Source organism: Pleuronectes platessa, chromosome 7, assembly GCF_947347685.1.
Source record: "Pleuronectes platessa chromosome 7, fPlePla1.1, whole genome shotgun sequence".
Classification (NCBI taxonomy): domain Eukaryota; kingdom Metazoa; phylum Chordata; class Actinopteri; order Pleuronectiformes; family Pleuronectidae; genus Pleuronectes; species Pleuronectes platessa.
The window spans coordinates 11533065-11605153 of NC_070632.1; the positions used below are offsets into that span (position 1 = coordinate 11533065).

Consider the following 72089-nt stretch of genomic DNA (forward strand, 5'->3'; position numbering starts at 1 on the left):
CGGAGGATTTGGCAGATGAAACCAAACCCTGTGCAACACTGGCTTCAGTCCTGACTCTTTATGTTCAACTCAAAGGTAAGAAATCAAATCCTTGTCCTTTTGGAATCCTGTTGGTCATACTCGAGAAACAAAAGCAGGAGTTTCAAAAGTTGTGTTTTCCACCTGTTGAGGTCACTATTTCCCTCGCTCACTAAGACATACGAGAAACTTATCTGTGGGAATTTTGTTTTTTTCCTGTGGTAGCTATGTGATTGATTGCAGTTCTTCAACTTCATACAGATGTTTGAATTTCCCTTGTTGAACTACTCCTTTGTCTGTCCATAATATGAAAGTCTGTGTGACACCACGTCATTACAGTGTTATGAATGAAGTGATATGCTGGGAACAATAATACAAATAATTTAATTTATTGTATATCCGGATCAATTCCACGTGTTCCATGCGTTCCAGTTTCATATGGACATTTTATATTATAATACAATTTCTGGTGCATGACAGTTGTACATTTTCCCCTTGACTTGTCCACATTTGTTTTGATAGTGTATCGATACTGTAATACTGGTTTTGTGTAACACCCTTCAAGTCGAATGACCCTTGTTGGGCCTTGTGGTCAGTGCAAATATTTCCTTTTTGAACAGTCTAAGTTAAATCTATTTTTGATTTAACCTTCACAAATGTCAAGTTATGAAAATAACAAATCGCCTAAAAAGCAAATGTTAGTGGCTGGCTCACCGAACAGGGACTTTAGCTCCTCAGGTTGAGGAAAGGTTTCATAGTCCTGTTTAACACATTAACAAACACGGTGGTACAGAGACTCGTGTCTGCGTGTTTGTCCGCTTTTAAGTCTGTCCTGTGTGTAGCCGTGTGTGTGTGCGAGCTCGATGCACTCTAAGTATTTTCCAGAGGTGTGAACGGCGATGAGTTGCCAGCATCGGGAGATCAAAAGCTTAGATGGAAAGTTTGTCACTGTAACAGCTGCAGAGCGGTGGATTCCCACTCGACACTGCTCAGTCACTGTCACGCCTGCAGCTGCAGCCACATCTATTCCCACGTCTCCTTTGCATGAACGAGCATTTACCAGAGTTTGTTTTCTTTAACCGAAAACATTCGCGGGCGGACTTGTTAAGACATTTCTGCATGCTTCGTTTGGTTCGTCACTTCCATTTTACAAGGTCCACGCGAGCTGTTTCGCAAACAAGCTGTTGTTCTTTTGCAATAACACATAAAATGTTGCTCTCTGTGGACGGGTTCCAATCAAAACTGTTTTACTGTTACCGAGGGGAGTTTGATTGAAGTCCCCCGGTTGCCCGGCCAAAACCACAACAACATTTCAAAATGTGGACACAGTTTTAAATCCAGAAGAAGCCATAAAGGGGGAAGCTCCAGTGACAGGGTGAACAACAACACAGCCCAAACCGTTAAAACTCAGCAAGCTGATTTGTAGTGACCTTAAGTGCTGCTAACCGCACTGCATGAAAAGTATCATCACCACACTTGGATATATATATAGACTGTCCATTCGACGTGTCACATTTCTATTTACGATTGCTAATGAGATTCGGCGCTGGCACCCCCAGAAAGACACGACAGCGCAAAAAAGCAGTGAGTCTTGGCACTCTCAGTATTAATCAGCTTCGGTTGTGATGGTAAATGGAACAGCCATGCTTCTATTGAGTGAAATCCCCTTTTCAGATTTCGGGGCCATTCATATACGTCCCCGTAATGAATACCAGCCACCAGAGGAGAACTGGTCCGGTTGTTGTGTACAGCTGGAAAATGAAAAATGACATCCGCGGCTCTACGTCGCATACGTGGCTTCATCCTTCATCAAACTGATGTCAAGGAAGCTATGTGAAGGCCTGCTGCGATCACCAGGCCTTCACATAGCTTCCTTGTATTCTAAATAAGATTTGCATGATGGATGATTCAGTCCTTTTCAATAAAGGAGAAGCCGCCTGTGCTTCTTTGACTGTGATAAGCCTCCATCTCCTCGCATGTGATTTAATGAGCTCATTCTACATCCATTGCCGACTAATTACTTTCCTTAATCGTCACCAGACACATGGTGGTCTATTATGAATAGTATTTATGCTAGAATGTAAAATGGACAGTTTTTACTATATTATAATCTTCATCTAGCTTCCTTCTTGCTTTCTTGCTGTCTTCCTTCCTTCGTCCGCCCTGTGGTGTAGGTAACTTCACCCATATGGCTCAGGCTTTGATGTCTTTCCAAAAAGTCCATGTGCATGTTGATTGTCATGTTGTTTCATGGCAGGAACATTCCTGTCTTCCAGGGTAAAGATCTCCCATCCAACAGACACACAGACACACTCATTTACAAATCAAAATGGAGTATGCTATGTGTCGCTTACAAGTGTCCTTGGGAAAGATACTGATCCCTAAATTGCCCCTTCTTATAGAGAAAAGCGCTGCACAGAGATGCACTGTATGAATGTCTGTGTGAGTCGGTGAAGGTAAAACTGTTCTGTAAAGTGCTTTGAGTCGTCAAGACTTGGAACCTCATAAATACATACATGTGGCTAGAGCATTTATACTTGTGCACATCTGCGTAGCAAGCTAGGCTACCTCTCTTGGAACGTGTCACGGTGTGGAGGCAACAGTGAGTCGAGAGCCGTCTCTAGTGGGCTTCCACCTTTCAGAAGTTTTACAGACACCTGATCAAACACAACATATATCAATAAACTGAACAGTGTACTGAATTCTTTAGTCCAAAAGTCAAGTCTCCCGCAGCAGTCGCAGCTAATGTTACAGCCGAGGTAGCAGCGCAGTGGAACCTTCCATGGACGATAAAACTTTACGTGAGGCATCGACTTCTTCAACAACAAAGATTAAAGACGGTTAATTTGCCAGTTGGAAAAGTGATGTCCGGAGAAAACGTTTTTGTTCACGGTTCATTAGCTTGTACTTTGATTTGCATTGTTACAAGCGTGACACTTGCCACTTGCCACATCAGAATTCCTTTTACAACTTCTTCTTCTTCTTGTCTGGGTTTAGTGGTGGGATGCAAACTACTGTAAGGTTCATACCTGTTTTTTTTTCAATACGTCTTTGCTCCGGTAAGGTTACTTTATTTAGGTTTATGTACCTTTATTAATGTTTGAACTATTTCAGTCAAGTCCCATTTATTGTCTTTCACTCAAGACAAAATTAGACAACAGAAAGTACCTTGATGCTAATCCTTATACTAACTAAATTTACAAAACTATTGTATTTGTACTGTCTGCAGCAGAGGTGCCTGCAGTGAGAAATACGAAGACACCAGTTTTGGCATGAAGGGCACCGCTGTCATCAGGGCAGAGGATGTTCGGTAGCCTTCTGCAAGTGACAGATCACCGCACTGAATGCCATTTTATGGCTCCTTCTGCCATGCTTAAAGTTGAAATATGTGACAGAATAAGCAGAGAATATATTTCACGCCAGACATGGAGGTCACATACAACCTGCAATGAATTTTATGGTGGCTCGGATTCCTCCTCACAGCGTATATGAGTGTGTGTGCGCATGTGTGTGTGTGTGTGTTTGTGTTTTATTGAGGGAGAAAGGGAGAGAGAGAGATGAAATAAAAGTCACGATCAACTTGATGAATGGTTGGACGATCTCAGTGGAAAGTGTCATTTTGTAAGATTCACGGGTCTCAGTCCTTCCAGCTGTTCAGGTCGGCTCACTGGATTGAAGACTCAACTCCCACTGTCAATGTTGTCTCATGTCTATCTGGGGAGTGATAGAGGCTTTAAAAGATTATAAACTCGAACCTTGTTTCACTGTGTCGTTAATACTAAACCATGTACTATTCAAATTTGTACTATTTATGTGGAAAATTGTCTAAAGGATTTTGCACGTTTTAGAATTCAAATTAAAATGCTATCGATTATTGTCACCAAAAGTGTAAAGAAATATCATAGGATAAATGCCCATAACATTAACGTGCTCCATGAAAGACAAACTATTTAATGTTGAGGGAATAATTCTTAACAACCTGTAATTTGGCTGGATCATATTTTACACACACAAAGGTCCTCTGTACCCTTTTTCTGTGAGCTTCATTTATGCAAAGTGTATGCTAATGGTTATATTTATTCTTGTGTATGAGTGTGTGAGTGTGTGTGAACCAGTGCAGGAGAGAGATAAGAGAGAGAGAGACTGATCACAGAGATGCATTACTCCCCTGTGGCTGGAAGGGAAGTACTATTATGCAGATGAACAGGTTAAATGCAGTTGGACACCACCCAGCATGTCATTAAATCTATAATGGAAGTGGGACCTTAATGTTGGGCTGTTACGATTGTAATGTGCTCCGTCTTTCTATTGTACACTGAACACTTGGTCACTCCGTTATGCACACCCCACACACACAGATATATACATATAAATACACACATAGTAATATTATGACTTTTTTGACTTTCTCGTTATACTATGACTTTGTCCTCAATAAATTCACGACCCCTCTCCCTTTCAATCAGGACTTTATTCTCATTATATTCCAAATGTTATTCTCGCAATATTATACAATACAGCTTATTAAAGTCATTTGATTATTAGCAATTAAAAGAACAAAACAAGACACAGACATGCGCTGACAAACATCCACTCAAAAATAACACTTGTGGATGTATTACAACATTACTTTCCTAACACAATATGTTTTTTGTGTGTCTTCTTGATATTCTGGTTGTGCCACAGGATCGACTCCCTCCATTAGTCTTGTATTCAAACCCAAAACAAAAATACAGCCAGCAGCCAATTATCTACCGCTCATCCTATTAGGGAATTTTGGACAGCCGGTGTTGATGGCACAAATATAGCCGTCTATACCTGTTTGAAATGATGAGCCCAGAGCACCACAGTGAAAACCATTAACCCTATTACCCAATTATCTCAAATGATAGGTCATTATCAGACATCATCACCGATACTTGCTGTACAGCGTCACCTCCAGGGTGGTTATTTCTCTGGCCTGTATATAGCTATTCAAGCACCACGCGCTAACACACACACACACACACACACACACACACACACACACACTTAGCGGCCGGCCTGCTGTTATTCTGACAGATTATTCAGCGCAGTGTTTTCTTTTCTGAACCATTCAGGGATCCTGGATGAGGCTCTCGTGTTTGATGGTGGAGGAAATGGAGCTGTTAGTGCGGGGTCACCACCTCTCACCTGTTATGTGAGAGGACTGCGTGTCTGTGGGACATGTGAGGCGCACGTCACGTCGTTCCACATCGACCCATACTTTGTTTTTGTAGCTCCTCTTTAACTCTTCATGCACACGTCCTCAGATTCGGTGAATGGAGCTCTGTTCGGCCGTCAGACGATCAGAATCCCTTCCAATTGACAGCAGTAAGCGAACAGCTCTACAGATTGCGTCCGTGTCCTTTAATCAGTGGTAATAGCCCCAGGTCTCCATGAATCCAAAGCCAAGAATGTGCCTAAGCACTCCGGCAATCCTACTTCCTGATGATTATCCGTCTCCTCCCTCTGTTCCCTCCTCCTGCCGCCTGCTCTTCCTCTTCCCCTCCTCTTCATCTCCTCCACCCACCTCCTACAATTCGCGGCATCACACCCAGTATTGATGGACATCTCAAGCACAGACCAGTGTTTACCCTGTCTAAAAATAAGAGGTAAGGCTCCAAGGCCCATAACCCCGTGCATGCCTGACGTGTAAGAAGCACCAGCGGAGCATTTATGTGTGTGGATTCACTTTGGGAGGTTGCAGGGGGTCATCGGTCAGGTCATGTGTGTATATCTATGCCAGGTAAAAGAGACGTCCAATGAAGGACAAAGGCTCCTGTGTCGACTCGTCAGTTCCTGAGTGGCAAAGTGTCACCTGCCCCCCTCGTTTTGCCTCTTCTGCACCAGTCACTCCCCGTCAGCCCCCCAACTGGTGGTAATACATCCAGGGCTATTCTTAGCTTCTGTGTGAAGCCTGTCTCTGGGGAGCAGTCGGGGGGGGGGGGGGGCTTTGTTACACACATACACACACACGCACACACACCGAACATGCACACACACACAGGTGTCTCGAGACATCTCTATTTGATCCCTATTAAGCGCTGAAACTCTTAAAGCAATTTAAAGTTCAGCCTTCTAAGTATGAGATCCTGTTCCACCGCAAGTGAAAACTCAATTTATTGAGTTGCATTCAGATTGGGTTGCCTGCAGTTGACATTTGTGCTGACCCCCCCCCCACCCCCCGATACGAACCAGAGAAACGCACTCGTTTGTGTTTGTGTCTGTGTTCTATTCTAAATCCCACATGCATGATTTTCCACACAGGAAAGCAGACGGACTTAACCTCCACTTAGACGGTTACATTTTATCTCCGCGTTCTGTTTTTTTTTTTTTTTTTTTGCGCAAAATCGACCAATTTCCATGAAATGTTAGGTCATGACCCAAGGAAAAGTTTGGTGTGGAACATGGTATATATTTCTCAATTTCTCAAATAATAATTCATGGATCTCACTGAGCAATCACACATGTTAAGGGACTTATATTTGTGAGTTTCTGCAATTTGCAGCAGATCCAAATAAAAATCTGGTTGTAGTCAATTTAAAAGTGGTTTTATCAAGAGACTACTGGTCCTTGGCCCCCGATAGCTTACTGCTGGTAACTCGATCCAGCTTTTAGCCACCGTGTATGTGGCTCTAATATATTTCCACGACAAATGTATTAGTCCCATCGCAAACAACGTGAGAATGAGCCTTGCTATGTCAGTTAGAGAGACCGTACCACCTGGCACGATCGCTGGCAGTTGTGGGGGTGCGCGTGTGGGCACACACGGCTGCATCGGGACAGCAGTTGAGACGTCTCTCTCATGTAAATCCCGAGGTAAGCGTCTCGAGCACGTAGCACTTCATAACAAGGGCATTGCCTTACAGACCACACGCAAGGCCGGCCTCCAACTAAAGCCTCGCTGAGGGTAGAAAATCCTGTCAATGTGTCTGTGGCAGGGAGTGGACACGAGTTCTGCTTCAGTCGTCAACGCAGCTGTCCTGAACGGGGTGAGGGCCGAGCAGTTCTGCACCCGACCAGACAACTTCACACACATGACCACCCTGACACAAATACTGGACTCTCTGGGCCACAGGTCTGGATGAAAGGGCGTTCAAACTGTTTCAGTTAGATCAAAGGAATCTAAACAGAACTGATCATTTGTAACTCATCTTCTGTATTTACCTGAAAATAAAAGTTTCCCATAAGTTGGGGTTTGCTAGTATTTTATTACAGAGGGAGCAGCTGGGACAAATCTGATTTGCCAAAGGTTTCACTGAGGATTTTATCGCCTAGAATGCCTAGTCAGACTTCTCCTTGCCATTAGTATTTGTAAATTGTGGAAGGTTTTTCTAATACATCTGTGCAGATTTAACTGCACACCAGCATTATCCTTTGGAGGTCTTATTTCAAAGTCTCTGCTCTGGAGACTAGAGCAGAAATAACCAGTTCCCTGGGTGTTTTTTAATGTAGGATGCACTGGATTACAACATTAGGGGCTGTGATTGTTCACCCATCTCCTGATCCCCTCCTTCACATCGTCCAAAAACCCCAGGGCGTGAATAACATCCCAGATTTGCCGATTCAGTGGCTCATTACTTGACAGTGTCCATTAGAAACAGAAGGACATAGTGGAAGATATTTAATTATTGATATTTATTTACTGTTATTTTAGTCATTTTATTTTCTTATCATCATTTTCATTGATTACTCTTATTCACATGTTGGAATATCCTGTTTTCTATCTCTACTATACTAACTGCAAATGTTAAACCAATGTTTATCTGTGTTGTGTCTATTCTACATCAACAACAATGTAAAAATTTGTTTAAAATATGTACTTAATCAAGAGCTGATCACAGTTCACAGCCACAGACCCAAAAGCTCAGTTTGCGGCGCTGGGCTGATTGTTGTTACTTTGGTTCAGTGGTTGTGTAAAAGAGTCTGCAGCCGTTCACTCTGCAGCCAAAGTCTAATGCCACGTTTCTGGTGGTTAATGGCCTCCCATGAGCCCGCTCCTGTTTTACTGCCCAGCCTGTGGGAGGGAGGGAAAGAGTGATGGCGTCTGGGGGGAGAGAAGTACAGCGGCCCAGAGTGAGGCAGAGATAAGACTGAAGGAAGGATAGGTGGAGAGTTAGCAGGATTGACGTAGGAGTGATCCATTGATAACAGATAGGGAGGAAAAAGAATTTGACAAGGGTAAAAAGGTAAAGACAGGGACAGGGATTGTGATGTTGGCCATGATGACGTCAACCCTGCAGCCAGTGTGGCTCCTGCTCATAGACAGGGCTTATCAACAGGTGAAGTCTGACTCTTGGACTTGTACCTTAACACCAAGTTTTTCTAACGCAAGCCTGTAAACCTTCGCCACCGTCATACATTAGCTCTTTATTCCAGACAGTGTGTGTGTGTGTGTGTGTGTGTGTGTGTGTGTGTGTGGTGTGTGTGCTGGTTCCTGGATGTGGCCCCCAGTGTACAAAGGTCCGCCATCAAGCTTAGGGTCACATTCACACCCATTAATCACAGACAGGGCTCCGCGTTGAAGCACTGCCTCTGCTTCTCTGCCATTTCCCCCCATCCAGACAAGCTGAGGTTGTGGTTCAACCTTCAAGGATCAATATCCTCCAGGCCAGAAGTCTATTTACCATTCTTTTTCATTGTATAAAATGATGCACAACAATTATGTCCATTTAATATAAAGGTACAACTATGGCATATGTAGGGTTTCACTCAATATCACTTTTAAGTTCAGTAGAAAATGTCATATATCTAAATCTATCTTGATTGTCTATAGAGGAAAAAAGAAGACATACGTGATAATTATCTGTAAACTGAGAGGAGCTTTCTGTCTATGTTTAAGTCGGGCTTTAATGAAAGCTGCGGGCGGACTTCAGTTCCTTTGTCGTATATAGACGCACTCAGTTACAGGGCAGGGAGATGAGCAGCCACACCAAAGCGCCCTCACTGCAGTTATATATAGAGCGTGTTCACCCCCGCCCTGCTCTGGAGGTGAATGGACTGGAGACGCAAACATCCTAAAGCTTACGTGACCTGTTTTCACACCCAGCCCCCCCCCCCCCCCCACCTCTGCTTTTCGTTCCTCTGACTATTTTCACTGTTTTCACATCAATTGTTTTCAGTTTGTGGTTTGGCAGATTAGAGCCGTACGGGTTCGGGACAAAATAAAGAAATCCCAGAGCGGCCTAGTGGGAGAGCTGCTTGTGTAACATATCATTTCACTGCCTGACTGGATTGTTGCCTCAATTTGTATTCATGTATACACAAGTGTACAGTTTCCCTCGTAGTTTGGATTTATAGTCTTAGCAGAAACTTTCACACCCGGCATATATCAGAATCACTCATGCACTGGATATTCTACAGTGGACATTTTAATACTGACAGTTCAATTCAGTTCATTTTAATTGTATTTGTATAGCAGCAAATTATAACATAAATTATCTCCAGGGACTTTACACAGTAACGTTGAGACTTTAAAATTGTTTTAACAGTATACTAGAGGGTTAGGGTTACAGTTAACACATGTTACTCTATCCCCTGTACTATAGTATATGGGGATACAGTAATAATTTACATACATCTGGTCCACAACTGGAAATATTAGACTCACTTTATTGTGAAAGTTTAGTGAATGATGCCAATAACAGTCCCACCCAAGGTCAGCTATAACTCAGAGTGTCTTTTTTGATTCCCTCATAAAGTGGCTGCACGTATCTCTGCATCCGTGAAGCGAGTTCCGCTGCAGTGAACAAAGACCGAGCCTCAGACTGAATTACTCCAGGAAGGATTTTCATTGGTCTGGCTTGTTTGGTAGAACAAATTAAGTCAAATGGATGGAAAGTAGAGACAGTAGAAAGACTTGAGGGCTGAAGTTTCGACAGAATGTAGGATGGAATGAGAGACCAGGAGTGGAGGAGAGAGAAAGAGGGAGAGAGAAAGAATAAGTGTGAACGAGAGAGGGAGAGAGAGTGCTGACAGCAACAGGATGCATGGACAGTGTCGCGGAGGCCCGTGCACTATATGCAACTGGTGGAGGCCTCCCATGGCGTGGTGAGTGTTTTCCGTGTTCCGGCTGTGAGCGTTTGAGAGGTCAGGGTTGGACGAACACTGCGGCCATTGTTCCGAGAGGAGCTGTCCTCTTATTTCCTCTCTCTGACCAGGTGCTAAGTCTGGACAAATGACCGACCAGGAGCCGGCGTGACCTGGAATGACTCTGTGTGCATGTGTGTGTTTGTGCATGTGTGTGTGTTGTGTGCAAGCACTTTCACACATGTTCCTTTTACCATTAAAAATAATTTTGCTCTTAACGGGTTAGACGTTAGCAGAAGTTATTTAGTTTCTAGTGTACTTTGGTAGTAATGGCGGTAATGTGGTCGAATTGCATTAAAACAACACCTTTACTCGCAATTAATATTTCCCAGTGTATGAAAGTGCGAGACAGGTGCCAAAGTGTGTTTGTCTTTCCCAAGATTCCCACTGACTCCCCCAGAAGTCATGAGAAAATGTTTATGCTATTTAACTTTCAATCTTTATTGAGTTCATGACCCTCCCCTTCTCTTTCCCTCACTTTCTCCACAGCTCACAAGGTGCTGGTTTTATTGGTCTGTCTTGGTTGGTCCAGGTTTCCACATTGAGCTCCTGCTGGGTGTGTAAATCATCACTGTGTCACACACACACACAGCCACCTGTGACTAGATGAGAAAAGGAGCTGGTGGAGCCAAATGAAAACTGTAAAGAAAGCAAGAGCGGGAGGGAGAGAGAGACGTCTGTGAATCTCCCTTGTTCTTCCTTTTTGTTGCTCGCTCCTCACGTGACTCATCATCAGCGACTGAATAACAACAACAGCACCAGGAGACGATTTCCACTCACACACTTTCCATATCCCTGAGACGTACTGACAAACACACACCTCGCAGACACTTGTCTGCGGGCGTCACAAACAGCTGCTACTCCGACACCCGCGAAACAACAAAAGTGAAGAGGGTTGAAAAAACCTGACGGTGGGAATGATGGAAGACCAGTGCTCTCAGGTTCTCGAGTTTGGAAGGACTTTCAGAAGCTGAGGTTTGATGTGGAAGAAGAAAACAAATGACAGGCTTCATGTGGATTTGACCTCGGAATCAATGTGAGAAATCAAATGACACTCTATCAGAGCCTTTTTCCTTTGTGTAGAAATGCACCGAAAATGCGTCTAAGATGTGATGGACGCAAAACTTATATACAAATATAAGAGCCTTTATTGAAACAAGCCCACGCTGGTGATGTGCAACAAAACAAAAAAACACTTGATCTCCACAGCAGAATAAATACATTGTTCCCAGCCTCCTGCATGATCCAGACATTTTTCTGTTGTAAACGTATATGCTATGTTTTTCAAATGTGAATGGCAAAGTCCCAGCAAGTGTGAAACCCATAGTCCGAACATTTTCCAGAATTAATGTATAAAAACAGATTTAGTCTTTAAGGAGTTTTTCAGAAGTGACACATCGGCGTTCATCTCCTCATAATATCCTTAGATGCCTACATAGAAAGCATGTGATTTTAATCAACTGAATGTGATGTATCTACTGTTTATGTCAATTTGTTGCAACACAAGTCCAAAGTATATTGGAATTTATTAAACCTTAATATTCTCACTCTGGATCTCCTGGATCACATTTCGTCTCTCGCCAGTAGCTGAAGCAACATCACAGGGCAGTTTTCTGTCTGAACGCCTGCTCGGGGAACGTAATGCGCTGGTTTCAAGGGATCCATATAATTGCTAACAGCATTCAGGGACACACCTTTCCAAAGCTCCTCATCTTCTACAGTCAGCCACACAGTCGTCAGGCCTGCGCAGGTCCAGTTACCAAACATTTCCGCCTCAGGTTGAAATAATAAATAGTCAGACCTTGGCAGGTCAATTTTGAGAGACCGTTTGTATTTTCATACAGCTGAAGACAAGGGCTGCACACTAAAGCTCTAATGCTCCGCAGATGGTTCCACTCACTGCAGTCAACTACAGGACGTACCCTCTCTGCATCCTGGCCATTTGATATGCTCAAGCTTGACCGGACCTTTGATATGTCTGTGTAGACTCAGTGGGAGGATCGACTCCGTACAGGAATTTGCCAGCGATTTACCGTGTCAGATAATAATCTGCCTGTCATAGTCTGCGGCGTGCAATCTGCATTTCTCGCTCGGGTTGTTGAGCCGTTGACCCTCGTTGGGCAACGTTCAATGAGAGGTTCAGAGTTATTACAAAAATAATGGTCTCAAGATATTCTCCAGGCAACCAAAGTCACCCAGGAGTCACACACATCATTATTGCAAGCAAACGCGACAAGAAAATGATTTTCTTTCCAGACTGACTGTTGACACTCAACAGTCACAGAGACAGAAATCCATCCAAAATAAACATCCTCTCCTTCCATGAGTATGACCTGCGCCGTCTAAGCTTCTGTAAAACTAACAGCTGCAACCAGTCCGCTTCTCTTATGGGATTTATCCCCCCCAATTCTTTTTTGAAAACGTGGAAAATCATTAGGTGAAATAAAGCAGAAGCGAACGGAGGAGGTTGAGACATATTGTTCAGCTCCATATATGGTTACAGAAGAAACACCCAACACATAACTAAAAAAAGTATTATTAAGTCTCATACTGCAGTGGAGTATTGTTGAGAGCCCAGTCTGTTTGGCACTGGATTTCCATTTGAACAGGACGACCTGGGATTGTATCGTGACCATCTGATACGCTGCAGCCTGAAGAGACAGTATTGGTCGGGTCCACATTCTTGGGAAAGATACTTTATACAGAAATTCGTCACGGATTTACGGAGTCAAATAATAATCTGCCTGTCATAGTCTACACTGTGCACACACTGTGCTCACTGGCTCTGGCTGTAAGAAAAAGCAAATTGCCAAGTTTGATTTAATTGCCACCCACCTTGCAACTGCAGGTCAACTTACGCTAAAGCATATAAATACTACAAATTGCTCTCGGTATTGTATTTCTAACACTTAAATCCAATGTTAAGCCAAGTGAGGTTCCAAATGATGGGCCAAGAAAAGATAAACAGAGGTTTTCCTGTATGTTTACAATATTTGACGTTCGAGTGCTGCTGGTGGTTGAAAACATTTGACCTTCAGGAAATGAAGAGAGGACGTCCAAAACCTATCCAAACATTCCTGCTAAAACCATCAGTCATCTCTCCAGAATGGTGTACGATGATACGATGACTGTTACTAGACAATGCAAGGAACCATCTCTATAAGGTGTCTTCACTGTTTTTAGATATTAAGTAATTGGTGATAAACTAATTAGCAGCTTTGAAAGTATAGAATAGTCTTAGGGTTATGAGTTCTGAAGTTGATGATCTTTCATCTATAAGAGTGTTTTAGCTGAACTTTTCAATCAAATAAGCTTCATGTTAGGAACAGATGTTATTTCTGTGACCAAAGGGCTGAATAGAAATATTCAAAAATCAGCTCAATTTACTTTTGAATAAATTCAAAACATCTGCATTAGCGATTAAACTCAGTGGTTCTGAACCTTTTTACTTATGATCCATACAAATTGAAGCAGTTCCTATTTCCAAAGGTTCATCTCAGGCAGCATTTAGCTAAGTGAGTTAAGAGCTATGCCGAAGCCTGTAAGCATTTTGGATTATTTAATTCATGCAGACGTCTAATGTTGGTGCCGTCTCAACAGTCTAACGTTACATCCGAAAAAGGCTGTGTCCATATCTATGGCTGGACGTTATTATCAAGGTGCAAAATGGAGGATATTTGAAAACTATAAAAACGTTATGGAACGATAAGATGCACAACAAGACCACTTCCCAAAACTGAAGCCAAAGCCTATATATAACCCCCTGGTGGCAGGCTGCAATATAGGTCCCCATCCCTTCCTCCTCTGTGTTAGCAGATAGGACATGTATCAATCTAAAAAGTCATTCAAATAAGTTCTCACTAATGTATATCCAAGTGCTCGTATTTACGCCTCTGTTGCTTCGAGGTGGAAGGAAACATTTGACGGAATTGGGAAATTCAAGTTGCTCCACTGTGACGCAATCAGTCTTCAAATGCATCTTCCAATGGATGCGTCCTACGAATTGAGACACAGCTTATTGCAACAACAATATACCAATTAGCATATGCATGACACCATCACAACAACAGGATAATTATTGAAAAAATGTAGACATTATTACACTGTAAAGCCCAATTATTGTAGTCTTCTTTTTCTTTCTTTTTTCCTTCTGTCATACGAGGTTAAAGGTTTTTGTCATCAGACTTTGAGTCCCTCTCTTTCTTTAATTCCCTCTTCCTCTGTCTGGTCACATCCCCTTCTCTCTTCACCTCTGTATTACCATGGTGCAGGCAGGTAAAGGGCATCTGCAGCATCTCCTTTGTGCCGTGCTCTGTACGGTGGAGGTCAGAGAAATGTCACGTATCAGCGATGGCTGAACTCTAATATGCTTGATGAGCGGTGAAAGGTCAGTTCTGGTCGATGAATGCGGTTCCACAGGGTTCATTCAAGTTCATATTCATATCCCTATGTGCTGGTTCGATCACATCTGACTTTACAAACGTTCGGGTTCTTTCATCAGGGTTTAATGAAAACTGTACTTTAACTTTGATTGCTCAACAGTGTCCAATTAAGGCAATTAAGTTTAATTCCAAGCTTGTAAATGGTACAACTTGGTCTACTGCTCTTCTGTTGTTAGGCCACTAATCACACTGGAGCCTTGAATAACTGTTGTTTACTGAGTCCACCAACAGTATGTTAATCTGTGCAGACACATAATTATCTCTAAAGACTTTTCACTGTGTCTTGGCTCCTCTGTTCTCTGGATTTCATTGGATTCACAACTTTTTGGTCAGCCTAAATATTCTTGTCATTTGGACTAATTTAATTCAAATGAGGTTTTGCTGATGGACCGGGTCATGCATCGGTTCAACCATTCATCGCGTACTTTTATTCTATTATTATCATTAAAAAAAATCCCTTTCATAACAGACAAATTATTCAACCATGTTGTTTATGCAATGCTATTAGATTGGGTCAGTCTGTCTGGCTCTCTCCTCATAGAAAGATGGGAGGGAGAGGAGCATAGAACATTTGGTACAGATGGGCTTTGTAAAGGTAACCAGAAACACACACAGACACACACACACACACACACACACACACACACACACACACACACACACACACACACACACAGACAGACACACACGCACGTACCTAAATCCATGTGCACACACGCACTATCACTGAGGCTGCAGGCAGTCTCGCTCCATACGGGGTAAAAACACAGAAATTAAAACACTGTGTGCTTGTGGTTTTTAATTTAGTTTGCTGACAGCCATCCAATAGTCCTGCGGTGACATTGGATAACTTTACGACCCTGGTGAGCCCAGCCTGGGACAGGGACCAGGAGAGACACCCACTTATACTCCACTCCCCGCCACCCCACAACACACACACACACACATACACACACGCACACACACACACACACACACACACACCCACACACACACACACACACACACACACACACTTCACATATGGAAGTGAATTTCTACTGCAGATGTTCACAACTTGATCAATCATTTAATTTGAGGACACAATGCAGGCACTGATCATGTAATGAATACAATTCTGTAGTAAATGATAATATTGTCAAGAATAACAAGATATTAACAGTTACTCACACTCACAATGTACCATATTGGGAGGATAGATGCTGTGGTTTGTGTAATTGTTTGATTTAGAAACACCAACTTTCCTGTCTAATACCAGACACACACATACTGAGTGGTTGTATGAACAGTGTTTGTCGGCACTCAGCCATTGTAATGATCGCCAGTCAAAGTGCTGACTGCAGTATTTGACTTGGGTACTTTGCATTAATTCAATTGTTGGCTTGTTGTTAACCATTTTTCCAACGTAATGATAGGAGGAACATGTTTGTGAAGAATTTCTGGTTAAGGAAGCATCTGACGGATCAGATTACCACAGTTCCATTACTAGTTGCTGAGTGATGGAAACAGATCTGACTCTGTCTCTGCTCAGTGGAAGCTTGTGGCTTAGTGTCTTTACCATTGATTGGACAAAGCCTTTCCTGAGTTTGACAATATTGACATGCTGTCAAGCGTCCGACCTCCAGTTTGGCCGTGCTCAGTGTGACCTTGGGACTGTGAGCTTAAAGGGATGGTTCGCAGAAAAATGAAAATGCACTCATCCTCTACTCACCACTATGCCGATGGAGGGGCTGGTGAGGTGTCTGAGTACACAAAATAATGCTGGATGCTTTGTAATAAAACAACAAAAAGAACATACAATGTTCATATTCCACTCAAATTTACACCATGGCTTAAGCCTAAATGTCCTTTGGCTAAACTAGTGGACATAATGTGTCTGAGGGTCCATGAACGCACCTCATAGGAAGATAGCAGAGGACATTGTTGAATATGAATGTCTGGGCTTGAGGACACTTGGATGACACACACAAAAAACATACATTTGTATATGAACAATTACTCCTGATTCACAGGGTGTGGTCCCCCGCACTTTGCTTAATGATTCTAAATGTGACAATAAATAAATGATGGGGGTAAATAGGGCCTCGGGGAGACCTTGTGGGGATGTGTGTATAGTTTTGACAGTAATTACTCAGTAGGTGCTGGATATGTGGCTGTTCCATTGGCGCACGGCGATGAAAGTGTGTGTTGATGAAAACCACATCCAATACCACGACTGCATGTGGTTCTCTGTCTCCGTGTGTCTGTGTGTGTGTGTGTGTGTTTATTGCAACTAAGTGGATTGTGGTCGTATCTCAGTGGACGTCCCCTTAATACGCTCTGGCTATAAACTGCATTCATTTTGACGTGATGATACGTGTCTCCAATTTGATATCACTGTTACTTGTCCTTGTATATGTGTGTGTGTGTGTTTATGTCTGAGTGTGTGTGTGTGTGTGTTTTCTCATCGAGGATATACAGAAGATGGATCATATGAATCACATGTTGGACTCTTGTCAAGGAAAGATTTGCTCCTGTGCTGGAACACTCTGGCTGTTTCTACTGCGTACAGCACTTTGGAGAGTTGTAAACCACAGGCTGTATAGAGCTTAGCTTGTGTGTGGCATCTGGAACACACAGTCAATCACAAACTCTCCATGAATGGGTCATGGATGAGGCTTTCTTCATTAGCTGGATGTCCTTGGCGTGATATTTGTACCCCGGCACATTCCCTCTGCACTGGGAGGCTTTCGCATCTGTGATTCGCCACCTTCACCCTTCATTCACTCTGCGTTGAGGCCTGCCTGTCTCTCTCTATCACACGCTCACACTTTGCCAAATGCCGCACACTCCCAGGTGCCCCACAGAGGCAGGCATCAGGCGGGCATGCCCACTGCCAGCCTCGCTCCTCGGAGAGCCGCTGACGTCACCAGCTCGGCTCCCAGGTGACTCTGGGAGAGGCATCAACACTTTTATACACCAGTGTTGTTGAGCTGAGTGTGTGTGTGTTGTGTGTATGGACACCAAAACACAACTGTGTTTATGTTTAGAGGACAGACGGAGAGAGAAGGAGGGATAAGGACGGAGAGATGCGGATAATCAGACACTGGCAGATGGTAGTGATGGAGCGAGGACTGATATCACTGCCCACTTCAACTCTTCCGTTGTTACTCCAACCCCTAACACCACTCACAGGCTGGACTCAATACATCAACCACATGCTCTGATACACACAGAGGCGCTCGCTCTCACACACAGTGTCAGACACACAGGACTCTACAGACATCAATCTGGATGAATAATTGTAAGTCTACACCTTTTTGTTTGTCTCAGCTGCATTCCGCCGGGATTATTTCAGGAAATGTAATACGTCTGTGTTGGTTATATCCATAGAGAGGTGTATTTTAATTTCCTTGCTGATACTAAGCTGTACGTCTTCTACCTGGTTTATTTTTGTCATAGCAATACAATCGTACTCATTTACAGCTGATTGACTCGGCAGGGCTGAGGGAAGCAAACGTGTCACGTGATCTCATAACACAACCTGATGTTCTTGCATGCGTGTATACATCACATCAGTATTGTTACCAGGAGAGCAACTCGGTGCATGTGCTTGTGTGTAATTTATGGCGGCCAGCCAGTTTATGGAATCGTGAAGTGTTCAGTCTTCAATAATAAACTCAAGGCTTTTTATGATGTCTGCAGAGTCTCATAAATGGCATATTGGTCTGAGAGAGATTTTCAGCAGAAGAAAAACTACTCGCAGCAAAAACATCTCACCAGCCTGAAACTTTTGTGTTTCACGTGCTAGTTTCTGTTGAGCTATGTTTTAAATTTGCTTTTCAATGTTTTCGCAAAGGCTACATCCTTGCTGCTATGTTGAAATTGCCTCAACTCTGCAACGGATACTCCTGCCGCCCCCACTACACTGGACTTTTAGAGCAGCTGAAACAGAGAATAGAAGTTTAGAAACACTGCTGACATTGTTTCAGTTTGAAAAAACTCTAGGGCTGCTTTTTCATCTTGACGGGTCGAAACGGAGATGTTTGTAAAAGATTACTGAGCCACTCACAACTGCTTGCTGATTGGCTCTGTTCGGTCAGGACGTAGCCTTTGCTGATTGGTGAGGCTCCTATCACATGACCCCTTTTTGCAAGAAAACCTAAACAACCTGCATTAGCCTCGGCTACCAGTGTAGAACGCAACATGGCTAATCAATTACAAGCGTGGCTGACCCTGTTGTCTTTGCTAACAGCTGTTTTGCAGTTAAATTCTGCAGGTTATTATGATACAACTGCTTACATGTGTAGGAGATGAGCAATTATTCAAACAATCTGCGACATTTTCTGTTTACACCGGCACACGCGTGTCCAATGTACTTGAATGATCATGTGATATCATGAGAGTGTTAGTATGGACAGAGATTAAAACTGGATTAAAAGCGCATGTGTGGACAGAGATCGGACAAAACCTAGTCGAGTGGATCTGGCCTTACTTAGTTAGTGTGCACGCCCCTCCCAACCTCACACACACACACATCTGCGACTCCCCAACATACTGTTTCTCTTTAGCGACTGCATGATGGAATAGGTTACACAGACTCCTAAATATTTGCCTCTCTGAGACACAGACTTCATAATATGGGATTGCAAAACGAATTAAAATCAGCTCTCGTGGAGCAACGTGAGCCGTCAAATGTTAGTCAGGGGAATAACATTTCTCCACAGGATGGTACAAATAATTTGAGTGAAAAGTGTTGTAATTCCTTTTGTCTGCATGTGTTTGCACTGATCTTTTAAGTCTCTAATTAAAAGCTATGTACAGGGATGTGTTCTCCTAAGTGAGCGGCTGAAAGGCGTGAAGGCTTATTTACTGCCACGCTGCTGCACTGAGCATGGGGACTAGTTAAAGGTGCTGACAGAGGCTCATGCTGGTCCAAATACTGTCACACACGCACACACACACACACACACACACACACACAAACACACACTCACACACACCATTAGGGTGAGATAGATAGCGCACAGCTGCCCTGTCTCAGGAGAGAGGGAGGCAGAAGAGACTCTACACTCTACAAGACCCCTCCCTCACCTTAGGCACAAACTAACAACAAGAGGAAAAGAAAGAGAGAAAGAAAGAAAGAAAGAAGAGAGAGAATGGTAGATTTTATATGTGCATTACTTTATATAACAAACAGAGCAAATGCCATTGTCAGTGTCCCACCTCGTGCAAAGCTGCAGCCTGCTTTCCTGAATCTCTCTCTTAGAGTTGGACCAGCTTGAACTGAAAATGCATTGTCTCCTGGCATTTAGTCTAAATTCCCCCCCTCATACATGGGTCAGCTGTTGTCAAATCCAGGACCATGCATGTGTTTTTTTGTTTCTCTGGGCACAATGCAGCAGAATTCCTCGCATTAAGTGGAGCTGACCATTAACACATGGAAGTGAGGTCAACGGGGTTAGCATAACTCTTTCTGCTACTGCTGCGGCCAGATCCTGTGAAATCACACTGGTTTCCAGGAGCTGAATGTTTGAATATGAAATTTGTGAAAACACAACTGCAGCGAGAAAACCCCACAGCTTTGGATTAAGTCAGGGCCTTGAAATGTATTAGAGCCCAGTGCAAATACAAAAGTCCGATGGCTAATAACACCTCTATTGGAAACGTGGGCAGGGTATATGTGCTCCCCCAGTGTCATCGCATAGTGTCAGAAAGCATGGAGTCACTTATACCATTTCCTCTCATTACAACCTCTTCACACAGGGTCAGCGGGCAGAGGGCTAATTGAGCCTTAAGATAGCTCACACCAAATGTGCAAGTACTTTACTCCCACCACAGACTGTCACTGGCACCAACTGCAAATCCTAAGTAGCTGTTATGGTTTTGTTATGAAACAGACATTCCCGTTGAGTGTTTGCTGGCAGCTAAAAACTTCTCTCACCAGAGACTCTTTGTTAAGGATCAAGACAGCATCACTCCTCCGTCGATAGTCATTGTAGAGGAAATAAACAGAGGAATTCCCAATGAATGCTTTTGGGGGTATTACTACACTTTACATACAATGTGTGAAGTAGAATCCATAATAATTCCCAGAGATTGACAACAGATAAGTCAATAACACCAGGGCGATTACATGCCCTCTGGTTTTTATTGTTACATATTTCAGTTTGTGGTTATGGCCTGTAAAGTACGAAGAAACGTCCTCATAATAACATTTCATTCCATTCATTTCCTGACGGTCAGCTGAAAGTGGTTGAACATTTTCCTCTGCATTTGGTTGGACAAATATTCTGACTCATAGGTGGAACTGTGGGAATTTGATGTTTTGGATCCAATACAGAGAAGTATCAAATGTTGCAGAAACAACTGAATTTACATTGTTGTGTAAGGAGGGATCATTTAACATGATGGAATACTATTGTCATGAAGGCTGACATTAGAGGCTCTGGTGCGATGGAGACTTTCTGGAAACATCACAGCTGGCAATATTTCCAATGACTCAAAAATACAATTGTCCCGATACATATTGGGGACCAATTACAGGCTGGCAATGCAACGAGGTGATTTACTGAGAGGAAGGAAATTGGTCAAATGGGACCTATTACACTTGTTTGACAGTGTCCATGGAGAAAACAGTGTTGTAGGGTAATAATTATCTGTCTTTACACAGGGAGTCGGCACTGTTCATATTGAAAAAGCCATAAGGATCCTAAAGCAGCATGAGTGGGGCTAGAAGTTTTAATTATACTATTTTCTTTATTCAAATACATCCCATGTGTTCCCTTGACACTGATTGATGGATCTCTCAGTTACTGTTGAAACCTGACGCGCCTTTCGCTCACATCAAAGTGCTAATGTGTCTTAACTGCGTCTAAATCTCTGACCCAATGTCACCTACTATCACCAAGGTTATCTTAGAAAAACTAACCCCCGTTCACAGGAGCTCGGATTTCCCTCAAGTCCCTCCACAGCTCAGGGATCTGCTTCGAATTGTGGGCGACACAGTCGTTTCTTTTACAGCAGCCTTTCATGTTGAAAAACACGGCAGAAGGTTTTAGTGTCAACAAGTTCTTGTGCCGTTCCTCATAAAACTGGAAATTGCTCAGAACCCCAACTACGTGTTTTCGTTCTCTTAATTTCCTCCGTCCATCCGTGGCATCTCCACCTTTCTATAATTATTTGCTCCCTTCTTCAATCCAGACACTCATTATTAGATTCCCTCATCATCCTCTCTCCAGCTCCCACTCTCCCTCATCTCATCTCTGCCATCAGCCTCCCCCCCCCCCCCCCCGCTGCTGACACAGCTGGGTGCTCTGCTCGTTCATGCTAGCTGACCCGTTAGGTGAACCCTCGGCTCCACCGGACGCTTCTGTTTGCAAACTGTGACAAAGTATCAGATTCACCCTTTTCTGTAGGTGCAGGCAGCGTGGAGGAACAGGGCATCTAGGCATGTTCCTCCATATTATCCCTCACACCCCCACCCCACCCTCCAGCGCACACATTCACTGACACATGTGGACACGCCCGTGCCGTTCTCCCTCTCATGCAGACGCACACACACACACACATTCCGGGAGAACCTGGGGAGCGCAGCCCTTCGCGGTTTGATTGCTGCTCTGCTCTGAATAAAAGTCAGCTTATGTCATTGAAGGACAAAAACCTTATTAAATTAACTTAAATGATTATTTGGCATTAGCTAAAGCTGCTCTGAGGCACAGGATTGTAAAGCGTGGCCTGTTGTAGACACACAGACATCTTAATTAGCTAAACGAGTCATTAAGTTTTGTAGAGCGTTATTAAGATAAAGTTAATGAAGGTAAGACTAATTAAGACGTGATGAATCGACTTGTCTGTAACATCCATTAACACATTATCTACTGCGTCTCTCTTATCACACTTATCAGCCTTTACTGCAGAATGCCGCCTGGAAATTAAACATTAAAGTGTCACCCAACTGGTTTATCTTTGAGAGTGACATTAGCAGGAAGTTAGTTTTATTTTGCGTACGTCAGTACTTTTTACAGATCAACATCATTCTTCCCGTACAATGTCTTACGGGCCTGCAGAGATATAAGTGTGCAGTTTTTTTAGCCACATTATGCAGCTCAATAGGCTGCAGTGAAACAGTCTAAAGTATTTGCCTTTCTGATTACTTTCCCTTGACTTTGTCGGAAAACTCCATGAGGTGAGGAAAAGACGTGAAGTAGGATTCATGAGGAAAAGACAAATTTAAACCAGATTTCACAACAAATGAAAGATAAGTATGGTGACAAACTCATTAGGGTCTTGACCTTACTATGTAAAGTGTTGGGAGACAATGTGAGCTTTAATCTGGCCATATACAATCAAATTTGATTGTATATTGATGAAAATACAAACAAAAAATGCTAGGGGCTATGGAGCAATTGTTATGAGGAGTATATCATAAACTATACACTACACTGGTGCGTTGCTCTAAATGTATCTGCTGCAAGTTATTGTGTGACAGCATTACCTCCTTATCTTTCGTAAAGGATAGCTCAGTAAGAGAGACAGCCTGTTTTAGCATTTAGAGGATTAGCTCTAATAAACACTGCCAATAAGACACTTTCAGGTCCTTTCACTCAGTTACAGACTGACCGCAGCCTCTAGCCTGCAGAAACTGCTGATTCCAGAACAAATGCACGTATCCCTGTTGTCTCAGTCGCACTTTCACAACTTTTACTTACCGAGCAGAGCCTGTAGCTACAGTTATATTGCTGCTGCTGCTAAGGCCAAATTCAGAGCAAACAGCCCTAAAAACGACAGCCTTCTTATTAAGTTGATTGTTTGGGTTTGGGTTCTCCAAAATAAAAGATAATTGGTGTTTCCAACACAATGCACAATGACATTGGCAATATGTCCACCTTTGGAAAATGTGAAATGTGCCCGTTTACTTTCTATTTATTGCCCAGAACAACTGCAGTCAGCCCAAATCATGGCAATTAGCTTGCAATATAACATGATCAAATGATCACGATCATCGGCCTGTGAGAGATTGTAAAGATGCCTTACATAAACGCTGTGGAAACCAGAGCCTGAGGGATGATTCTTCTCCCTCTGTCTTGTCTAGGAAGTGGGCGTGGCAGACTCTGTGGAGCAGAGTGTTATAATGACCCTGCAATCCTGAGGTGAGTTTCACTTTGTTTTGAGAAAACTCTTTAAGCGTGCCATTAACTCTCGCTTCCCCCAGTTGTGGTGCCGCGACTCCTTCCCTCGGAGTTGCAGGGTGCAGCGGGGGGGCCGGGCTGTGATCATGTCACTGCAAGTGTTAGGAGACGACAGGTAGGGAGCAATCGTCACCAGGGAAATATAAAAGGAGTATAATAATAGAAACATCATGGGAAGGCGGTGGCGAAAATATTGCCAATCATAAATCCAAAATCTTAAACAAGCTTGTGTTCTGAGTTTGATCATAACATTATTATTGTGCAGATATAGGCCTGTCCCTGTGAGCTTTGATATAATATAGAGTCGGCGTCGAGACACTTCTTTTCATTTACTGCTCGCTCAAACACGACAGTGTATTCTGCAGCAGCACCCAGAGCACATTCCAAAGAGAGACGGAGCCAACTGTAATAATACACTGCTGCTGGTTTAGTTAATTACCCATTTTACTGTGTAGCTAACATTGTGTTCTCAATTATGATTTGCTGCATAATTAGAAGGGGGGGGGGAGTTCAGCGTGTCCTTTTCCTTGAATTCGATTATTCTCAACACACAAGGCCAAAATAATAACTTCGTGGTAGGAGGTTTGACCCCGGGCTATTTTATAATGCATCTCCAAAGTCGCCCCTATTATAAACACTAGATTGACTCCTATTTAATATACAATTGGCTTAAAACTTCCAATAAAGCTTTTTCAGACATGACTTCCTAGGAAAATAAGAAAAATTGGCCACAGAGTTTAGCCAGATTTTGACTTTCACACATGCACAACACTGTGGGAGGTTCTCTGCTCAGATTCGCTCACAATAGCGACAAATCCTCTGCATTATCCAGACGAGAGGCGGAGCAGCTGGGTGCAGCAGACAGACAGGAAGTGACGTCTCCGGCGCGGATCACGTGATTTTGTTGACAGCACACAGGCACCATTGTCGGCTTTATCACCACAGAGTACGGACTCTGTGTCTTCTACGTGTGTGCCACCGCTTTTTAACCGCTTGTTTGATTTGGATTCAATATTTTAAATTTTGGTTAGAAGCGTCATCAACCCCCAACTCGCTCGCAGTGAATCCAGCAGGTCGACTTCTCCTGGATTTCCACAGACTTTATACTGGGAGGTCATTGCAGAGACCAGCGCATGTCTGAAAGCAGCTATAGTGGAACTGTACAGGACCAGATTAGAAAACTAAGCCCTCATTAAACTCATGTTTACTACACTATGCTCTATCGCCATAATGATGAAAACACAATTATGCATTTTCCCATTTGGACCGACACATGAATGATGCCGAGCGCGGCGGTGTGATTGGAGATGACAGGCTGGACACTCTAACACGCTGTGATCACAGGCGGCCGGCCACAGCCATTATTGAACATAGAGGCTAAAGGGGCATGGGCAGGAATAGAAGGATTTGGGTGGTTTGCTGGGTTCTTTTGTCTGTGCTTGTATGCAACGAGCAGCATTAACGAGAATGTGTTCGCTCACGGTAACAGTGGTTGCCTTCATTCGCGTTCACCCACGGGTCACTTAAGTGTATACAGCCGTGGGCACCATAATGAGAGGACCAAGCAGAAGAACATAAGGTTGGAAGAGGATGAGATAAAGGAATTACAGGGAGAGGAGGGGTGGATTATTGACAAAGCTCTGTAAGCTTCTCTTCTCTTCTCTTCTCTTCTCTTCTCTTCTCTTCCTTTCACTTCTCATCTCCTCTCCTCTCTTCTCATCTCCTCTCTTCTCTTTGGCAGTGAGAGTGCTTCCTATCGGAGCTGCGATCACAGATTGAGAGATAGTTATGTGTTGTCTCGCTCTTTCCTCAAGGTCTTGCTTTACTCAACCATGACAAATCCAGTAGTTCTTGAGCTGAGGGGGGTCATACAATAATACCCCCTTCTCTATCTGTGAGTTGTAGGGGTTCTCTCTCCAGCTAATTTAGAGCAGAAACTCTCGGCGGTCGGTGAGCGCCCTGTATTAACTTACAGGAATGCAGGCTTTCTGCTTAGAAGTGAAACTGAACACACTATCCTTTCATGATGACTTGTTTTTGTCTGCAGGGCACTCATTCTGATGAATGCTTTTTTATGTGAAATGAAATTTGATCGGTTGAAAACATGTTTGTAGTGTTTACATGAATGAAAGACGAGGGTCAAAGCAAGGCTGTGATTGTAGTGAGCCACTACACGAATGGCACATGAAATCCAAAATGCTTCTCTCCCCATCATAAAGCTTATTTATGAGCCGGGATGTTAAAACTCTTGTTAAAATTCTATGGCTGTAACACCTGGTAGACAGCCACAGAAATTCAAGTACGTGCACATTAAAACACCTGTGGATGAGGGTAAATATGGGATGTCGGCAAAGGGAAATGACAGTTGGAGCCGTTCATGCAAAAAACTAACATATAAATTCCAATCGTACATTTTTGTTAATTCTTAAACAACAAAAAATGTATAGGGGAATATGCCACGGTAGATTTGGAGTGAACACCTCGGCTGAGTGGGCAGGATGAAAGACAAGTTGGGTCACATTTCTGCTGTGTGTCCAGCAATGAGCTAAAATGAGGGGCAATTTCCTCTTGACTAATTAGCGTGGAATTGCTGCTGTTTTATCAGCCTCCCCGGGGACCTCAGCGGAGTGGGCTCCTACAGCCGGAGCTACCGACCACTGGAGGTTGTCAGGATGAGTGGAGGCAGACATAGACAAGACAGGGGAAGAGAAGTGTGAACAAGGAAGGGAGGGATGACAGAAGACACCGGCCAGAGGTGGAATCTGGTGGGTTTCGTGTCGGGTGATGTGGGCAGAAACACAAACCCCTACTGTTCCATACAGCAGACCCATGGTGACCCCTCTCTGAATCCTCTTCTACACACAAATTAGCCGTTGTGCGTTCTGTGAGTCAACTTCAATGTCACAAACGCACTTCACTGTGTTGCCAGTGGTGCATCTTCCGCAAGACAAGGAATAAAACCAGTGCTCCACGTTATTCCCAAGATGTAAAAAACTATTCGAACAAAATAAATCGTGGCTCTTTACGCGCAAATGCCCCGAAGTTTAATGCTCGTCATATTTTTGGCATCTAGACGGCCCAAATAAGGAGGAAGACATTAGCGAGTTCACCTGGGTGTTGTGTTTCTATCACTGCCCGATCGGAGCCAGAGCCGATAAAAACTGTTTATAGCAGAGTCATTTGACCTAGGACTAAATGCTGATTGTCTCCATTTCCTTCGCAGACAAAAAACAGATGTAAGTGGTTGTTAGAGAGTCTTTTGACCAGTCGTTCACCTGTGGACACTGATTGTCCTCTAGCTTAAAAAATATCCAGTATCAATGTGTTTTCTTGTCTTTTCTTATCAACTCACTGGTTGTACCGAGTATTTCCCACTTTTTGCCCCTTTTTTTTCTTCTTACTCTCGCTTCACGCTTCCCCCGGCCTCTCTCCTCATCTCAGTGATTTACAGTGGATAGGTTGTATTCACCAAGGACAGAACAGTCCAAGGCTGTATAAGGATTATTGGGCTTGTGTCAGAGTCAAGGTTCAACTCGATGGTATAAATCTGGGTTGAAGGTGGAGGCTCACGGATCCCTCTCTGTTTGACCTCAGCTTAACACCAGAGGCCCCATTAAAAGAGACGACCCGGTTCGATCGATCAAGACCCCCCCCGCCACCCCCGCCGCGCTCACCCCTGCTATTGACAAGGTCAGCTAATCCAATAATAAATGTCAGAACACACAATGTTTATAGGCTCACCTGACACTGCTGATGTGCCCATTCAGGGGTCAGATGTGGCAAGGGATTTGATGAAAATGCAGAAATGAACATCACAAGGACGTTGGAAAAGTGTACTCATATGCATAAAATGCTTGCTCCCATGATTATTAAGTTTGTGTAATGATAAAACTACAGACAAAAGGATATCTGTTTTGGACCCGAAAGCTGCTCTCAGACATGAAATGATTTAAAGGGGTTTTATGTGAGAACACAAATGGCCAGGTCAGTTGCTGTGGACATTCTCCAGCCAGTCCCCTATAAACTCGGAGTAATGTCCCGGTGAACCCTGGTGAGCAGACGACAGACGCAAAACAGAAAAAGAATATCCTGCGCCCCCCCCTTGCCTGAATGCTCCGGAGATTTCGATGTTGTCGTGAACATGACTGAACCGACCTGTTTGTGAAGACATTTTCTATTTTTGGTTTTGGTTTATTTCTGAAAAAGTGCTTAACAATCAAAGTTGATTTTGTTGGTCATTATCAGGGAACGCACACATTAATATATGTTATAGTCTGATAGTTTAGGAATGAAGACAGAATAATTTATGCTGTTTATTTTGACCACTTTGCTCCTTCTGCTCGGTTTTTGACTTTGCTCATGACAGAAATCATTTTTACACTGGAGCTATATGTTAAGAGGTTGGGCTTAACCCACAGTGACATAGGCTGTAAACTGACCCTCTGGTTTTCTGATCAAAGACTCAGCAGGGGTATAATCCTGAGACTTCTGCATTGATTTTTTAATGAAGTCTAACCTTTGACCCCGCCCCCAATAAGCCCTAGAATAACATGACTATAGTCACTTAATAGCAGCTGAATTGGACTGTACTGCTGGCTTTTTGTGTGGAATTACAGACAGAGTGAATCCGGCTCCATCACGTTTTCTGTTCCTCATGGAGCAAAAACCATTCGAAAAATATTAAATGTTGATTATTATTTCAAGACTCTGTGTGAGTTGGCAGAGTGGAGCAAGCAGGGAGTGATGCCTCTGATCTAAGAATAGTGTATCAGCAGGCTGGAACTTTTGGAAACTGGAGGAACAGTGGCCCCTGTGTGTCTTGCTAACCACTTTGACGTTGGCACTGCCCGCAACAAGAGGAAAAAAAGACGTCTGAGTCAGTCCCATGTTTGCCCATAAGAAGTTATTGTTATGTCTACTTCCAGAAGGTATACCATTACATGCTGGGCTGTGGTTTTGATGCTTTATGGTTTCTTCTTCCCTTTCACTCTTTCCCAGTCTTTTCTTCCTCTCTTCACACCTTGAGCCGCACAGGGCTCGCTGTGTTAACCACCTGGAGTGCGGCGGGAGGGAAAGAAAGTGAAGTGTGTATTTATGTCGACTCCGTTTGTTATAGTGTGAAGCAGGTGAGCTGTATGATGTCTAGACTGCTGTCACTCTGAGCCGAGTCAATAAACAGAATCAGTGATGAGTTTCAGCTTGTCTGTCTGTGCCGCGCGCATGCACACACACACACACACACACAGAGACACACACACACTACCAGTGACCGAAGCACATTGTAACTCATTCTTGTGTTCCCTCTCTACCCTCTCATTATACCTGGCCTTCCTCATGCTGAAGGGAAGTGGAAAGCGAGACTCAGCTCTGACACATCAGCTTTGCAAACGTTGGTCTTTTACTCTCCAGTGATTTATTACGTTTGCACAGAAAATGTGCAAAACTGCAGCAGCTTTAAAAACCACGTGAAATATACAATTTAGGTGGCAGATGATGGATTAAAACAACTTAAACACAATGAGTCACAGTAAGAAAGTTTACAGGCCGTTCAGATTAAGTTGCGCAGGCAAGTGTTGTTGCTTTTTGGACATAAATTGTATTTGTTGTACAATTCTAACTAAACTATTAAACTACTGTTAAAATAAAAGGCTTTTCGTTCTAAAGCCTTAACTATAATGTACTTTAGCGTTTTGGGTAAAGCAAGAGCATTGGGAAATTCTGTAACTTCTTAATTAAAAAACATTGAATTTGTGATTATTTTGATTCCAAAGTCACACGTGTCTAAAATGGTCAGTATGGGTTTTCAATGTATCAGAAAGTGCTGTCAGTGCAGATAATTATCACCAAGACATGAATGAAGAGGAATAGTTTTACAGTTCCCAAACTCAGTTTATGTATATTTTATATATTCTGAGAAGTCGTTCAGGATCGCAGAGCGTGTGATTGTTTCTTTCAAAGAAGGCAAACACAAAAATATTATTATTTTCAAGTTGATTCATTGATAGAAAGCTCAGACAGAAATGGTGCATGACTTTGACTTCACCGCACTGAATGTCTGGCTTGTATCTCCCCACAATAAAAGCTCAGTTGGTACAAACACAGTTTATAACAGAAGCTGATTCACCGTGATAGCAGATCGTTATCAAATGAACGCCTGTGGAAGCCCAATTATGGGAAAGGCTGTCAAAGAGATTAAATGTGGCTGCCTACTGGTGCTGCACAACCTCACAGGGGAACTTGCAACCTAATGTTGAACAGTTTTGTAATTTGAGCACATCTGCCATCTCGAAATATGATTAATATATCTGAGAAAGGCTGAAACTTTGGGCTCCAAACTGCCAGAGTATTAACCCAAACCATGAAACACCACCAGCTCCAGGGGCAGGGTCCTACAGCTGACCCCCCACTCTCACCTCCTAGAGGGAGGGCTAAGAGGACGTATCATATTAACACTGTTTGGCTCTGTAGATTTTCATTAGTCATCAAAAGTTCTGCCTGGAAATGTCACAAGGCTCTTCTTGTATCAGATGGATGAACCAGTATGTCTTGGATGACTTGCAGAATTCTCCGTACTGTGGGACTGTATTCGTCGGAGTATAAATGAGCCTTAAAACGGGACCAGTTTATGAGCACTGGTGCTGTCAAAGCTACATTCGAGTCAGAGAGAGGCGGTTGTGTTTTTGTTGTTCCCTGAGGAGGTGAGAAGCAGGTAGCCTGAAGGTTGAAATATTGATGGATGATGATAAATTCATGTAGGTGTTGTAAAAAGTGAAGCACATCCAAACAGACGCTGCAGCTTCGGATCCCGGAGTTAATGCCCATCTGTGGCCGACTGGTATTGTCCTCTAGAGAAGCTCGTTAATACGTAATGACATTCGCGATTGTTGCACGGCTATGCTAGGCTATTCAGACTTTGGCGTATTTACAGCGGGTACATGCCTGAACTTGAACTTGTGAAACGCACACTTTCCCATTTGCCAAGGCCACAATAAGGGTGTGGTTCCTTCAGTTTTATAAGGACGATACAATGTTCTCGGTAATTTATTCATAGCTCTGAGGTTTTTGCTGTATTTTTCATCCATTTTTCATTTAGAAAGAGTAAATCACCAACAGCATGTGGTTTATTCAGTCATGAATACTGCATGGCATACTCTGTCTATTTATGCCACTCTCCCATGAGTCTGCTTACATAGAACAGTCAGAGTGGAACCGAGTTTTTTCTACACTCCTTTTGATGACAGCGATGACAGATATGCCAAATTATGATGTTACTCTCTGCCAGCTAGGGTGCTTATTAGCGCACCTATCGTTTAGCATTGGTGGGATTGGATGTGTTTTTCCTTTACATTGTGTCCCAGAAGCCCCTGGGGTAAGTTGTCCAAGACTTCAGCTGATCTTTATAGCTCCTGCGGTGAAGAATGGCCTCCCCTTTTCCCTTCATACCGAGGCCTGGCATCTCACCCAGCTGGCTCGCATCACCGCATGTTTGTGTGTGTGTGTGTGTGTATGTTTTATGCCTGTCATAGGAAGTAACCTAATATCCATGGCAGCGGGGCAAACTGCGTCACTGAATCCTTTATTTCTTCTTGTCTCAGGGACGAGGATTAAATCTCACGCAGTGGTATTCTTAAATTTCTTATCCACTCCACTAAGAGGTACTGAAAGGCAGATGGAATATGAATACCTTGACAAATCATTTTAAAAACCATTTAGAAAGCTGGAACCTGTAATATTACTCTGGATAGTTTTTATTCATGCACTTTTGGTTTGAGGCTGCCTTTTTTTCGTGCACACTGCCTGCTCTAATCACTCACTTCTGGCTGTCATGAAGCTAATCGTAACTACGCCTGGGTGGGTGGATGTGGGGCTCAGCTATGCAGCCTGGTATTGTAAATGGTAGGTGGGCGGCAAATGTGGTTAATTTGCTTGTCTTTGGCTTGTGGTTCATTTTGCTGAGCCAAATCCTCTCATTTAGGGGATTATGTTCCCAGGCTTGTCGAGAGTAGGTGGAGGTCAGACAGGATGAGGCAGAGAATGGACAGAGGAATGGAGAAAGTGATGGAGAGAGTTTTTGGTTGGTGGGTATAGGTGCAGAGAGATGGGGCGGCGTGGAAGCAGATGGGGGGTTAATGTATGGGCCTGTGTGGAGTGGGGGGAGGTGATGCTCAGAGAGGCAGAAGAGGAAAGCAGCTCGCTTGTGGGAAGATCAGAGGGTTGGGGGGTGTACTTGTGTGGGCAGGAGGTGTGGTGAGGTGGGGAGGGTATTGTTTAAGGAGGCCTGAGTGATCTCTGATGGTGGGGCCCCCGACTCTCAGTGGGTAACGACAGATCTCCACTGCTGCCACTACTCCACATCCCTTATCAACCCCACTTCCAAACATACAACAGCGCTCCACAAGGTAAAGAAGCCCCCCCCCCCCCCACCCCGCTGCTTCATTCACACATATGAGTTGATGAGGTTTGAAATGGGCAGAGCACTCCAGGCCCACTGTCTTAGTGAATGAAGGAGGTTAGAACATGAGGCTGAATTGGTGCTTCAAAAACTGGCATTCTCCTTGAAACAAACAAGTCCCTTTGGCCTCTGCAAAAACAGTCAAGGACGTGTCCCTCCTTTCAATGGACTGATGTTGATCAGTCCACTTCAGAACCCGAGCTTGGCTGAGAGGTGAGGGGCAGACGGGGATTTAACAATTTCACAAGGCTGTAAACCGAAGAAAGTTCTGAATTTGAAATTTAGCTGCAGAAAAAGAGTCTTGAGATCATAAGAAACGAAACTCAGTTTATACATACAAGATCCATGGCTTATTACCTCAGCTGAGAAGGTTTTGTTTACAATTTTTTTTTAATGTAAATTGGTTAGTTAGTAAGTTAGGTGGTGTGGATGTGAGGATGTGATATTGGTCAAGAAATAACCCACGAACTTTTGTTGCAGATCCGGATCTAAATATTATGTCTTTTTCCTTCTCAAAGAAATTCATAGGATCAGTTTAGTAGCTTTTTTCTCGCAAAAAACTCTTAGCCGGAGCTAAGTTACTGCTGCAGTTCTTTTGATAGTAAGCAGGAGGAGGAGGATATCAGCTGATATTTAGGCTCACAACATGGTGTCCATGACGCTGTTTCGAGTCATATTTGAATATTGGGCTTTATGGACACTTGGATGACAACACAGGAGCAGTATGGAGGCATTTCATGTTTGTTTTTACATCTGAAGAATCGGTCACCAGTTACTAAAATGTATCCAGTTGGATTTGACTGGAACTCTGTTTACCCATGAATCTCCGAAAGTGTTTTGCGGACTCAAACACTTCACACACCCCTCCAACAGCATAGTGGCGAGTAGATGATGAGTGCATTTACATTTCTGGCTGAACTTTCCCTTAAAGTAGAAAAGCACAGAAAAAAAGGGTTATGGAAATTGGGATTTAGTGGAGAAATGGAAAATCCAAGTTGGAAACTCTGATTAACCTCTTGCATTCTCACCACTGTCTATGTTGAAGAGGAGCCTAAAGGATTTAACAGTCCAAGTCTGCATAAGCACTTTTAATAACAATCAAACAGAGTCGTAAGTGACAGTACTTCAGGGTTTAGACAGCATTAGTGATGTGACAGAGTACCAGAAACTACGGTTCCTGTTATCCACTTGTCCATATGGACATCAAATGCATGAATACACTGCAGTTATCAACATGCAAAGGAGTATGGCAGGGAGTATGAAGTGACATTCTCAAGTGGGCCATTCACTGCTAATTCACCTCAAACAATCACTCCGTCTGGCTTTAGGTATGGCAGATTGTGTTACACGATCCCTGGAATAATGAACTGGTGCGTCAACACTGCCAATTCCACATCGCAAAGAACAGGATCTGTCTGTCCCAGGCCCTAATCCAGTCTGTTTGGGAAGCAGAGACTGTGGCGTGACACTTGTTCCCCGTATTCTCCAGTGTTCTCCCTTGAACCTCCCAGCGCCAGTTTACATTAGCATAACCGTGAGGCCCATCCTCTCACTACGAGATTAGTTAAGCTCTCCTCCTTCTGTCTGACGGCTCTTTATCCAGATCCATCTATAGCCAGTCAGAGGTCTTAACCACACCATTGCCACTAAAGTCATTATCATTCACCACGAGAAGGAATCAGCTCACTGAGGGTCCACTGTTTAGGGTTAGATTGACATCTCATTTGGGATGAAAATACCGGGAACTCCCCTTTAGACTATGATGCCAATAAATGCCCACTCAAGCTGCTATTATCATTCATCCGGTTTGTAATGTTTTTGGGACTCTGCATCTACCTAAAATATGGTTTATGTCTTCTACACATGCTTTTTTTATGTGCATGGTGTAAGAAGCTTTACACTTGTTCACGTCAAACCTCAAGTTAGATAAACCTACAGAATTTCCAACTGGTAATGACGTCCTTTGGTCAACAACGTCCTTGTTATCCCACAAAATGTCATTTGTCACAGTTTAACAGATGGCGTAGATTGTTTAGCATGAAAATTGAATTAAGCTTAAAAACAACCTCATTCTGGGAACTCCTGTGCTCTTCCATGAGATTGTGAAGCGGCGCCATCACCAGACAGATGAGTCTGACAAGCCGCGTTAGTCCGTGGTGCATATCGCTCTATATAAACCACAAGCTACCACACTGCTATGGCAGCTTTGCCACTAATCCATCAGACTCAGGTAAGATGATATTTTGCATTGAGAGGGGGGACACTTAAATAGTGTGCAGTTGGTATAATCTCTTTGTCTGGCTTCTTCACCCAGAGGAGACAAACTATATCTATTGTAATTTGTAAGGGAATAACTGATATTCTTTTGTGATACATTATATAATAGGCCGCTCAAAGAAATGGACCTTTAACCACATAAATGACTTCACAGCACAATACATATGAGTACATCTGCATATTTATAATAACATTTATAGATCATTATGAAACGGGTACCATTCATTATGCAGAAGGAGAAACAGAACAATGCGAGAGGATAAACAAACTTTCAGCTGTAAGAGGTCTCATCTAAATCATGAAATCCTCATTTTCTTCAAAACGTTCCACTTTCATGTTCCACCGTTGTTTTCCTGTTTTCACTCTCTTCCTAACCTCTTCCCTTGACCTAACCTTTCCTCTCCTACTACTTTTGTTTTCACAGTTTTCTTTTCTCTCATGCTTTCTATGCTCTCTCTCACCCTTTCTCCCGCCTACACTGCACTCTTCTTCCTTTCTCAACCCCCCCCTCCACTCTGTCTCTCTCTCCACTCTCTCTCTCTCTCTCTCTCTCTCTCTCTCTCTCTCTCTCTCTCTCTCTCTCTCTCTCTCTCTCTCTCACTGACTGTGCTGTCTGCCTCAGCTGTTCTCAGTTGCTCTCTGTGCCTTGTGCAGTGGGGACAGACCAGATCTGCGCTGAGTGGTGCTGTGCTAATCCAAACCAATGTTGAGTACAGAGAGAGAGAGAGAGAGAGACAGATAGGTGAAAGCGGAGCAGAGGCAGAGTCAGTGGAGCTTCTGCTCACCAAGCAGACGGGATTAACAGCTGAAACACACTGGACCTGTCTTTCTTTCTTTAGCTGAAGGTAGAAGCTCACCATTAACGTGGATCGCTGTTCGCCCAGAGCTTCATGCTGGTCAGGGACCAGGACAGAAAACTATGGCAGATGTACCCAACCCCTCTCCTAATGTAATGTATTAGCACAATGAGAAACTCTTATTTGTGCTTACTTTTGTACGGTTTACCTTGGACTTGTGGACTGCTGTGGGACTCTCTCTTGCAGTGACATTGACCCATAACCCCAACTCTGCTTCGCAGGTTCCGTCTCCCCAGGAGTTGGACTCTAATTTTAGCTTTTGACCCCTGGACCAGGAAAGAGTTTCTCACTTTTGCAAGGAGGGAGACTATGGTGAGGACAAGTCTGGATTGATCCACCAGCATTTATTCCTAACCACAGGACAACAGTAACAGCATATATTCTGCTACAGCAGATCTGAAACCGACACTGGAGTCAAGTATTTAAAGGACCTGTCCTACCTCTATTGCCCCAAGACCATGGGCTTTCCCTGGGGCAGCATTATGCTGCTGTATGGGATGGTTCTGCTCAGGATGGAGGTCAGTGGAGCCCAACAGGCCAAGACCAAGAACAACGTCCCCAGGCTCAAACTCTTCTATAAAGGTGAGTTATTCATGCCAAATCTCTAAATGATGCAGCTATGTCGTTGAAACTTATGTCTTGATCTTGTAGATTTATATATATATTGAGCTGGTGAAGCGAGTGAAGTGTTTGCTGTGAGATTGATTGTCCATGTGAGGCAGAGCGATGCTCCTTCTCTCTTTACTTGTAAAAAATACCAACAAAGTAAACCAGCTTGTAAGAAGTAAATACATTTTTTACAAGGCTTTTTTAGCTTCCTGAGGTTGTATGGCTGGTTGTGTGACACATTTTCTGATCCTGATTTCAGTCAAATACTTGAAGTCCACTTTTCAACATTACATGTGGACCTCTAAAGAAAGTTTGCATCCAAAGCTCATGCATATCAACACGGCTTCTATTTCCAACTACCGGTACATTTAATTTAGCTGTTAAGAAAAGCCCAAAAGTGTAATTATCATGGAAAGCTTTTGGCAGTGTTTAATTAGTGTGGTGTTGTTAAAAAGATGTAATTGGAGGAATTAAATACATTTACTGTCACCCCATTAGGAAAGTAGTCTAGTGACGTTTAGGAAAGCAACTTCACTTTCCAAATCAGAAGAAATTCTTTGCTGGCACAACTGGACTGTTTATTACTCAAGTCGCTGATTCACTCTTTCTTCCTGTCTCTCTGTCCCAGTTTTGATCAAGCGCTGTTGTCAGTTTTGCGATGAAAAGTGGTGCCAGACACAGACTCCCTGGCAGTTTAGAATCATTTCCCTCGCTCCCTTTCTTTTTTTCTCCTGGATGTCATTTTTCCACTCTGTTCTTCCCTGCATGGTAATTATACTCAGGATGAATGGTGCAGGTCTGTTTCAGCAGATGGCTTTCCCAAAGAGAAATGCTTCTCGCTCAGCACTGGGAGATCCATAATTATACACACAAGCATGCGCAAGCACACACACACACAAACACACACACACACACACACACACACACTCACATGCACCCTAATACATGGCCATCTGTAGATAGCTAATGATACCTGTGAGCGTATCAGTCATTTAAAACCACATGCTGTTAGTTTGGTGAAACACGCCCATTCAGTGATATCTCTATTACAAGTCAGGCTTTCAGGTAGCAGCCTCGCGAGCCTGGTTATTTGGCTGCAGCTCCACATTCAATATTTCCATTAGACATCATCATTTACATTTTGGCTGGCGGGGACAATTATTGGCACCATCCTTGGCAGAGAGCTCCCAGCGAGCAGGTATAATTTTCATGGCTTCGACGTGGTTGAGATATTATTCACATGATACTGGGGGATTTTATTAAACATTATCCACTGTAGGATCCATTAGGTAAGTGACACGGCATTATTGCTTCATGAATCATTTATATCGTCGTATAAATTATTTATTGCCCCGCTGACAGGTGAGGATGACTCAGATTTACTCCCGGAGAGGAGGAAACCAGACGATCTATTGTCCTGAATTACAGAATAGTACCTAGACAGCCCGAGACGCTGCGCAGTCCTGAGGAAGTAACGTCTGATCAGTGACACATGGTACTGGGAGGTGAAGGAACTCTGACCCCTACAGGTCACTGGGAATACTTGAAAAACCTGTGTGTCCAGACCAATGTGTGTGTGGGGGTGCAGGCCTCCACACATATGTTTTTAACTCTATTGAAGACTTGACTCAACTGAACGCAGCGGGGAAGTGTTTATTCCAAAAGCACGAGCCTGAGCAGCAGCCTGCTCCTCCGCAGTGTGATCTCCTCTATGGACGCCGTTAAACTCTCTGAAGCATACATACCAGCTTCCCTTGATAACCAACACACACACACACCCACACACAAACACACACACATCCCCAACCTCCTTGCTTATCCCCAGGAGATTCCACCACATCTTTGAAAGTGAGGGTCGAGGGGCAGAAGGGCAGTGGAGTAGGGGGAAGGATAACAATGACACCCCATGGCTACGCAAACACGAGCTAAGGTCCAACTGTATCAACAACTTAAAGATGGGGTGTTGATGATGTAGTAGGCGGCCGTGGATTTACAGTGAACAGCAGCTCTATATACATATATATTGACATAAATTTACGAGAGATTAATTCACTCCCCGAGTGGACGCTTTGGCGAGTAAGAGGTCCAACAGGTTGGTGAGTTTATGGGCCACAAGAGGTATGACACATGTTGTTAACCATCCCGAAAAGGAAATAGAGGGTATACTTCGGTTTATAGGGTGCGGGTGTACTGCCAAAAGTACACTTTCTCTTTGACCTGTCCACCCCTTTCCTGAGCAGTGCCAAGGACATGCACACACACACAAGTCCATACATGCATTCATTAATTTCTTGAATACCTAAAAGGTTAAGTTTAAAATTTAAAATACAATAGGACAAATGGTTTGACAGTTACTAATATTCATTCCAGAAGTCACACATATTTCCTTTTCTGTTAAGCATGATGTGAAAAGACTTTTAATCAGAGTTGGAGGTTGGAGAACTTCTATTTAAGACCTGTAATCCATAAGAACGTGAAGAATCTTCCGAGCGGAGTTGGGTTTCTTGGGCTGTGTACAGTATGAATCCTGACTGGCCCTGAATGGCCAGGGCATGGACTTCTGTAAACTCAGAGCCGTGCGTGTTCCAAGGCTTCGTCGAAATCTGAATAGTCTACTCCACCCTTGACTGGAGGCTGGATCAGGGTTGTATCGCTGGTGTTTCTCTCAGAGGAACCTTTTTAGTCATTTGACTTAGTCATCATCTGTACCAGCTGCAAAGTAAGAAGAAATTCACAGTGCGTCTGCCTATGTAATCTCTGCTGCTCATGGCTGTTGGCCCACAACAGACATGGTGTCATGTAGAGTTGTGCCAAAGTGTGAATCAATATTACTTATCACATATGCAAGATCAAAGTGGTGTGAAATGAAAACAGTCTAGTTTCACAGAGATGCAATACATTCCGATTTATTACTCCAACAACTTTTTATCATCTGTTAAACCACAAATTTGTTAATAATAACAATATTAATAAAAATGAATAACTTTACTCGTATAGCACTTATCTAAACGAGTTTATAAAGTGCTTCACACAAAAGTCCATGGCAAAATGAAGAATGGATTGTAATAAAAGATATTCAGCTCAACTCAAGAGACACATCACAACATAATAAGGTCAAGACCTCAAGTTTATAGAGAAAATCCAACAGTTCCCACAATGAACAGCAACTGTGGTGAGAGAAAAAACTCCCTCATTAACAGGGAGAAACCTTTGGCACAACCAAACTCGGTGTGGGCGGCCATCTGCCTCGACCGGTTGGGGTGAGCATAGGAAAATGGGAAAGAGAGTACGTGGGTTTGCAAAGAGGGAGTAGAAAAGAGAGAGAGATGGGGGGTGGGACAGTAGGAGAGGGGGGGGAGAGAGAGATCAGGAACCAAGAATGTAACCAAGAAGTGGAAACCCATGAATACCATTTAATTGCTGTCTTACCTCAGCAATAATCACAGCAAATCAATCATATTTGCAGAACAACTTGTTAAACAGTACGTGACAGAGCATAAGGAGGTGTTTCTGATTGACACTGACAAATGATCAGCCTCATGAAGTCAATTCCCCGTCCAGCTTGACTGAACCACGTCGGTGTGCACCCGGTGACGCAGTGTTTTGTCAGTGTGCAATTATAAAGTCAGCCATGTGTACGATGAAGCTACTGAAGCAGGAGCCGGGGCGTCAGTGTTCCTGTATATACAGTATATACCTCGCCCGGGTTATTGTTGAGATGTGTTTCTGCTTCTTTCTGCGGAAGCACTTAGATATCGCTCTCTGTGCCCTCCAGTTGAGAAAGACAAAGAGAGGAAGACGGAGAGAATGTAGGGTAAAAGAGTTTATTTTTATCGGCCTCACTAGGGACTGTTGATTCTTTGCATCCATTCCATCTGCCCCCTTACATCTCTCTCTCTTCTTCTCTCCCATTTCTACATCACCTCGCACTACTCTCTCTCTCTCTCTCTCCCGCTCGCAATTTCATTACAACATGAAAGAGGGGATGAAATAGAGAGAGCGGAAGAAGGAGGACAGTTTTGACTAAAACAAGTGGGAGAGTGAAGAGAGACAGGGAAAGAGAAAGCAGAGGCAGCTGTTCAAAAGTGACATTTGCAGGACCCTTGACAGGCTAACACCGTGACAACTGCGGGGAAAGAGGGAAATTGGTCAAAGTTGGCAGGAGAGCAGCTGACACCTGTTACCTGCCAGACACTAGCCCATCCATCTGTCTGTCTGTCTATCTGTCTGTCTGAGTCAAAGTGTCCCTATATGCCCTGGACCCCAAATTCAGACGAACATGTTCTGTGGGGCACAAAATCACAACAGCCTTTGAAGATTATATATTTATCACAATGACTTTTGTGGTTGACAGTTAATCGGAGGGAGGAGTTTGGGGATGAAGATGAAGATTAGACAGGGAAAATATAAGTGTTGCTTCGTGCATGCAAGCATACACACCTGTTATATTTAACCAGAGGGGGACACCAGTTCAGACATGTACAGACCTCTGGTCAGGCCTGGAAACATCCTGTTTCTTTCCGATAACACACATAGGAACATGCACACACACACACACACACACACACACACACACACACACACACACACACACACACACACACAAACACCCATAGAGTATCAGTCTCCAGGTGATTAGCTTTTGATAACTAGTCTCTACAGTAGTCTCTGTTGAATGGCCTGTTACCATGGACACTACTCCCAGAGAAGTGAAGTGTGTGTGTGTGTGTGTGTGTGTGTGTGTGTGTGTGTGTGTGTGTGTGTGTGTGCGTGTCTACTCTTGTACTCGGGTGTGGTTTGAGAGGAAGCATGTATCCCTCGGGCTCCTTGACACCCTCCGGTTTATAAACAAGTGTTTTCATTCCTTCATGAATTGCTCATTTCATTCAGATAAATGGATCATGTGCAGATTACACACAGACTCACTCTGCATTGTTGGTTTTTCACTTGAAAGAAGAAGGGATTTTTTCTTTCAATCATCAACATGCATCTGTTTTTTGTATTATTACCTCGCTGAATGTCAGGTAATCGGAAGGAATCGTCTAATATGTAGAAATAAACACATCTGCTTGTTCTTTGGAGGCGAAATGAAAATAATCCATGTGGAGAAGTGATCCCTCCTTTCTCTCTCTCTCTCTCTCTCTCTCTCTCTCTCTCTCTCTCTCTCTCTCTCTTTCTGTCTTCCTCTCCCACACACAAACGCAGCCTTGGCGCAGGTGAAAGAGGGTCAGAGGTTGCAGGCATGTGTTACTGTGCTGTCAGTGAAGGGCTTACAGTGGATCCGCTAATGATTGATCACCATGGATACAGTGGAAAATAAATCTGGGACACAGCTCCGGACTCGGCTGAGCAATAATTTTTACAGCAACTTTTATTTTTTCAAGACCTCGAGCTTCTTTCTATTCTTAAGACAGTGGTTGTGGAATGAGGAGTCCAATAAGTAAATGATTCAAATCAAAGTCTTTATGTGTTTGTAGATCACATAAAGACTTGATTAACTATCTAGAAGCATCAAATGAATTAATTGATCTAATCTTTTCTTGGTTTGGGAGTGTGTGCATTATGCATCAGAGTGGCAGACTACAGACCTAATCTACTACAGACTAGATCTACGACTTCAAGAGTCCTTTTAAATCCTGGTTGACTTATTAAGTCCGGTTTAGATGTCAAGCTCTCAGAAGTCTTTGGAGTGGGAAGTCACGGAGCCTGAGGGCTGGGTCACACAGAGACAGGAGTTTATATTTAGGAGACTGTCTAAATCTCCTCCTCCCATCAGCACTGAGCCACAGGAAACCAACTAAATCACCAAGACAATAACAATACAGACAGGGTGTCAACCAGTTGTACATCCTCATCCTGCGTGTACGGGGCTGTGCATGTGTGTGTACATGAGAATAAGGCACGTGTACATTTATGTGAAAAGTGAAAGTGTTTAAATGAAAGTGTAGCTTGTAACCAGACCCTAGATGTGTCTCTCTTTATCCATTATCTTCCACATCTGTATTTTCTGAGCTTTATACATTTTCTTGAACAAATACATGTATTTTGTATTATTATACTTCACTCTTTATATTTAAGACTTCCTGTTATTATTACCAACATGGATCCAATAAGAGTATATCCATGAACTCAACTTAAAATGTTTCAAACAACTGAAATAAATTATGATAAACAGCATATTGATTTTAAATTAATGTAAGAAAAAAAACCTATCAGTTATATTGTGTATAAGTATTAATGGTATAATTAATACATGATTATTTTCTTTTTAAAGTAAGGCTTGACCATATTTACCCATGATGCTTTTATTATGAAACTTTATCATAGGTTAATTGTAAACTGTAAATGGTACAACAACGTCCAATGCAACTATCGCTGTTTTGTGTATATGCTACAATCATAAATTACTTCCTCAAGTATTCATATCTGCTTGCTCTGATTTTCATATAAGAGACTATAGCTTTACTATGCCTGGATATCATAAAATACATTTATAGATTTACAAACTTTAAAAACTTTTTTCATTTGCTGTCAGAGTTGAAGCAGTAGCCTTTGAACAACATGTCATGACCCCAGTTTTATAAGTAAAGACATTCAGTGCCCTGCCCTCTCTCCTCCAGCTTTCTCTTCTTTCAGACCAGTTTTGCCTCAGCTCGTCTTCTCACTCTCTCGGGCTCTGACACACTTCAGAGAGGGGGGGCATTCTCCCTGCTAAAACATTCATGAGCTTTTGTTGTTATTTACTTGCTGAGAAAGAGATAGAGAGAGAGACAGAGAGAGAGAGAGAGAGAGAGAGAGAGAGAGAGAGAGAGAGAGAGAGAGAGAGAGAGAGAGAGAGAGAGAGAGAGAGATATGGAGAAAAAAGGAGGCAGAGAAAGACAACACCGGAGGAATCAGTTGCTCCCTGTCCCACAGCTCTCCAGCCTTTTTTGTGTGGGTGGTCCGTGGGGAGGGGGGGGGGGGGGGGGGGGGGGGGGCTGGTCATTGTGTGGTTAGACTTTGCGGGTGAGAACAAAATGTGAGCGAGGACAAGCTATGAAAGTATTTGTGTCTTCACATGTTCCACAAAAGGTGTAATAATGTCATAGTCGTAGTGCCCCCTTTGGAGGTCATTACGGTAATGAGAGCTTCAATGAAATGCTTGGCTTTCCGCTGTGCAAGCAAATGTCGCTGTTTTGTGAGACTTGGCAGACGTCTGTCGCATTACACTGCAAAATGTGAGCTGTAGCCCATAGTAATGTTCCCTAATAGCTGATGTGGTGTGCAGTAATTCTAATGTTAGTGGGAGCAATATGACATTATTCTCCCAGTTTTCCACAGTGAGTTGTTAGCGAGTTCTGCTCGGCTGCTCTGGGTGAAGGTCGCTTCTCCTCGCAGGCAGTTTGATCATTGGCTCCCAGTGCTGGCATTACCTGCCCAGTGCAGTTTGATCTTGGCAGTGGCTCTTCGTCATCTGCCGGTCGCCTCGCTTGGCCAAGCTGTACCATTTCAAGCAAACATAAAATGTTGAGGAGCAGTGGGTATAAAAGAGGAACATCTGTGTGTGGGGGCGAGACAACCAAATGTACGTCCTTGATTTATTTATCATGTGCTGGAGGCAAAGAGCAGTGATCCTCAAATGTATGGGGCACATTACCACTGAACAAGCAGACTGGTGAATATAGGGGTGAACCTGTGGTCACAGAAATTGTAGACGGTCGGAAAAATGGTTGGAAATACTTAAGGTTTTTTTAAACTTGTATGTTTTCCATGTCATAGTAGACACTGCGGATTCAATATAATAATTTAAAGAAATATCAATCTGATGGGTTTTCTTCAGCTCTCATGGTGGGATTTTCGTAAAGTGCCGATTATATTGTGCTGATCACCACGTTTCTTTCCTTTTTTCGTTATAGAAATGTTGGAGTCGAATAACCTTGTGACGTTTGAAGGTCTGGCCAACAGTTCATCCTATCACACCTTCCTGTTGGACGAGGAGAAAGGAAGACTCATCGTCGGGGCCAAGGACCACATCTTCTCCTTCAACCTCCTCAATATCAGCAAAGACTATGCACAGGTAAAAATCACTGTCTGATTCAGTCTGGTAGCTTCATCCTTTCACGACTCCAGGTCTGCTTGCGTCTCCGCCCAGAGTGCCGGTCAGGGGCTCAGGTGTCTCGGGACTCTCTTTTCTGTTTCTACAGAAAAGTGCCCCATGAATATTTCAGACCAGAGCTGCCGCGCACGATCACACACTGTGCCAGGCATGTTAGCTGCTCTCTGCACACCTGGATAAATAATGGAGCAAACTGAAACAAAGTGGATAACAAATCGCACTGTGACCCCTTCAACCCCCATGTCTACACATGCATGCACACGAGCAGCGGCTGCATCGACTCACATCTGTAAAAAAAAATGCATTCCGGGGCAGGTGATTCTTTTCTAACATGCACGGGGAATGTGTTTGTGTTGCAGATCCCCTGGCCAGCTTCTCCCACCAAGAGAGACGAATGCAAGTGGGCAGGAAAAGATCTCTCGGTAAGAGCTAAAACCATCCATCCTGCGAGTGGGTGTTAGCAGGTTGCTCCTCCACTCCCACAGATGTTTGGGAAATGTTATAACGCTATTATAAACAATTTGCAATTCTGCAGGTCCCATATTAAAGCTCATGATGTAGTTGCACTGGGATTACACTGGCTGTATGTACTACATCTGTAGGGCCTTTTAATCACAGACGGTTTAAGATTTGTTTCAATGTTTCAGCTTGTTTATTCCAGTGAGTTCACACATCTAATCTGTTATATGGACAAAACATCACATAGCGCGCAATAGGTCTGATCGTAATCTCAGAGCCAAGATTGAACACCATGTGACCTTAATCACTTATCAAGCCTCTGGGCACTCTGTAGAATGAAGCCAGGGAAATCATGATGCTGCTTTCTGTCGGACATGAGGGTAGAACCGTACCGCAGGGAATTATTACATATACGCTATTCCGGGATCCGTGTTCCCATGTAATTAGACTTCAGTTTTTCTATGTTAATCTCTTAAATCTACATTCACTCCTAGATCAAATGCCTTTTCGGTAGAAACAGGTTTTTACAATCAGCAGTGACAGAAACAGGACACCTGGGTGAACAAGCTAATTTCTTCTTTCTCTTCATTGTTGCGGTCCAGACGTTGATGCGTCTTTTCGATGCAACCATATGACACACATTGAACACCCAGGTCGTTGCACGTATACAGCTATGAACATTTGTGAACTTATTGTCTTTTACAGAACTATAATCATATCATACAAAAAGCAACACTGGCAAGTCAGCGCGATGAGGAGAGCTTCTCAATGCCCGACACAAATGTGACTTACTTTCTACTGGCAATGGGAAAGGAGTCAATATTCTTTTTTTTTGTGGCTTTTCAATTATGAAAGCCATCAGTCTTACACTGATCCCTGCAGTAATGTATATGAGAACAAACCACACGTACTGACACATCTGGGGTTTCTAAAGTTGCGCAGTGTATTTATTTGTTCAGTATAAGAATATTTCATTAACTTTGATGGGTTGAAGTTAAAGTTTCATGCGAAACATCTTGTGTGGTTGCATTTTAGGATCCCGGGGCCTTTTCAGCCCCCTTACCTTACTCAACCCCTGCATGACAAGCCAAGCATCACATCTCCCTGTATCTGGCCAAGTGCAGTTTTAGAGACGGCCTGTGTGGTGTGGTGAAACTCTGTGTAAACACACTGAGAGGCTGTCTCTTCTCCCTAAAAAGCTGTGTTATGAATTCTATCTGCGATACAGCCTAGGGCAAAAGGCTAAAATGTCAAATCATGGCTCTACTGTTTATGCCTTGACTTCACACTGTGGACATTGGCCAGAGCAGGGCGAGCTCTGACCTTTTACCGTTCTGTATGGCTGATTTGAAGGGTTATGTTTTCCTATAAACATCATGGGATTGGATGAATATAAGTCCCAGAGGGGTGGTCCTTTTTGCTGTGGAGCTGGAGGAGAGTGAGAATGAAAGGGAGGTGTAGAGGAACAGTGAAGCAGAGAGGAAAGAGAGAGATATAGGGTGTGAAAGGTCTGATGACACACAAATGTAAGGGGGAAAAGTTAGATAGGTTGCTATGCTGAATCTTTAGGTATCCCAGTGCAAAGACAATAGGTAGATACATACTGGGACACAGCTTGCAGTAAATATGTAATACTTACGTAAATCCTTGGACAGACAGCTGCGTCTATGACAACAGAGGCTTACACAAAGAGAGATTGCTGCCTGCCGATGACCCAGTAAAGCCAGATGTACTTAGTCATGCATAATTTGTGGTGGTATTCTTTCTTTTTTCAGCGTTCTTTTTTTTCCCAACTCGATGCAATGACATATCCAGTTTGCTCAAACACGTGCTGCCAGGGCACAAGGAAATGTGCCATATGGCCCCGAGCAATGCATACGACTTATAAAGATGCCTGTTGTGCTTCAGACACACACACACACACACAAACACAAGAAGAGACAAAACTATTAAATAAAGCGCTTTATATATACTGTAACATTATGAAACATAAGTAGAATCTGTTACATCACTGTTGCACTGACAGACAGCTTCAATTAATGTAAAGTAATATCATTCTGGCTGGTATGGGATTGTTATGGTTAAGGTTTGTTGACTGCATTGTTTGTTATTATGATGTCATTTTCTCATAACTCCATGGGAAATTACATTGCTCATATAGCTGAGTTCATATAGAACAAGTCCAGCACGTGTCTGAGCGATGTTTGGTACAAAGTGTTGAGTAGACATTGAAACTGTGGCTTTAAATGGGTTTCGAAACAATGTGAATCAATCCTGATGCTTTTTCTTTTCTGTCCCAGAGGGAGTGCTCGAATTTCGTCAAGGTGTTGCAGCCATTCAACCAAACTCACCTGTACGTGTGTGGGACCGGAGCCTTCCACCCTGTGTGCTCTTACCTGGAGGTGGGCAAGAAACCAGAGGTAAAGACACATGCTACAAACTGTATCTGTTACTGCCTCCACTTTCTGTTAAAAAAACAATTATCCATCATCCTGGTTTTGAGCTATAAAAAGTTAACTGGGTTTTGTAAAGAGTGAGCATTAGAAATTTGGGTGTGAGCGCATTCTCCTCCTAATAAATGATCGCTAAGTACATGGTAAGAAATGGTTCCACTTAGCAGACTGAGGTGGAAAATTTAACTCAGGGTTTCATAGACTGCAGGATTTCCAATCCACCCTCACAACATGGAACTTATGTGTGGGTTCATTCGAGTATGAGCGAAGGAAATTGCTCTTCTCCTCCTTCAAATGTCACTGAGTCAGACATTTAGTAAATGTGCATTTACTATTCATTAGTTGGCTATTTACGGACAATTAGAGGCAGGAAGTATCTCAGAGCTACTTGCTGTGTATAGATCAGAACCTTGAGTTGTTATTCATCTGATGGGTTTCGTATCAGCGTTGAGGTCAGCAAGTCGTAATTGGGTAATGCAATTCACTCGTTTCAATCTCCATCCTTCTCTGCTCCAGTGTGTGCTGGTGGAAACATAATTGTAAACATCTGCACTGGTCTCAATAATTCTCTTGGATTTCTCTTAATACTTTTAATTATACTGTGTTATTTATCTGCGGGTTAAGACTTTTAATTTCTCTGTCGTTTGTATGCTTGTTAAAACAGCTACTTGCTTTTTTTGGGGGGGGGGGGGGGGGGGGGGGGGGAGTTAACTGCACTTTTAAACCCAGTTGTTTTTCTGTGATTCATGTGTGAAGCATTTAGCAACATCATGGTTTACAAATAATTTTATGGACAATTCTGCTTAATTTGCTCAATCCCCGCGATTGTCTGGCTAACTGAATGTGCCAAAGTTCTGGGGTTTCCCAGAGAAAACAACTCCTGATGTTTCTCCTCTGTCTCTCTGTTCAGGACAGTGTGTTCAGACTGGAGCCTCACGTTGAAAATGGCCGGGGGAAGAGTCCCTATGATCCCAAGCTGCTCACTGCCTCCATGCTGCTTGGTGAGTTTAAGAGCGGACGCACGGTGCTGCTCTTCTGTGTGTTGCAGCGAGGTCGTATAAAAACCTGGGAGTCACGAAAACTCACCCCTCTGCACCTCTGCCCTTTCATTTCCTCTGATGCAACGTGTGTAAAGTGAATGTGAATGACAGATCAGGGGGATTCCTGTCATTCATTACAAGCGTTTATGCTCTGTAGTTTGTATTTACGCACTGGGAACTCCCTCATTGACAGCCCTGTAAACTCTATTTTCAATCTGGATGTAAACCTCTATCAAGTGTTGGGTGTGAATTGCAGATGACACTTTACTTTATATTGTGAGCTTTCTTCACACTGAATCCTCAATTTATATTTTAAACAAATAAAGCAGGACTGTGTGAACACGTCTTCCCTCTTTACCCCCCATTCCTCACCAGTCACATTGTGTTACAGCTCGCCGTTTAACCCAGCAGATGGCCATTTTCTAGCCTGTCTCCCCTGATCTCCTCTCCGCTTTCTCTCTCTCCCCCTCACAGTATGATTATGTACTCCCCCTTTATCACACCTCTGTCCCCTCCCTCCTCGTCGGTCCCTCCAGCCGTTCCTCCTTCCCTCGCCTTTCCCGCATCACGGCTGTCACTGTCTGTTATCTCTCAGGACTCCAATTCCTACCTGTGCTGCTAAGCCCCTGAACAATGCCCCCACCCCGAGTTTAACTCCTGCATCACTACCCACAACCTGTGTTCTCTTGCTAACACTATTAGTTCCTTGTTCTCTCAGATGGGGAATTGTACGCTGGAACGTCAGCTGACTTCATGGGGCGGGACTTTGCCATTTTTCGCACTCTTGGCGATCATCACCCAATCAGGACGGAGCAACACGACTCCCGGTGGCTCAATGGTGAGAGAAAACAGGGGAGATCATTGCTCATCTTGTCCATATTCATGATGGGTTAAAAAATATATATTTTTGTAGAGTTGAAATTGCAAGTTGACTCTGAAATGTCACTTTTCTTTTTGTTGGATCTGAGCTCAGCATTCCATACATTTGACTGGGTACACTTAGTTTGGCATGATTATTGTTTATCAAATTGAAAATGTATTGTATTTACCAAATAGAATGTATTTAATTGACTACCTCAAGAATTATTCATTTTCTACCATTTGAGATGTTATCAGTAGCTACTGTATAAGACAATGTTTTACTTCTATATATGCAGAAGACTGTGCTTGTCTGGCAAATATAATAATGAAATCAGCAATCTCAATAACTGTGATCTCAATGAGAGATGATGCACCAAACTGGTCTCTAATCAGGATGAGATGGTCCCTATTTTTTAGCCTCAGACTATTAAGTAATTCCTTTTTTTTTTATCTTAATTCAGTCAAAAAATCTATAGCTTATCTGGCGACTCAAAAGTTTGATTTAATTAAATTAAATTAAATTTCTTACCACCTTGATTTATGTATCTTTATATGTGTCTCTGGATGCGTTGCAGATCCCAGGTTTGTGGGCATTCATCAGATTCCAGAGAGTGACAACCCGGAAGACGATAAAATCTACCTGTTCTTCAGAGAGAATGCCATGGATGGAGAGCACGCCGGCAAGGCCACACACGCTCGCATCGGACAGCTCTGCAAAGTACGACACGCACGCTGACACCAACACACAGTCACACAAGCTGCCTCCCACAAAAGAACACACACAAAAGGAGAGAGACAATGGCGCACAGACGCTTTCACGCCAACATTATGCCAAATAGCCGCTGTATCTGGAAAAACACTTGACCGGTGTCTGAGTGGCTTTTATAATGGCAGCTTTCAGGGGCTGTTATCTGGGATTATTTTTAGCCTGGAGAAGAGTGGGCTTTGTTATGCTCTGTGCAATCAGCCCCGAAGACAGAAACCTGAGAGAAACGTTAAATGTCACTGGAACCTGAGAGGAAAAGAACCTGTCAATGGCAGCACTGTTATCCTAATGTCAAGCTTTGGCACTGATTGGCTCGTCCACACCCTCCAGCTCCCGGGGATCTTTGTCAAATCACTGGACTTGTATCAGCTTTAATGCTCCGAATCCCATTCGTATCCATTGAGCAGGAAAAACACCAAACTGACTTCAGATCTGTCGAGCGAACCTCAGCCCCTCCATCTATGTAGCTGCATATCATGCCTCCTCCATAAAGGCCTGATTAACCAGAATGTCAGGAATCTGCTGTCGTCATCACAAGACAAAACATCATTTATGCAAGATGTGGTATTAATTGGGGCCTGTGGACTTGCTGTCATAAATCAACACCAAGAGGGACAAGATTTTATGAGTTAGCATTTCATGCTTGTGTTTGTGTGCTATTTTGAAAACAACCACTACACTGTAAAGCACACAGACACAGATTATTAGGGTGCGTGGTGGAAGATTTTAGTCCATCAGAGTATTTTGTTCTTTTAAACTCCACCTAGAAATCAATTATTTATTATTTATACATTTATATAGTACATATAGATTTCACCTTCAACAAATAATAATATAGTTTGCCTCATGTGTTTTACATAAACTATATTGTATACAGTGAGCTTTTAAATATGTAAGTTTAAAGTATATGTAATGCAAAGAATGACCATTGGCGACAGTCTTGTAAATTGACTATAAAAAGTAATAGAATCAACAAATGTTTTTATTTACCAAAGAAACCATGAGTTACTTCATGACCTGATCTTAAAATCTTCTATCACATGATATATTATCTGGCTAAGAGAGGAAATGCAACTGATAAAATTGAAAGAGAAATCGTTTTTATGTGGCCGTCAAAGGAAATGGAAGGTGATTGAAAATGAACGATAATCTTGTAGCTTCTAGATAATTGAACCTCCCTGCTGAACCTGAACCTCCGATCTGTCCAACAGAACGACTTGGGAGGTCACAGGAGTCTCGTCAACAAGTGGACCACCTTCCTGAAAGCTCGGCTCATTTGCTCGGTGCCTGGCAGTAACGGAATAGACACCCACTTCGATGAACTACGTGAGTGATTGCTCCGGCACCTGGAAACCTGTCTCACACATCATCTCACGGAGATGAAGTTCCCCCGTCTCAGTGGAGGATAAATCTGTAATGTGTATTACCTTCTCTTTCAGAGGACGTTTTCCTCATGAGCACGAAGGATCCCAAGAGCCCAATCATCTACGCAGCTTTTACCACTTCCAGGTACTTTGGCTGACGATGGAATAGTTTTGTGTGAGAGTGCGTGATCTGTGGTTTTGAACAAAGACCTCACCTTTCCTTCTCTTGACTCGTTCTTTCTGCCCATTAGCAACATCTTCAAAGGTTCGGCTGTCTGTATGTACAGCATGACCGACATCAGGAGAGTGTTTCTGGGTCCTTACGCTCACAGAGACGGACCCAACTATCAGTGGGTGCCCTTCCAGGGACGTGTGCCCTACCCCCGGCCTGGCACAGTGAGTCCTATGCTCTTAACTGGATTGATTTGAGGATCTTAAAGCTGATTCCTCTTCACATCCTAAGTGTTATAACAATGATCTCCCTCCACAGTGTCCAAGCAAGACATTCGGAGGCTTTGATACAACTAAGGACCTTCCTGATGAGGTGGTCACCTTTGCCAGAAGCCACCCTGCCATGTTCAACCCCGTCTACCCCATTAACAACCGACCAATCATAGTCAAAACAGATGTGGACTACCAGTTCACCCAGATAGTGGTGGATAAAGTAGAAGCTGAAGATGGCCAGTATGACGTTATGTTCATAGGCACAGGTACACAACCATCAAGTGACTGACAGAAATATATGAATAAACATACCCGAACGGGGCAGATATTAACTCAGGTTGTGTGCTTCCATTGTGTGTCAGACATCGGGACGATTCTGAAAGTGGTATCAATCCCCCGAGGCTCCTGGCATGACCTGGAGGAGGTGCTGTTGGAGGAAATGACGGTGTTTAGAGTAAGTCATACTCTCGTCACATGCTATACGTGAGGTACCAGGGTTAAATACGACTGTATGATCATTGAATGTTGTCTGATAATTATTTTTCTATTTTGTTTTCATTTTTTACAGGAGCCAACAGCCATTACAGCCATGGAACTTTCAACCAAACAGGTATTGAACGTAGTTCTTAAATTTAATTTAATTTAATTTAATTTAATCTTTAAATTAAAACTCCATGAAAAATAAATGTAAATGAAGTCATATCTAAACTATAGAAAATATGTTTAGTGGAACAAAACATGAGGGTTATTCTGAAAGATAATATCTCCTCAGTGAGATTGAGTTCAGTGAAACTAATCATTAATTCAACTGAGCTTCTGCGTGGAAAATGATGAAATATGAAAAATGTGGCATGTGACCACTGTGTCTGTCAAACCAGTTTCTTAGAGAGTGAAAAGCTTTTCCTCAGATTGACGCTCCTTGCTGCAGCTCTGAAAGACAGCAAAGAGTGGCCTTGTCTGCAGATTTTAAACACTTTGAGATAAACCAAAGTGTTGTCACACGTAGAAGACAACTAGCTCATCAACTTACATGGCAGAGAGAGATAAAAGAAGTTTACTAATTGACAGGCAGGAGGGAGCTGAGCACGTGCACAGTGACGATCTGTCCACATTCCGGACTTGCTGGAAAATATAAGACAAACACTGGAGTATTATTCAAAGAACACTGGCTTGTAAGACAAGCTTGTAAGACAAAGAATATCTGACTCTTTTTCTCTTCTGCCTGCACAGCAACAACTGTACCTGGGCTCAGACATCGGCGTATCCCAGATGCCTTTGCATCGGTGTGAGGTTTACGGGAAGGCCTGTGCCGAATGCTGCCTGGCGAGGGACCCGTACTGTGCATGGGACGGCGCTGAGTGCTCAAGATACTTTCCCATGGCCAAGAGGTACTGAATGCATTCTCCACATTCATGATTATCATGTTGCCACCCTGCCGTTGCACTTCATAAGCTGCTTGACACCTCGTACGCCATGAAGAATGAGCTCTATAATCACTGAGCATGTGTTAAAAATATGATGCATCCGATCGCAGATATTTTAACGTGTGTTTAGGTAAAGAACTTGAATTGTTGAAGTTAGAAACAAGTCTGTAGAAGCACAGTTAGGATTTTCTGTGTCTCATCAGAAAAAGTCCATTAATTCACTGTAAAAGTTCAGAGGACCGATGTAACTGGAGAATAAGAACAACCTGCTTTAGATTTCAACACGCCAAATTTAGAACACATGTTAGACTACTTGTTTGGTTGTTTAAGGGTTGAATTTGTTTAAAATATAGATTAACCTTTATAGAAGTAAAACCGAACTATATATATAGAAGTGGTTTCATGTTCAGATTGAGGACATGTGTAGCCTGTGCAGCCTGTGATGCAGGACTGGAGCTAGAATATACTTACAGTGCAGGCTTTGTATATTTGCCAAAATCCCCCGAAGGCATGAGGTCGTATTTCGACCAGAAAGCTGGAAATATAACCTCATTTGTTTACTGTAAATGAGGATTCATGTCAGCGATGTCTGCAGGCTGTCTGGGTGAACCAGGGGTGAGGTAGGTGTTAGAGGTTCGGTGCTTGTGCGGTTGTAGTAGCGTACTGATCTGTGTGGATGTGCACATGTGTGTGGAGCCTCCCACTCACAGCTCCATGGGGCTTATCGATTGGAGTGCTCGCTGCAGAGTATCCTGTTCCGACTGGTAGTTGGACTCCAGAGTCCTACATTCAAGAATTCAAGCAGCAAACTCCTCAGTCCTCCAATTACCAGCACAGCAGCGCTCAGTCAGAACAATGGGAGACTGGGAGGGTGAAGTTACCTGTTTGCTTTGGTGTCTCCATAGTATCTTCAATTGTTGTTTACTGATGAATACCTGCAGGTTTATGTTTGATACTGTACATGAAACTCCATCTCCTTTGCATCTGCCAACCAGAGACTGGAGTGATTGATTAGATATGAATTCCTCTGTTGAACACACCCTGTAATTAAAGCTATTCTATAATGCTTATGGTGGCGCAAAGAGTGGCTGCTGTTAGTTTATCTATTGGAGTTGGCCTCCGCTGCCGCCGCACATCCACACCACATTCAAATAAACACCTACACACACACACACACATACATTCCCACAAAGCCATACACGCAACAGAACTGCTGAGTCATGACTGTGTTTATATGTTTGTGTTTCTGCAGGAGAACAAGGAGACAGGATATCAGGAACGGAGACCCACTCACACAATGCTCGGATCTGCAACACAACGGTACCTAAAAACCATATTCGTTAATATATTCATGGATATTTTTGTAAGAACACAAAGGTATTTTTACAAGCTCTGACAAGAATCATAATACACAGTCAATTTCCAGATGACGCATTGAAACAGATAACAAACCCAACGTGTCAGGCTAGTTTTCTGGCTAAATAACAAAAGGAGCCATTGTGTTGAGGTTGTGTTTTGATCGTAGCAATGGTCTCAAAGCAGCGGCTGGGGAACAAATCCAGCAGAATGTGCTGTGGTGTGTCTGTGTGTGTTTTATGTGTTTCTGAAGATTAGCGTTGGTCCGCGTGAAGATTATAATTAACATGGTCAGAATTCCTCCGAGCCTCCTCTCTGTCGCCAAGCCCTCCACTCCACTGCACCGCTTATGGGCTTAGTGGTCTGATGCACAGTCTCTCTTTCTTAACTTCACGTTTCTTTAATTGGAGAAGAATGAACAAATCAGATTCTATTGAAAGTTGAGGTGGAGGAGTTTTGCCCCCCCCCCCCCCCCCCCACCCCCAAAAGAATACTTCTTTGCTACCCAGAAACTTTTTATTGTGTGGTCAAAATCTCAGAGTTAATGTTCTATAAAGTAGCAGAAACATGAACAAAAGTTGTATTCGAAATGATGAGGAGATAATAATATGTGCCAGTGGAGTATAAATCGTTGAATTTACCACAGGACATAAGACACAGGACATTTACAGCAGCGGACCAATCCGAGTACATCTGACCTCACAGTGCAGAACGACTCTGACTGGATGGAATACTTCTAAATACGTCCCAGGATAAAACCCCGATTTTAGTTTCAGCCTGTTTCCTGCAGGGATTGCCTCTCTGCTCATGATGATGTGTGATAAGAAAAGAGACAGGGTGATGTTGAATGATGTGAAATGCTGTCGTTGTTGTAGGAACAGTCAGTACTTTTCCATCAGAGAAACACTCACAACTCACAACATGTGGCTCTTCAGAGCTGTTTCCATTGTTTTTGCTTAAAAACAGGAAACACAGGACACTCAGCCATGAACCAACAATATCAGCATGAAATAAGAGAAAACCTTCACTAACAAACCCTTTTCTGTTTTTTATGTAGATGAACTGAGCGGCCAATCGACTCTGAACAAAACGGTGTATGGAGTGGAGAACAGCAGCACCTTTCTCGAATGCAGCCCCAAGTCTCAGAGAGCCCTGACCTATTGGCAGTATCAGCGTTCAACTGACGAACGCAAACAAGAGGTTGGTAAAACCCTCAACTCACACACAATCATCATGTCACACAATCATCACATCACACAAACACCAAATCACACAATCATCATGTCACAAAATCTTCACGTCACAAAAACATCGCCTCATAAAAACATTGCTTGGTAGTTCAGGCGGCCAACCACTGACTCTGTTCTGCTGTAATACAAATTCTAACGTGAGCTCTGTGACTGAAATATGCACAGATACAATCTGAATGAATAATGACATTGTAAGTAGGAGTATTATAGAAAACAGAGTATTATTTAATTAATATTTAATACCACAGATGACTCACCTGAAATACATTTTTGTCAAATTAAAACAGCATGAGTCATAACAGATTAGAGTTTAAGGAAGAATTGTGTCATGAAAGCTTATTTTGAAATGTTCAATTCAATTTATTTTATCTCTTTGTCCTTCACTCTGTTTCTATCGCACACAATTGTATCACTTCACAGATCCAATCAGAGGAGCGCTTCGTCCGCACCGACCAGGGGCTGCTGATTCGCACACTCAACAAGAGGGACTCAGGCACCTATCTGTGCCAGGCAGTGGAGCACGGCTTCATGCAGACACTTCTGAAGGTGACCTTGGAGGTCATCGACACCGAGCGCCTGGAGGATTTGCTGCATCGCGACGAGGAGGCCGCAGCCAGCGCCCCCGCCCTGGAATTCTCCTCACCTCGAGAATCTCCGAATCAAAAGCTGTGGTACCGGGACTTCTTATCTTTGGTGAATCACCCGACCCTGAACACCGTGGACGAGTTCTGCGAGCAGGTGTGGAAGCGGGAGAGGAAGCACAGGAGGCAGAAAGCCCACCACGTGCAGCAGGGACACATGCGCCAGCAGCAGCAGCAGCAGCAGCAGCAGCAGAAGGTGCTGGTGAACCCTCACTCCCACATGCACGCTCAGGGGCTGGCAGCCAAGTGGAAACACCTGCAAGAGAGGCAGAAGGGCCGTAACCGCAGGACCCACGAGCTGGAGAGGGCCCCCCGCAGTGTCTGACCCACAAACCTGAACTTTTAACGCCCAAAACCTGAAGCCGCACCCAGTTCTCATTCTGTAACCCCCCATTAACTTACCCAGCTTCCATCTTCATATTAAGATACAGACTTTTCCAACAAAGACTGGATAGAAAAGTTAAACTGGAAAAAAAAAGGTCATGTAATTCCCCCATGTGCTGGCTGGTGTGTTTTAATGCGTGGGCAGCCATATTTCTGGTGTGCCTGGACAGAGGACTGCAGGAAACAGGATGTTATATCACATCAGACCGTCGGAGCATATTATCTCAGCTGGCCTCTGTGGCCTGAGCACTGCAGAGGGTCAGTGTCCACCTGCACACAAACTGGGTACACACAGTATAGAGGCACGACTGACTCCACGTCCAGGTGGCTGTGTCGATGGCACCGTCGCATGGCATGCTATAGGTGTCGGTGTGAAAACTAAATAGATACCTACACATACCCGATTAACTGATTTTCTACTTCACAAATATGAACGAAGAGGAAACGGGATTGTATTAAAGACGAGTCTGCAGAGGGAGCGGACCAAAAAAAAGAAGCACAAGATGGGATACTTGGTCATTTCTGGTATTATTCATGGTTAAATCCATCGACGCGAGAGGAGACATTTGCCCGAGCACTGCAAAGAAACTGGGAGCAGCCGTCACTGTTTGTTGACGAATATTATCATGTAGCTAAGATGTGTAAATACTGTAATCTATTACGTCTCCTCAAACTAAAGGGAATGGCTTGCGGTTGTTGTGACTCTTCGTGTCGTTTCCCCAGATAGAAATGTAAATAATAAGAAAGTCTTTTCTTTCCGCAGCAGTTGTAAGCAGGGAGATTTTGTACCAGTCCGTGTGTGAACACCCGAGATAAGCTTCACCGAACGAGAGGGGTGTTCATGATTCTGTTCTGTGAACCATCAGATTTCTTCCAGTGTCAATTCGCCAGATGTTTGTATGATTTGTACACACTTTGTTTCCACTTCATGTGTATTTATTGATATACAATAATGTAAATTGGGAAAATATTGTTTTTTGATTTCCGGGCTTTTATTTTTGCAATTTATCATTTGGTTTGATGGATTTGATTTACTGGACCAATCACTTTAAGTTACTGTGTTATCAAACAGTAAGTAAAGACTGGCTGGTTATTTATCAATACTGATCAATATTACAGGCATTATACATCAAATGCACTGAGCAATAACCCAGTATCCAAACTGTATTTTTTCCTCCACTTTTATGGTTTCATATCCATAATCCTCACAGGTTGTGCAGTGTCAACTTCATGTTACTGTATGTACCATAAAAAAAATACATTTCTGGATATATCTATCCATTACACAATACACATATACACACACAAAACTAGAATGTAGCTGTGAACATTTTGTAAATATAAATTCTATGGTCTATGTTTGACAAGTATGACACTGTGTACTAGTGCATGTGAATACTATTGTAGTACTATTGTATACTAGACTGATGTTGTCATCGTTCTTCTCTTGTTTGCTAATGCAGTACACAATATTAACTATTTCAACGATGTAAATACTAGATTCTGTTAGGACTCTGTATAATTGATAGTTCCCGAGGTAAAGGTATTCACGAGATCGGAACAGGATCCTCGCTGTGGATCGCCTTGTCCACAGACTGGTTCCATGACAATGAACAATGCCAGTGGAGCGTTGCAGCAACACGTCGATGTGTCACATGACCTCGACTTGTGAGCGTTTGGCAACACTTCATCTGCTTTTGGAAGCCGTGACCTTTGGACTTGAGGAACAGTCGGAGCCAGAGAGAGGTTTTTAGGCTGTGGAACCGGAGCTGAGGAACTTTCAGATGGAGATGAGTTTGATAAGATAAGATCATCATTATTAAGAGAAACTATAGGGCGCCTCACTGCATCTGACATACAGCGGAGGTGAGGAAATGAAGTGCTGCTGCTGCTGCTGCTCTTAGGCATGATGATGGTGGTGATGATTATGATGGTGATGTATTCTACTGAACTAATAAATGTCTCTTCATAAAGTCCTGGTTTCATTTAACCTTTTTCAAAGTGGTCTGTGTTGTGTTCTTTTAGCAAAGAGGATCCGATTGTGAGTCAGAACATCTTGCACACATTTCAAAGACTGACGAGAAAAACTTTCATGTACTAATGTGACTTAGCCTTTATATTGTCTATATATACATATACAAAATCTGGATTATAACAAAACTTGGTGGAAGGAGGGGATATGAGTCAGGAAAGAAACCATTAAATTTTGGTGCAGATTCAGATCTAGCAGTTAATTTTCACCTTCTTTGACGATTTCACAAATTCCCCAAGACATAACGCGTGGACCAATATAGATCTATGAGAATCAAGTGGATTTAAATGTGGTTTCACAGGGGGCAGGGTTATTGAAGCTGCTGCATTATAATATATTTTGACATGGATCTGGACAAAGGTGCAAATCCAGTAATTTTCTTTTATCACTTTCTTTTGAGGTTGGAAGAGGTGTGAGTGCCATCCTAGTATAATTTACTTCCAAATTTCTCAATTTAATTATATAATTTGATTCCAAGTACAGTATACTATTATAGACAATGTGGCAGATTAATGATTTAATTAGAAGAGGTACTTAATGTAAGTTCTATAATTATATACCAGAAATATGTGGCTTAGCAGCCCAAGTGTGTCTTATTTCTGTAATGTGAATTGAAAAGAGCATTATTGTGAGCGCGCCTCAGGCAGCAGAGAAATTACTGTGAGTTGTGTTTAGGACGTTAATGTAGATGGTGAATGATGCATGAGGTCCTCCACAGTTTTTCAACTCAAACCCAACTGTTCTATTTGCATATGGACAGGAATTGTTGAGTGAAACATCCACTGCAGCTTTGGTTTTTAGTCTCTGCAACTCAAGTAGAAATAAAAATAAAAGAAGAAAACCAAAATTTTGCAGCCAAAACAATCACTTCTCAAGGACTTGACAGAACTTTAATATGAATTGTGTTGTATTTTGTTCTACTACTGCCATCTGGTGGTTTCAATACATAAACACATACACAGTGTAGATACCAAAGAAAGCATTTAGTGATCACCAGGGCCTATGACATCTTTAAACATTACAACCATGAAGCTTTGAAACACACCGGACATATTTCTTTACAAATAACTTTTTGTAAAGCATTTGTAGACACTTTTGGTCAACTTTGATCTGAGGTCAAAGGTCAGTCAGCACATGTCTCACCTGGGTTTTGACCTTGACCTCTGTTGTCATTTCAACTGCTGCTGTGGGAGATCATTATTTTGGTCCAGGAGCTTCAAAGAGAACATTACTTAGTGTTTCCAGCAGGCTTCATGTCAGCATAGAGAGTATATATACACACGCACCACACACACACACACACACACACACACACACACAAACACTATCAAACACACACATACACCAATTCTATCCCAAACGGAAATACCAAGTGGAGACCAACATTTTGGCCCGCACAAATTTGTCAGACCTCGCAAGTATAGTTTAAAGTTATCAAGAATATTTTGAATTAAGGCAACACACTTTCTGTTTGCATGAAGACCCTGACACTGTGTGTGTCCCTTTTGTTATCCAATATGTTCACTGGCTGACTGTATTTGTTTGTATCTGTGTTCGACTCAGATGGAAAGAGTCCAGATTTACAAAATAAACTCAAGTCTCAGGGTCATAACCTGGATTTCTGACCCTTCTCTTGACAATTGTCTGACATTACTAAACTTTGGTTTAAAACTATAGTATTATAGGATTATTACAACATTACATTCTGCCATAAAAGAGATTTCAGAAGTAGCATTTAAACCAAGTTTAAACCACATAAGGGACAAACACACTTTGTTCTCTGCAGCAGAGTGTGACTGCCCTCCAGTGGCTGAGAGGACCTCTTTCACTACGGTTCAGCTCCAACATGCCCCTCATGCCTGATGGAAAAAGAAGCAGCTCCCCCCTGTGACTCCCGGCCAAGGCCACGGGTGAGTGAGGAGGACCGCCCTGACACACACAAAGGGCCACTACACACAGTGGAAAAACTGACACATGGGTGACAGAGCGAGAGAGAGAGTGAGAATCCAGAAATCCAGGAGGAGTTAATGGCTTTTTTGCTGCTGTTTTCATTGCACTGAAACTGCTCTGCTACTTTGAGTCAAGTTTAGAATTAATGGTTACTTTCATCATAAGTTCAGCTTGGTTCTTTCCTCTGTCAGTAATTCATGTTCAATTCAATTTTCCATTTTGAATTTAAATGTTGAAAAGGCAATAAACTAAAATTGTGACATATGAGACTCAAAAAGCCTTTAAATGATTTGAATATAGTAGACCACAAACTTCTCAATGACCAATTAGATAAGGGCTTTTATTCACAGCAGCCCCCCCCCCCCCCCCCAAAAAAAAAATGGTTGCCATGTGTTGGGAGCCTCCCAACTCCCTCTCTTTTTTATGCTTGGGTTGTGACGGATGTTGTGGACATTATGCATGTTGTGGACATTGTGTACTCCTCGAGGCTCAGCATTCACTTTAAATGACCTCTAGGACCTTCTGCACTGCTGCTCTGTAGAGACCGGCGGAGTGGATACAGGGATGGGCTGGGAGGGGTCACCTCTATTTCCCTTTAGCGATGTTTTTGTCTTTTGTAGAGTCTCTACGTCTTGCGCACATGTGTAGCCTGTATGTATTTGTGTTTTTCTTTAGATAACAAAAAAAAAGGTTTAATAAAAACGACTGAACAATGTAGAAATGGAGTGAGATAAGTGTGATAAGTCACTGTGTCTCTTTCAGCGAGGGAGTCTCGACGATAAAGAGTCATCTGGCTTGCAGCTGAGTGGATTCATAAGAACACGAGTTGGCCTGAGCTGTGTGTCAAACCCTGCTCCTCAGACACTCATCATCTTTTTACTGCAGCGGCGAGGAAGAGGCACGAGTGTACTCCCTCCTATTGGGAGACCTGGAAAAAGTGAAATGGAGCAGAGATAGAGCAATTTCTTTTACACTAGTGATAATACACTGCGGTCGATGCTTCACCAGACCCAGTGGGGTTCTGCTGGAGACACAAGCCCACATCACCGGTGCCTGCTAACCGGTCTGTTCCGGGTCGCGTGGAGGGACAACATGCCTGTTTTATGTGCAAGATGGATTGTTGAAATTCCAAAAGTAGAAGAATCCACGCAGAGTTTCGGCTCAGTATATACGCATCCACATAATTGTTGAAGTCTGGATCCTGACGCAAACCGCAGAAATTCAGTACGACTCAAGAAGAAGTGAGAAGTGGAGAGAAATGCATCACCCTGAGAGGACAGCATGACTCACCCGGCCACAACATGTCTGACGTGACCCCTGACTGCCTCCAGTCCATTAACCAGGCGAGAAATAACATGTGCACGTCAGACCTCAGTCCTGCCACCTTATAGCAGAGTATGGTATATCACAGCACTGCCTACAGAGAGGGAACAGTCTATTCTCTCCTCCCCAGCTGTCACTTAGGAAAGGCTTGCAGATTTCTGGCAGTGTCTCTGCCTGCGTCACGAAGTTAAAAACTGCTGGTCGAGATGCGTGTATGTACAGTTGAGTGTGAGTAGGAGGCCATGAAATCATTCCCCTTGAAAATCTAATTTAAGAAACTGGGCGTTGGTTTACTATAAATTATCGATGGATAATGCTTTCAAGCTTGGTTTGCGTGTGTCTCTGTTTTCGGCTCTCCATCGGACATTTGTGTTTGTATGCAGGGGCACCCTCCTCGCCTGGGGTAAAAACCGAGGCCTGAGTGTTTAGCCGTGGCAGCTTGGCAGTGGTCGTGCTTGTTTTGCACTGTTGGCAGGAGCCTCACATGCCTCTCTGCTCTGACTGACAGCAGGACACAAGAGGTTTAGACTCGAGGTATGACAAGACCTTGAGCTCATTTCCTTTGCGGAGCAGACATGATCCAATGTTGTTATTGTTACAGAACCAACATGGGTTGGTGCTATGTTTACATACATTTGACCACATAATATAACAGCTCATTACACAATACGCTGTGGTGCAGTGGTTACTACTATCACAGCAATAACATACCTGTTTGATCCCCTCTTGGCCGGGGTCTCTCTCTGTGGAGTTTGCACAGTCTCCCCTTGTCTGCGTAGCTTGCTCCCACAGTCCAGAGACATGGGGTTAGGTTAACTGTCTGTAGGTGTGATAATGAGTGTGAATGGTAGTTTGCATGTGGGCCTCCAACATCTTCTCCTGTGATCCACCAAGGATATGAGTTATATATAATGGGTGGATGTATGATTAGCCTTTTTTTGTATTAATGCTAAATAAATGGGGAATTCTTCTTTTCCCAAAGAGAAACAAGCTTGACCACTTGGAGCAGCTAATCTAGCCCTGTTATAATAATAATAATAATAACTTCAGCACTCCTTGTGACATATCATATTACTGTGAATATATGCATACATTTTAGGAGGCCTATTGGTTTCTGAATACAAACTGGTACAGTATAAATCTGTTTTTCTTCCTGCAGGAATTGGATGATAGACAAGTGAAGTCTTATTCTCTCTTCAGCTTTCACACTTGACTCATCTCATGCAGCTAAAAACATTCAATTACATTGGAGTAAACTTCGCCATGATTGGTCCCATTATTTTTAAGTGTGTTTGTAAGCACCTTCACAAATAATGTTTTTGTCTAGACATTCCAATATTGTCCCTGGCAAGAATCCGAGTGTGGGGGAGTTTAAATGTTTATCCAACACATTAGAATCAGACGGATGTAGAACGGTGAAAAACACACCAAGTAGAATGAAAGAAAGAGGAGGAGAAAAGAAGACGGCACCTAAGCCTTCAACAGAAACACTGTTGGCTAATTAGGCAAAAGATACTGGGGGGGTCAAAGATAACAAGCACCACTGGTGAAAGGAGACGGTGAGATAGGATCAGACAATGGATGGCTCTGGCCTCACGCGTGACCCCCCCCCCGATGGGTCAAAGGTCGGTCACCAAAGAGCGGAAGGTCGGTTTATCACATAGAGGTGTCATGTAGCCTGGCGGCTCCCTTACATACTGTGTAACTGATTGTTTAGGTGGGGCTGGTGCTGCCGCTCCTGGAACTCATCACCCAGTGGAAGGCTTAGCTCTGTGACGTCCGGCCTCAGCCCTCTGCTCACTGAACGATAGAGGATATAAGGAATCCTTGACTCCAAAACATGGCCAAACTTTATTGGAGAGATATGATTCAAATTCCTTTTGGGTTGGTTTAATGAACAAAGGCCTGGCGTAAACTTAACCATGTTTTTTAAATTGTGAAAACTTTGCAAGAATCTGGACGTGCACACAAATAAATGCATGTCTATATTCACATCCACACGTTCTTTAGATGGACGGCTGGACAGATAGACGGGCAAAAAGAAAGATAGATAGATAGTTAGATAGATAGATAGATAGATAGAGATAGATAGATAGATAGATAGATAGATAGATAGATAGATAGATATTCTTATATATTTAGATATTTATATATTTTTCTGCTGTTTTTATATACATATATTTTATATTTTATTGCACTATCCACTCCAATAGCACAAGAACACTTTCCTACTTGACACTGACACAATCACATCATTGCATTCCATTCCTGTATCTGTAAATATGTTCTCCGTATGTGATTTATGTGATTTATGTATGTCAGTGATGTGTTAAGTGTACAAGCTAGTGGATGATCTGAATTTCCCACGGGATTAATAAAGTATTCGTCTATCTATCTATCTATCTATCTAGAGATATATATATAGATATAGATAGATAGATAGATAGATAGGTATATAGATAGATAGATAGATAGATAGTTAGGTAGATGTACAAATGGGAAACTGGGAACTTTTTTATTTATTGACAGCTGTCCGAGCACAAATGGTTTTTGTCACCTGCTTTACTGCAGCTTTAATTGCAGGTGCAAGTTTCAAGGTGTTTTCTGGTCTAAATTTAGCCATTAACTAACCCTCATGAGGCGAACACATGAAAACACTGCATCTGTTTTGTGCTGTCGCCACATCATCCAATTAGTGGTCCAGGAGAGAAATTCTCTCCCATACCACACAGTCCACATTTTGCAGTTCACGCCGGTTTGCGCTGATGAGTGCACACATGGTGACTCAAAACGTGCGACCCCAAACAAGTGTGTTTGGTTCCAGGAAAAAGTGTTTGTCGGTTGAAATGAAGTGTTGATTTTATTGACTTTAGAAAAAGCCCAGTGTTTTGCCCCAGCTGCCCACAGAGAGTCAAAGTGGATCTTGGCGTGGCTTTTGTGGAATTGCAAGTCCAGTAATTATGGACGCATGAAGTCACAAACAAAGCCGGTGGAGTTTATGGAAGCATGAAAGAGTCAGACGATGCAGATGCCCAACTGGCGCTGCTCCCATTGCTGCCACACTGGTGTCAGTCTGAAACTGTAACTTATTAACAGGGCTTTAGCTTATGTATGATTCGTTTTTATTCCTGAGAATTCATTTTATGGGACTGCGAAAAAATTGGAGTTGGGGCACATGATGAAATTAGCAGACATAGTGTGACATTATGTGAAATAGTCTTATTCACACTCTTGAATGAGAGGACACCATGCCACAACGAAGGAGATATTATAGATATAATTTAAATAATAATGAGAAGAAGACAATGACAGCACATGGAAATGAACAGTAGGTGTGGAGGTGTGTGACGTCAAAGATCCAGACTCCGCAGCTGTGGAGGCAGTAGGACCTGCAGACAGCAACAGGATGAGAGGTGAGAGAGACGCGAAGCACAAAAGACGCACAAATGATTAACGATGCCAAGTTATGCGCTTATAGGATATGAATGCATACAGATGCATCATGGGAAGTCCCCAAGCATCCCACGCCATAGCAGCATAAGTAGGGGATGGTACAGACAAGCATGAACACACCCTAACTCTAAACTTAACGCTATAGAGGCAGGTTTGGGGAATGTCCAACCTCCCTGTGACACAACCGCATCCACACCATGAGAAACGAAAATACAAAATACAAAAAATGCATGAAATTTCTGTAATAAAAGAGAATTCTGCTGGAATGTCTTTCAGCTCACGGGCAGGGAGAAGTAAAACTACTGAGAAGCATCAGGGTGAAGTCAAGTGGGAATGTGAAATTCCAAAGTGTTTCAAAGATCCGTCACAGAGGTTATGACCGATATGACGGCAGATATTGAGAAAAGTGTTGCAAGAATTTCACCATTTTATCTCTCTGACCTCTGACGGAACAACATCAGAAAATAAAAAGGGATTTTCTGCTGTTCTGGACTTTACAGGGAACCAAATCAGAGAGACTAACTTTAGACATCATGTTGCAGGACCAACCAGAGTGTCTGTCGCAACGATGAATTCCTATAATCCAGCCACAAAATAAACGCTAGTTTAATGTAAGAAACAGTCTCTTAAGTTTGTACATATTTGTTCTATGTCAAAGTCAAAAAACATTCCAGGTCAAAGATATGTCCTCCAATGTGTTTGGCCTTGTTGGACAAATATGTAAAGGCTATCTTCATCTTTAAAAGGTTATGGTATTTCTCGTAACATCCTTGGGCATACAGCATGTGTGTGCATGTACATTATGTCAGGGAGCTTGTTTGAGGAATACTCTGGAACACCTCTCATTCTCATTTAAAAGACTGAGAGGTAATTAATCAGAGAGTAAACTTAGTGACCCCTGCAGACCAATTAGAAAGAGTGATAACGCGGGTCACTGATAACACCATGCTGAGCAGTGAGTGTGATGCAGTCTAGGTGAACAGGTCAACTGATCGCTGAGTCAGAAGGATCAAAACATCTGGTACAAGCATCAGCCTTCATATACCTTCCACCCGATTCTCAGCCTCCCACTCAACCTCTTCCCCTTGATATCGTCGAGGACATTCTGCCACTGCAGCAGTGAGACCGGGTTGGTTGGTGCTGAAGTGTCGTCCCACTCCTCCGACCTCTTGATAAACGAACACGAGCGGCTGTGGCTGAGCGGTAGAGTGGTCGTCCTCCAACCTAAAGTTCGGCAGTTCGATCCCCAGTCTGACCCATCTACATGCCGAAGTGTCCTTGGGCAAGATGTTGAACCCCGAATGGCCCCCCATAGAATAACTAAGTGCTGCGAATAGATGCAATGTATGAATGTGTGTGTGAATGGGTGAATTTAGAACTCTACTGTAAAGCGCTTTGAGTGGTCATAAAGACTAGAAAAGTGCTATATAAATACAAAGCCATTTACGTGACAAAGACATGCTTTTGATTTGAGGAGTGTGGGAAAAAACGCGCACTATATCATAACCTGTAATTTCCTCAGAGACACATGTACCAGGTTACAGATACACCCATAGTAGGACTCACAATCTTAATTGACGGATGTGCATATCCATCTTTTTCTAGTTTCTGTCTTCCCTGCATATCTCGTCTTTACCTCTACCGAAGGGGTTATATTTCTGAACAGATTACCACAGAACCTACTGGAAGGATAGGTCCAGAAGAGAATACAACGTATTCTACCTATTACTTACTTAAAGCGGTTTGTGAATTTCTCAAGAAACAATATTTATTTGAATTTTTAAGTCAGACATCAGTAGATAACTTAGAACTCGTAGAGTTGATCTTTATTGAGTTACTGTACAATAACAAATGTTCTATTCAACTGTATCAGGGAATGGATATTTTGCCTGTGTTTAATTTAAACAGCTGCAAAACATTTGTGAAATTCCAGCTTATGTCGGACGCACCACATGTATATACAATAAGGTGGTCAAGAAGCCAATCTGCCTTGGTGGAGGTGCAAGTGTCCCTTAGGTTTCTTTATAGCATCTCTGTGTTTATTCAACAGATTATTTGAGCAAATCAATGTCAAGATTCAAAAACCAGAACCATTATGTTCTTGTGATCCCCGAGGATTTGGAGGCAGATATAAAGTGAAACAACATTTCCCTTGAAGCTGCAGCTCATGGGGGGCCGACCTTGAAGGAGCAGGGCAGTAATCTGATTAAATACACATGTGGTTTTTATGCTATTCATATTTCATAAACACAGAGGTTTCAGGAGAAACATGGGAACTCTATAATCACACACACTGAAGAGCACCGGATACTTATACATCCACAATGACACAGAGAACATGTATTTTTTAACAGGGAGACATTTTACTTGTAACCAAAGGTATCATAAACTTATAAAATGTAAAAAAGTATCCACCCTTGTGTTTTAGTCTTACTGCTAATCTAAGTGTATCTTACTCTACGTAAATCACAGAGTGGCGGTTGAGATAAGCAGTTACGATGATATAGGCAGATGTTTAGTCTTCATTTGTCAACGTTCTCTCAAATTCAGACAAATTGTGGAGACAGAGTCACACACGACATTTAAAAGAAAGAAAAAGCTTTTCAAGTGGTCTTGTTTTTGCAACATCAATTCAGACATGTCACAGAGGGACAATGCTTTGGGGGATTCCACCTCAGCGCGCTTTTTCTTCTTCTGCACATGTGCGAACACAAGCCAGTATTCACCCGTAAGCTCCAACAGGACATGCATCATGCATCCCCCCCCCCCCCCCCCCCCCAACACAAACACAGACCTGTAGATTGTGTGATGGTTGCCATGATGATGGACAAGAACACATGAGGCCAGATGGTCACCTCCACATATCACACCAGAGGTGTAACCCATTCCTCCTCTTCACCATCTGTGAATGCAAGCCCTGGGTTTCCCATTACTTACCCTATAACTAAGAAATATGTCCTGGGAGCTCAATTACAGGAAGCCAAAATGGTGGCCACATAGCAGTTCTGAGGCCGACCGCGATTGAATGACACATCCTGGTCTTTTGTATTCGGCGGAGGGGAAATCTATTTACCACGCTTTGGTGCCCTGGACACTCATGTGAGACGTTCACCCACTTAGGGTCTCACCTGATGGTTCCCAGCACTCGGTAGGAGAGATGCTAGCAAATAGAGCGCAACTGAATATATACAGACGTCTTTCCACTTACAGCGACTGCAGACATATGTGATAGGTCGCAGCGTTAAGTACGACTTCTGATGTGCTAAGGTGAGCACAGTGGGTTTATAACATAATGATCACACTATGAGCAGACGCAGCTAAGCCAACCATAACACGCCTGGCTTCTCAGTCAGAGCAGGTCTACCTCTCTGCCGCCTGCCTGCCTCTCTCCTGGTTTGTTTATCTGTGGTGATCATCCACTCTCTCTCTCTGCGTGCTGTCCCACACAATGCAACTTGAGCTGTCTGACAGAGGCTGTGAATTTCAGAAGTGGGATCATTCTGTGTGTCTTGGTGAGATTTTATGCAAAAACACGAGCGATGAACAATAATCACGGGGTCAATAGCAAGGACACAAGTACTGCTACCCGCCTTCAAATTCTGACTGATGTCTCTCCCTGTGTGTGTGTGTGTGTGTGTGTGTGTGTGTGTGTGTGTGTGTACGCCAGGGGGACAATCTTCAGTCTCCATATGATAGCCACCTGTGTAAACGGTTGGAGTATCTCATGAGGCTCTGAAACACTGGATCCTCAGAGCACCCCTTCTCTTGCAGCGGGACACCAGAGGCCTGACCTCTCTCTCTAGCAGAGGGAAACCCTGCAGGCAGTCAGAGGTGGATATACACACTAACATATACACACTTACATACACACACTTTCATGCGTATTGGCACATACAAGCAGAGTTTGTCTTAAAGTTATTCTGTCTCTTACACAGTAACATAATGCAGATGAATGCACACAGTTCCAGATACTTGCATGGACATAAACAGTTTGTGTTGGGGGGGGGGGGGGGGCAAGCAGGAAGGGGAGAGAGAGGCTCTTGCCGAACAGGGCGGATATTGACACGGCATTAACATGAATGAAAATATTTTGGGTGCTCAGAGAGCATGGAAGATATGCCGCCAGACGTTTGGACATGGCCTATTCAAACAAACACAAGACATCAGCACTCAATCAAACGGTCGTTTCACACACCAGGGCTTCCTCAAGCAGCTGCCGAAGAAAGGAGCCATTTAGGATTGGATGACAGGCAATGTGACCATGAATGTTGCCTTGAAATCCGAGCACGATATTGTAGTAGTTTCTTCACAGTGCTCTTCGCGCTGGATACAAATTCCAGGAATAGGTGGAATCCCAGTAACGCACGTAAGATGGCCGAATTTAAACGGAAGTGGACAGGAACATTACCGTGTGAAGAAATGCTGCATGGGAGGGGCCTTGGCACGAGCCAGAGCACAAGGGGAATCGTGCTAATGGAGACATCAGGGGCTGAGAGTGTAACACAAATCAAGAGAAGGGGATGGAAGCGGTGACAGAGTGAAAGAGGGGGGTGTTGGGGAGGGAGGAGTGGAGAGGTGGAGAGTTGTTCCTCTTGCCTTTTGCGGTATGAGGCAGATCTCTGACTGATTACTGCCATTAAAGAGGGAGAAGGAAGTGGAGCTGCTGTCGGTCACGGAGGAGCCGGGCGCGAGTGAGTGGATGCTGCGCCCAAAGGCCCGAGTGCATTAGCCTCTTTTAAACAACTATTCATCTGAGCTGGTGGATTAAGAAAATCTTCCGGCGTCCGCTCTCACATTAATTGCCGAGGTTCAGACTGATGGAAATGTGTGTCACCGTCAAGCCGGAGAGCGGCGGCGCCCAGGAAGCTGACAGTTGTTTCACTCTCAACAACAGATGAGGGTCTATAATTGCACCGTGGCACTGGGATAACACGGAGAGTGTATGTTAGGAGACCTCCACACACACAAAGTCCTCCTGTTCTGGCGGGGGAACAGGTGCAACGTGGGAGTAGGAGTCATCAGATCCCGGGGTGATGCAGGGGGTTGGGGGGGATGCAGCTGCTACAGCTTAATGCAATCACTTTCCAATTCTGTATATATCTTAATTTATAGGCTTGACAGTTGTCGATGGGTATATATTTAGATTGATATTCACACTATGCATATCCATCTCACTTGTTTTAGTCCCACCTTTATTTGTTCATCCTTTTTATTCTGCTCTACTTGTTTGCTTTGCCTTTGGATGAGTTTATCATATATTTTTGCTGTTGATCAAAATATAGGGACCAATATGTAACAATCTAATTAATTACAAATGACATTTTTTAAATATATACAGTTTATATTCCACTGTGCAGTCACATATTAAGGGAAACATAAAAATCCAATTGTTTGGAATTCTCTCAGTATGACATAATGTTGGTGTCACCACACTGCCATGAGAGAGAGACTGAGAAACAGATGTATTTCAAAGGGCCGTGCAAAGAGCCGTGCATCAGTAACTGGATGCCTGTGGGACTTTCCTGAGGGATACGTGCAAAATTCAATAACGAATCCTGTTGCCTGACATTTTATACGAATGCGTTCATGTGAAATTGTGTTTCTCAGTCGCATTCTGAAAGCTGCCGACCTTGGGACGGATCAAAAGACTGCACAGACACGGCACAAGGCTGTGTGTCAAAGAGCTCAACATGTTAGACAATATAATACCTGAATAAGTGTGCTAATGCTAATGCAGGTAAACAACTGAGAAGAATAGACCAGAAACTAGCTCATTGCTCAGACAGACTAAAAGCCTGGCGTGAACCTTCAAACGGTAAATTGCCGGACAAGGACAAGTTAATAACTGGGTTTTACAGAGCTGAGGTGTGAAAGAAGGCGAGACAGATAAACAGAGGGAGAGATTATATGAGCAGAGGGAAGAAAGAATTCACGATGAAAGAAACCTGGTGTGAAAATCCATGGTAACAGTGATAATGACTATCCACATGGAGACACACACACAAACAAGAGGGCAATGACCGAAAATGAAAGAAGTGGAAGAGTTAAGAGGCTGAAAACCTTGGCTGGGGTCCACCTTAATGCGAATAAAGAGAAGAGGGAAAAAAAGGAGGTGGTTAAGGAGGAGGGTGAGGGGAGAGGAGGAGAAAGGAGGGGTGGTCTGTGGAGTGACAGGAGCGGCAGTATTTCTCAGGGGAGAGCCAGGGAGGGTCTCACGGAGCCTGTCTGCCTGGGAGGGCGAGAGACACCTCAAGACAATCTGAGAGGAAGGAGCAGGCAATTTTCAGCAAGCTCATACACACTCCCCACACTAACCAACCACTCACACACAGGCGTCTCCTCACACACACACACACACACGCAAACACACACACACCCCACACACACACTGTGGCAGTTGGCCTCTGCCCAGATCAGTAGCTGTGGTAGAGACCATCTTAACTGACTCACTGAGGTCTGAGCTGAGGTTGGGATCCTCCCTGACTGTCGGAGCGTGAGCAGAGTTTGGGAGCCTGAGCTTCACTTTCCTCCTCAGAGCAGAGAGACTGCACGCCAGGCACGAGGCTCCCCCCCGCTCCTCCCCTCTCCCCACTCCTCCTGCCTTCTCCTGGGCTCCTGTCCAGAGGGTGACTGGTTCCAGTGGACACAAGAGGAGGAACGCAGCCTGAAGACACAGCAGCTCCAGCCCTGCCTTCCTGCTTTCCTTGCCTGCGACAACCAAACCACACTGAGGCTTTGGAAATCAGCTCCTCCAACATCTTTGCTGGATTCACTGAGTTCCTTTTTTAAATTTTATATTCATATTTGATCACGTCTGAGCTCGGGCATACAGACGGACAATCAGGCAGACGGACTGACA

General features: G+C 43.3%; 2 protein-coding genes across 3 annotated transcripts in view; both read left to right on the forward strand.

Moving 5' to 3' along the window:
• The first annotated feature begins 35118 nt into the window (after positions 1-35118).
• Positions 35119-58445, forward strand: sema3ab (sema domain, immunoglobulin domain (Ig), short basic domain, secreted, (semaphorin) 3Ab). The gene is made up of 18 exons (XM_053426498.1): positions 35119-35418; positions 35548-35908; positions 43831-43991; positions 44390-44452; positions 46790-46909; positions 47853-47943; positions 48701-48820; positions 49419-49561; positions 50821-50935; positions 51049-51118; positions 51225-51369; positions 51464-51683; positions 51780-51871; positions 51986-52027; positions 52648-52805; positions 54094-54161; positions 55255-55397; positions 55868-58445. The coding sequence occupies exons 2-18, from the start codon at positions 35785-35787 to the stop codon at positions 56411-56413; spliced, it is 2421 nt and encodes an 806-aa protein (XP_053282473.1). The 5' UTR covers positions 35119-35418; positions 35548-35784; the 3' UTR covers positions 56414-58445.
• Positions 58446-71437: 12992 nt separating this feature from the next.
• Positions 71438-72089, forward strand: part of sema3e (sema domain, immunoglobulin domain (Ig), short basic domain, secreted, (semaphorin) 3E) — a 21387-nt gene continuing 20735 nt past the window's right edge. For both annotated transcript variants that reach the window (XM_053426499.1, XM_053426501.1), the window contains exon 1: positions 71438-72089. This exon is cut by the window's right edge and continues 497 nt beyond it. The gene's annotated coding sequence lies outside the window, so the exon portion shown is untranslated.

Excerpts from the sequence above, each read along its gene's own strand:
- sema3ab (XM_053426498.1), top strand. The coding sequence starts at position 35,785 with ATGGGCTTTCCCTGGGGCAGCATTATGCTGCTGTATGGGATGGTTCTG. Across the intron at positions 49,562-50,820 it reads GCATCGGACAGCTCTGCAAA|AACGACTTGGGAGGTCACAG; the intron begins GTACGACACGCA and ends TCTGTCCAACAG. Across the intron at positions 51,872-51,985 it reads AGGAAATGACGGTGTTTAGA|GAGCCAACAGCCATTACAGC; the intron begins GTAAGTCATACT and ends CATTTTTTACAG.